The 72,089-nt window shown below is 41.4% G+C and overlaps 6 protein-coding genes across 6 annotated transcripts in view; 5 read left to right on the top strand and 1 right to left on the bottom strand. All coding sequences in view use genetic code 11, as the record gives it.

Moving 5' to 3' along the window:
- Window positions 1-5,058, top strand: part of EGR_06496 (hypothetical protein) — a gene marked incomplete at both ends in the record, with an annotated part of 9,309 nt that extends 4,251 nt beyond the window's left edge. Inside the window, one exon of the mRNA XM_024495745.1 lies at window positions 4,945-5,058. Within this exon, the coding sequence (XP_024349809.1) occupies window positions 4,945-5,058 (114 nt within the window). The remainder of the gene's footprint in view (window positions 1-4,944) is intronic.
- A 7,755-nt stretch (window positions 5,059-12,813) lies between these two features.
- Window positions 12,814-24,465, top strand: EGR_06495 (hypothetical protein; the record flags this gene model as incomplete). Its single annotated transcript, XM_024495744.1, has 3 exons — window positions 12,814-14,199; window positions 17,875-17,958; window positions 24,292-24,465. 3 exons carry the CDS (start codon window positions 12,814-12,816, stop codon window positions 24,463-24,465), a joined length of 1,644 nt encoding a protein of 547 aa, XP_024349808.1.
- Window positions 24,466-28,740: 4,275 nt separating this feature from the next.
- EGR_06494 (Zinc finger protein rotund) lies at window positions 28,741-34,628 on the top strand (the record flags this gene model as incomplete). The annotated part of the gene is made up of 3 exons (XM_024495743.1): window positions 28,741-28,863; window positions 34,007-34,245; window positions 34,544-34,628. The coding sequence occupies 3 exons, from the start codon at window positions 28,741-28,743 to the stop codon at window positions 34,626-34,628; spliced, it is 447 nt and encodes a 148-aa protein (XP_024349807.1).
- Window positions 34,629-42,078: 7,450 nt separating this feature from the next.
- Window positions 42,079-43,974, top strand: EGR_06493 (Zinc finger protein 2; the record flags this gene model as incomplete). The annotated part of the gene is made up of 1 exon (XM_024495742.1): window positions 42,079-43,974. The coding sequence occupies one exon, from the start codon at window positions 42,079-42,081 to the stop codon at window positions 43,972-43,974; it is 1,896 nt and encodes a 631-aa protein (XP_024349806.1).
- Window positions 43,975-45,912: 1,938 nt separating this feature from the next.
- EGR_06492 (GTP-binding protein YPT1) lies at window positions 45,913-55,007 on the bottom strand (the record flags this gene model as incomplete). Its single annotated transcript, XM_024495741.1, has 7 exons — window positions 45,913-45,957; window positions 48,322-48,434; window positions 50,907-51,108; window positions 51,827-51,958; window positions 54,611-54,754; window positions 54,876-54,948; window positions 54,982-55,007. 7 exons carry the CDS (start codon window positions 55,005-55,007, stop codon window positions 45,913-45,915), a joined length of 735 nt encoding a protein of 244 aa, XP_024349805.1.
- Window positions 55,008-64,273: 9,266 nt separating this feature from the next.
- EGR_06491 (hypothetical protein) lies at window positions 64,274-64,703 on the top strand (the record flags this gene model as incomplete). The annotated part of the gene is made up of 2 exons (XM_024495740.1): window positions 64,274-64,388; window positions 64,429-64,703. The coding sequence occupies 2 exons, from the start codon at window positions 64,274-64,276 to the stop codon at window positions 64,701-64,703; spliced, it is 390 nt and encodes a 129-aa protein (XP_024349804.1).
- Window positions 64,704-72,089: the final 7,386 nt, after the last annotated feature.

Below are 72,089 nucleotides of genomic sequence, written 5' to 3'. Positions count from 1 at the left end.
CGAATAAGGTAATTTTGTACTCTTTTCCTCCTCTTTATAAAATAGAGGAAAACAAAATTTACCTTAAAGCCTACACAATGGCCTTCCTCTTGCAGTTGGTTGTACGAGGAAACTGATGTAAGACGGAGGAATAGATATAGGTGTAATATAACCCGATTTCTCGAAATAAATTATTTACAAGGTTCACGGATTAGTAAAAAAAGGAAGGAAAGAAATAAAGCCGGGAACGGTGCGATACGATAAAAGGGAAGGTCATTGAATTACAAAGTAAAATCATTCTAAAAATGTAGTTTATAGCCCTGTTCTTATCTTTCCTTCCTTACCAAATTCTAAGTTGAATGGTGAATCGGAAGAGCCACCACCCTACAAAACTAAACGGCCTGTTACCTTTCGGAGTAGTTAATCGGATTTTTATCATTCAGTATCTTGCACGATCTTTAAAACACGGTTATGTATCGACGTGACCACTATTTAAAAAAAAATTAAGCAATTGTATCATTTTAATGGATATAAAGCACTAACCTTGACAATCTTGAGTCAATAAAGTGGAATGGATCTACCCACAAAAATGGGAGAAGGATGTGGCAATGAATTTGCATCGCAGCGACAGGGCTGTTGATTTAATTAGCTACGATGCATTTGGTGACTTTCGATGCACTCCTTCGTACATGCATAATAAATTGAGGAGGTTCATTTAGGGACTTGCAACCAAAGTGTAAACGATCTTGCATGACGTAAAAATGCTTGCCTCAGAGGATGGATGTGTGGATTAATTAATTAATTCACCTCCACGATGAAGGTTTTGACAGACCTTTTGTCGGTGGTCGTTAATATGCCTTCTCTTTTTTTGAAAAGATTTCAAACTTTACTCATTTTACTGCAAGCTATGGTCGAAAATTAGTGGATATCTACGGGATATTAAAAGCACAAGCGATTTGTTCGTTGGATGCTTAGCCGCTCAGCAGGAAGATATCTGCATGCGTGGTGTCAACGCGTCAAAGTCGACCGGCAGTAAGCCCATACATCAGTGGTGAAGACTTGTCCCTAGTCCACAGCCCTGGTACTAAATTCTGTGAATCTTTTTATCGAAGATGTTGGCTCCATGCAAACCTGCACTTTAAAAAAGGCATAGAAAACCAGTATTTTTGTGAACATTATGTCAAGATAATAATGCAAACAGTTCCAGCAGCAATCAGCCTATACGAGATTGGGCGAACACCAGGATAAGGGTTTACAAATAGTAGGCAACAATGTCTTAAAGCGAATGCAGTTCTTATTTCATTAAATTCTTTCATAAAGTCGAAAACGTCGATTTGACTAGGCCACAGATATCAAAGCATTTTTAGGAACCTGACGCATAATATAAATTTGAAAATGCCAAATCCAACACAAAGTTATTCATTCATCAATCTATGACTACTTAATCGTAATTTTCATTGATATTCATTGAATAGACGTACACCTTTGCAGTACCTCATTATTTGCATTAGCCCATCATGTTATTTTTCAGGGAAAAAAGATGTTTCTTGCAAGGAAAAGAAAAACTGTTTTTTACTATAAACACAGATTCTGATGGCATTTAGGAAGCTTTACCATGGATTGCAGAGCTGCATATCTCTTCAGGCTTAAAGCTTTTACTTTTAAACCAAAAAAGAATTATAAATTCGAAAAAAATGATTCCCTTAAACCCTTCTTAAGCACTGATGTTTTCAAATACTTGATACATTCTATAGGGGTCCCATTTTTCTGTGGTACCAACTACTTAAGACACGTGGATTTGAATAATGATGTGGATTGGTAATGACTGACAATATTTCTTTATTCGTAACTGCACTGACAGGTTCAGGGCGGCTTTAAAAGTTTGAGCTTCAGAAAATTATGTTTGATAGTGTGAATCAAATTGTCAAGCCCGGGAGCTTGTCAAAAAAACTCAAATCCTTTAATCGGGTGGGTCATTGTTTGTGACCCTCCTTCCTATAATACTTAACCGAGCAAGGCTTCGATGTCAAAAAAAGTTCAAAAAACACAAAGTAATATGTGACTAAAACCGGAACAATTCCTCAATTGATGAAGGGTCGCCACGATCAAATCTAACCACTTTAAAGCCAGCAAATATCAGATAAGCCCATCCCATCCCCTGAGGCGCTCCTGTCATGGTTTTGACAGAGGTCCGCATTAATCAGGAGAAACGATAATGCTGTGGCTCGGTGGTGTGGATTTATTCATTTTTTACATTATGAAAAAGGTGACTCATTCATCATTGGCTGAGTCACCGGTACCACATTCGGCCTTGAGAATGTTGCCTGTTATTTTGCTCTCTTTGGAACGGTTCGCTCAGTGCACCTTGGTATAATAGGCAAGGAAAATCAAGGATTGTGGTGGGCATTTCGGAACCAGATTAGGCCAAAGACATTCTGCCAATTACCATTGATCATCTGAATCATGGTAAACGAGTTATTACCAACGGGATCGCATGACACGAAACACCATAATTGCCTATAATATCACTGTCCACGACGGGTGGAGATTCAACCACCCTGGGCGGAAGATGATTTTTGGGAAACTTAAAAGGATAGTATTGTGGCCCCTCTTTGTGCATTTTCGGTGTTACCCGTAGTTATTCTCCTCCGTTGACCATCACAGCCTCAATCAAGTTAAATGAAGACAACCACGGGGCCAGGCAATGATCCAGAATGAGAAGAAATTCTAAAGTCTGACTTTTTGGAATATTAAGTGCTGTTTAAGTTTAATCACAAAGCCATGTTATCCTATAGCGAGTGCCTTGAATCCGTGTATATGCGTAAGCTCGTCTAGTCCATCTATTTGACTGCATTACATAAAAGAGCGCCTTCGAGAACTGTCCTTTGTCTTTGGTTGCAAACTTATTGCTACACGGCCATCAAGCTAGATAATTCATTGAGCCTTCTTAACATGAAGTATTGCAATTTTTCACAAACTCACACGTCTAGTAATTCTTTTGCCGAATATTTTTAACACTTTTGTAGCAACTAGACAATTTTGTCAGCTTTGTACCTCAATACACGGTGGATGCCTCGCCCTTATGCAATTTTCTGCTTTATGCCCGGCCAATCTGAAATAAAAGAGGCACTTTTTAAGTTGCGAGTGAAACTTATTGTCATTAGCGTAGTGCTCAATGTAAATCTGAAAACACCGTTTGAAAACAGGATGAAATCTAAAATGCCTTCCTGTGTATTACAAACTAAGTCCGTTTACAAAGATGACTTATCATCTTTTTCAGTAATACTTGATTTTTAATTAAATCCTCTAATCTGAATATGTTTCCAGAACACTCTCTTAACCCACGCGTTCATGTTAAAGACCACTTTTTAGACTGCATGACTTTCTATTAGTTTTTTATTGCCTTATGTTGGATGCTGCAAGACCTGTTTATATCAATTTAACAATCTTGATTGCCTCAGAAAAATGGGTCTTAATGAAGTTGTGCGGAGGAACTTCAAGCTATTCAATTGCAAAGAGAATCAGCACACAAGACACGTCAAAACCCCAACTATTCAGCTCTCCATCGCCTAACAATGCGTACTTCTAACATTGTCCAAATCAAAGCATTCCGCCTGCCTATTTTTCGGCCAGATTGAAAAATATTTACCACTTTTCTTTCCACCATAAAATCAAAAGAAGGATGTAAATTCTTTGAGACTTGTTCAAATCCTAATCGACGTCTACCACTAGGCTAAGCCTTACCTACAATAGCCAACTGAGAAATAAACCATTTTTTAGGCAACGAACTACTTTTTCTCCCCTCTGAATGTTCTTCCTTGTTTTGGGAAAGAAATGTTTGTGTTCATGGAAGAAGTTGATCCACAATCACCCATTATTATCAGCTTTAATGCTTCAAAGTTGTTGGTGCTGTCTCGCCAAAGTTCTTAAAAAGGCCTTAAAGTATCCTATTTAACACAATTAAAAACAGTGGGTGTTTACAAAAACAAAACATTTTTAATTCTATGTGTCCTGGCAAAAGGCGCTTTTTAGTGACACTTAAGTTGCAACATTCCCACTGTTACTTCAATCCCACTTAAAAGGAATGCTCTCTAATTTTACCTCTATTACAAAATAATTCAACTAAGACGGCGAATTATAAAAAGCTTGTTCGAATCTTCATCGAGGCTATTAAAATGTCTTTTCTACCCACCCCAAGTCTAGCCCATAGACGCCACAGTAGATGAGGAGGAGGAGGGGGCAGGGGAGAGTTGGGCCAATAAGAAACACGACTATAAGCGGAAGAAAAAGAGAAAAACTGGGAAAGAGAGGAGAAAAAAATGTTTTCCCTTTTTTGTCTTTCCTTTTCTTGCTCCCCAATGTGTGTGTATGTTGGGGAATGTTCGCGGCAACGGCGGTATCCAACCTATTCATTCAACTCATTTTGTCCCTACCTCTCTCTCTCTACATTGCCGTGTCCCCCTCCCCAATCCCCTCTCTTTAGAGTAACAAAAAAGAGGCAGAGAGATATATTTTTTCTCGCTTCCTTCAAGGTTTGTACAAATGACTGTTTTTGTCTCATACAATAGCCAATGGTGAAGAATCTAGCAATCTGCTTGGCAGATGCGGTTTTTTTCTCTGCCCCTCAATAAGGTCGCTCCCAGTTTGAATATCTCTCTCTCTGCATCTATATCTCCATGTCTATCGCAGCTTTTTTTATTCTTGTCAAGTGAATAAATGCTTTTTATTTAGTAGAAGCCAATCATTTTCCTATGACAGTACTATTAATTACAACTTAGTTATTTTTACAGCTTATCCATTAGTTGTCTCATAATACTCGGCCATTATTGTTCCATTCTTTGCTTTCTAAGATATAGATCCACTCTTCGTATTCTTGCATACCTTCTTCTAATCTGTTTTTAAGTCAGCGTCCTCACAACGTCTGGTAGTGGGTTTAACTTACAACCAGTTTACCCTGTACTCCAGCACTTCAATCTTCTCATGGCTTTGGGGCTCCTAGCATACTTTAACATCCACCAGCTTATAGGCAACGTGGATGAATTGGCCAGCATTCTACACTCTACCTTGTTTTTCAAATGATCCCTTACAACAGAGTCGCGTACCACAGTCGTAGTACTCATGAAAATTCAAGTACTCCTTAAGGAGGGACTTAATAGGTAAAGTTTTGTTTGAGAGAAAAGAAGACCTTCAAGGCGCTAATTTTTATTCGACCAGAAGCCTTGAAACTCCTTTAAAAAGATATGCTAAATAATTAATTTGCTCAGGCTATTCTAATCATTTGTTGGCTGATTGAAGGATAAGGAAAATAAACCTTTTTCTCCATAATTGAGGATTTTTTCACAACTTTTTATCGGATCTGATGTGAGTACAGCACAAAAGAGAATTTTGCAGGCCAAAAATCAGAATAAAACTTAAACATATCATGAGAAGTACAGGCAAAAGGTGTTTTACTGTAAAAGAATGCTAAGAACTTTGTCGTTTCTGAACCCGTAAGAGCCAGCAGAAGCTAGTTGATTTCTTTTGAAGGCGTTTACATCGAGCCCTAAAGCCAAGTTTATTTGAACATTCAAGTCATGAAAAGTGATGTACAAAAAGGTAAGGCAGCCAAAGGGGTTAAGCAGTTACTTGTCAGTCATTGGAGAAAAAAATATATTTACATTATTTTTGTGCTTTTTAAATTTTTTGGTCAAAAGTCTATGATATATCGTAGAAAGTCTCATAACTAATTTCACTATTATTGGTACTTTTTAACAGGAGGTTTAACAATGTAGGTAGTGACGATTCTTTCTTTACTTAAAGGTCGATTAAGGAGAATATTTCTTGTAAAGACTATTAAATATCGGAATAACTATTTGTTTAGATTTACACCAGCTCCTGATATTTATGATTTGAAGATCAGGAAGTAGTATAAACAATTCCCTATTAGAGATATTCTTCTGCATATGGGAAAATGTTCTGGAATTTACGTAAGGAAGTCTGTTTTTATATGTTTAGGAGGGTAATGTACTCAAGAGATTTACTCTCGGTAAGAAAATCACGATGTCTGCGAGCTAAAAAAGCAAAATTCTATTATAACAGGCTTGGCATTCTTCCCTTCCACCTCCCTCTTCATACCCTTGGAACAAGCAGGAGAGTTGAACTAAGACATACTTCAATGGGTAGTGTCAAATAAAGCAGGACAATTATCATGGTTAGGCCACTCAGGGTAAATTTTCTCCTTGGCGAAGGCCGATTTCATCCGATCCGTTTCTAGGTTCGTATTTACTATGCGCCTCTAGCCTAATAGATACATTCAAACAAATGTGTATTGCGTTATTATGGCAATTTGATACAAATTCGCAGGCTTCTTTTATTAAATCAGAGTGGATAAGTCTCGACTCTATTTGATGCTTTTGCAATAATACGTCTAAGATCGTTTCACAGAGTTACCTATGGGCAACCGTGATTGTGGTGAGAGATCCATCGTGATGAAATTATCCCAAACTTTGATTTCATTTATTGAATACTTAATTCTGATAAAAAGTCAACTTATCGTTTTTAGATTTTAAGTCGATCTAATAGTACATTAGAACAATTAAATAAAATTTTTAGAAACTATATTTTAGGAAACAGAGTTCTTGACTTCTACGAGGAATATCTCTTTTGTGGCAAAGGGAAATAGTAAGATAAATGGTCTCATTTATTCAAAGAATATAAACCAAAATATTAAGGTTTCATTTGGTAGTTGGCTGGCAATCATCCAAAGACACAGAGCACAAGTGTTTTGCATAAAAATGAACATTTTCTGACTTTAAGTACCTAGAGCATACCATATGATGTCGCTGAAGTGGTTCGTGAACACTGGGATGTCTAAGGGAAATTTATCTAAGATAAAAACTAATAAAATAAAGCTGAAGTCTAAATAGCCAGATGCAGCAAATTTCTACTGTTATTTTTATTTTCATTTCTATTGCTTCTGTTTTTTACATGCACATGGTGAAAGTTGTTGGCAGGTCTTTAGATCAAACAAACGTTACTATATGGCTCAAAGATAGATGGCTGGACGTCTTGGTGAATGTTGTCACATTCAACTCTCTAGCTTCTCCCACGTCATTTTTATCAAAATGTGATATTTTAAGCTTTATTCAGAAAATTTGTCAAGCTGCAATGACATGAGTTAGCATCTGTCATTAAGGAATCAACTGGATCAACTGGGCCGCGTGTATTGTAGCCTATACATGACCATTCGCATACACCCCACGCTGCCTGAGAATGGATGGGCTAAATCATTTGTGGATATTTTGACCCCTAAAGTTCGGCTCCGTATCTCTACACTGTTGGAATTTCTAGAATCATACATTGTCGCTCATGCATACTGTTAAAGATAAGAGCCGAGGCGACATAAATTAACTATTCATTCTATGGTTTGCGGTAAGAAAGATACTGGCTAAGTTTACGATGAAATACACCACATTGCCACTAACACGTTGCATCCCTTCCGTATTATAGAAAAACGGCTCTTTCTCACACAGCCTTTACGATTTGCAAGGTAATGATTGAGCAGTGCCATGCTCACTTTATTTCGATGTCAACTTTGTAGAGTGTCATTCCTGTGACTATTGACAAGACAGCCTATACCACTTGTGGCACATCACTATTCGCTATTGCTGGTAGAAAAAGGGACTCTGTAATTTGGATAGTTCGACCGACGTATTTGATAATTACATTACCCTCATTTGCATTACTTTTGAAAATTTGTCTCTTTATTCTCTAAATTAGCCCTTCAAGTAATTGAAAAACTCGTTGCAAATGTTAAGGCACAAATTATGAAATAACGAGAGAGAAAGAGGGAGAGAGAGAGAGATACGTGGAGACGTCAACCAAAATAGTTCCCTATCAGCTGTAAGCGAGGTGACCATGCAGCCAAACTGACAGTTCCAAAGTCATCACTGAGCAACTGAGATTGGAGAGCTGCACATGCAGACAAAACAAATCAACCGACGTCGTCTACTGTCTGCCTGGGCCTCCATTAGTAGCGCTAATGATGACGGTGGCAGTAACGGTGGCGGTGGTGGCAGCTAGCGACTTAATTGGCACACGACATGGCACGACACGATACAACACGGAATGAAACGGCATAAGAAGGCACAATCAATAAGTACGCTCTTACTTACACTTTTCCTTCCACTTTAACTCTTGCTAGCCCTGTGAACTTTCCCATAACTCATGGCACCTTCGTTCATTTGGAGCGCTTAATTTACCATGGGCCTCAGTAACACGAAGCTACTGAAGGTGGGAACTACCTGTAAATTCCCTATTGAGGCCTCGTGTAGCTCATTTGAGCTTTTTATATCATCAAAAGTAAGCTAGCATAAAGCACATTTTGCAATACCGATTTATTGTGAAAATACTGATATTTGTTTTATACTCATGTGTCTGCTACAGCTTCTACAACAATGGACCCTTTCGCCGCACCCCCTCATTATTGCCCATCATCTCGGACTCAGTTCAGATCTTACCCGTAATCGGGATTACAAAACCTCCTCTCCAAAGCCTAACTATCACTCAAACCAGCAGCTACGTTACTGTATGTGCAGGTGGGCTGTATCCAATTTCTTAACTAACCACACCCGCACTAGACAAACACCGATTGTTGATGTCTACTGCTGTCTGTGCACTCATACAATTCCGCGTGGAATGCAAGTTTAAAAGTCAGAAAAATTATTGATAGGTAAGTGGGAAGAAATAAGTGAAACCGGAAAACTTCTTCTTTAGCAACAGTAGAAAGTAGTGGTTCAAACAAATTTTTACCAAAAAATTAAATAAAATACACACACCTAGCTGTATTGAATTACTAATGTGGTACCCTCAACGATTTTATAGTCACTGTTAAGGCAGTCAGCAGATGACGTGGTAAGAATCTCGTTTATTAATAGATCCGATTAATGGTTCCTCTTATGAGCATCCTTTCCAACAGTACTCTAAGTGGTTTTCTCACAAAATGAAGACAATATGAAATTAACCTTTCGCGATGACTTAGATGATGCCTAAGCATGCGTTCAACAGTAATGAATTAAGCGACTTGATAAATGCATCCATTTTCATGCCATTTCACTCAAGAGGTAAGTAATGCTGCCGTTTTTTATCACAGGACTATTTCACAGTAAACAGTATAAATCACCTAGGTGTTACACTTTGTGTGCATCTTGGCGACATGTGCATTCGAGGCTAGTGGAACAGTCACAGAGTGCTGAGAACGTTGAAACTTTGAGTTACAGAAAAAGTGGAGGATTGAGAGTAGATTAAGGCTTACTTTGCATTTTAAGTGCCTCATTTCCGCAAAGAGGTACGCATATACGACAGCTCAACTTTGAAAACCACAATAATATGAGGCAGTGTACCATACTTCCCTCCGTTGAAGCCCTTCAACAGTTGGATCCTTCCAAAAGTTTTATACGAATTTTCACTTACAAAAAGATGATAAGCTCTCCTGGAAATAGGTTTCATTTAAATTTTGCAGGGATACAATGGTCCTGAGATAGGCTAAACAGTTGAGCGACTGGCTCTCACACGATTGTCTACTTTCGCCTCTTACTAAAATGCTTTCGTTTTCATAATTTATTTGGCTTTTTAATAACTAAGGCATGAACATTTTTGCTCGATTTTTGCCGGAGACTACTGCAATGACTGCCTAACTTCGAATATTTCCACGGTTTGTATGACAGAGGTATTAAACCCTCATGTCCGAGATGTGATTGGAGTTTGTCCATTGTATGACTTTCACCTCAGTCTTAAGTCTCGAGAATCCTCTCAAATAAATTGCATAGCACTTAGATATGGTGATTTGGCAGAATGGCAGGGAAAGAGAACCCACATTCCAAAAATTGTTTTTAAAGACTTGATTCAAGTGATAAGTCAATCTAATGCAGATACACAGCTCCTTGAAAGATCTTCCATTCTTCATTACCAGGGAACGTGTCCCCAATGATGTCAAAGAGCATTCCAGATAAATGGGATTGGAACATAAATAAGTAATATTTAAAGGAAGCAATGGAGAAACAACTGCTTACACCTACATTAACTGAGAAAGTCGTGGGACCCATGCAAGCGAGTTCCACGCACATATTCAAACAAATTCCACTAGGCCTCATGGACTATCAAGTTGTCCCTCAATATTCCACGTAAGTCATAACAGCGCATCATGATTAAGTGGTTTGGTAGACGATTTGTGGCGAGAAGTGGCTTTTGCAATGTAGCATTAACCAATCTAGCATAGCATTGGTTGTCTTTGGCTGATCGGCTTACTACCAGAACCACAGGCCTTGAGCACACGATACTTTATCCCCAGAAGTGTGTGCTCTCTACAGACGCAACTGTTCACCATGGGCTTCCTGATGAAGAGCAAAAGTAATTTAGGCTAAGATCCGCCTCCTGTGATTGAACATAACGAAAAATATTCAAAACAGTCTTCAAAAACCACCAAAGCTAATTAATAGGCTAGAAAAAGGTCCTAGTCATGTCAAACACTAAACCATCTTATACCACTCATCATAAAACGTACTGGCGGGAAGACCTCTTACCACATGTTAGGATGGGGACGGGGGAGAGAGACCTGCTACCTTACTTCATTGTCCAAGTGATGAATATCACCTTCCTCCCGGTCTTAGATAATCATGTTAAATAGACGGTGGGAACACAAAGGTGAGATGAGAAGGAGGTGTCTAGAGCTAGTTTTCTTTTGCCTCTAGACGAAGCACTTCCACAAATTGGAATTCATGGTAAGCATGTGCTTCGGTGTAAGTTGATTACAGGCTGGGTTGATGATAATTTAAACGAAAAATACTTTGAGTAACATTGTGTTGTCATGTAACTGCTGTTTTAATAATCACATAAACTTACGTGCTTAAGTAATAATAAATAAACCTCCTGCGTTCCATGTCAAGGTATTATTGTTTGGTAAGTCAAAACCATCAGTTGGTGTGATGCAATTTCTTTAGCACTGGATCGTAGACCTCTTAAATAAACGCCATTTTGGAGTAAATTGATTCACACTGAGGGGAAGACGTCATTTGGGGACCAATTAAGGGATTGAAATTGTGTGTGAACGATTGAAAGCCATGATAGAAGGCCCTACCAGTACTGCCACCATCACTACTACCACTAGTTGTCTAACGTTCGTTAGTTTACGTTGAATCTGCGCCTTAATTGACAGGAGAGCAATTGTTTACAGGATGCTGACAAAAAACCTAGTTGCGCCAGATGACGACATCGCCATCAGCCCTGGCTGATGTTGGGCGTTGACGACCTTCGATGCGTGGTCAGATAGGTGTTCCAGAAGAAATATTGTCTGGTCTACCAAAATCTTGACTACTAACTTCGCGGAGAGATAATCATTCTTCTGAAAGACTAATTTGCACTTTTAAGAAATGAACGATGCAGCTATGTTCCAGAGATGCAATGCTGAAATCTTGGGGGGGATGATGCGGTGTAGAGGAGTTGCCATTGAACTCAAAAAGCACACACACACACACAAACGCGGAGGCCCGCCCCCCCCCCCCCCACCCCGATCAGCTGTGATTACAGCAAAGTACACACCCAAGAGAGGCGCGAGCGAATGGATTTCTGCAGGTCTTGTCCAAAATCCAGATTAGGCCTGATAATTTATGTTGTGTGCGAACGCATGAATGCACAGGCACCACACACACAAACACACGCACACACAAAGATTTGCCTGTATAAATACCCCCTACATCCGATTGACATCAGCATCAGTTGGATGGTGCGCTAGTGCCTGCACACTGGAAGATCTCATCCAATCCCTACTTGGATCTAAATTGAATCGAGCAGGGATCATCTTGGAGGCTATTCGTAGTCCCACTACACTCCATTCCACCCACGCAGACGTATCGCATCTGGCAGGATGGGTGCATGCACGTACGCACGCATAATGGCCTTGACGTAGTTGTGGCTACGGTAACGTCAGCACGCACGTATGCACGCACTTCCCTTTGGCCAAGCTTAGGCGATGCACGCACGCACACATGCGCGCTACTCACATGGCCTATGGATCTTTGATTGGTTGCTGCGCTAGACCAATGATTAGGCGGCCCAATCTCCACCACACACAGAGAGGGAGAGCCACAGATTCTTCGGGGTGACACACGAAGGTGTATTCAGCAGCGCTGAGGCCTATTCCAATCTCCTCTTAATTCTTTCTATCGTGAAATTGCACGCTGAAGCGCGCATACCGTCTCTTTCTCTCTCCCTTTTGCCTCGGGTATCACTTCCGCACACAGCGGACCGCACGCACGCGAGCACTCAGCACGCACGTGCGCACGCACAAACGCACGCACACACGCTCGAATCCCTTTGGTAGCTGTTGGTGTGTGCGCAAGGGTGTCTATGTGTGTCACGCGCGCTTAAGCCTTACATCCATACATACGTATGTATGTGTGTGTATATACCAACCAGCACACACATATCCGCCTATGTAATTGACATGCTGATTCTTCATCAAAAAAGGAGAACATAAGTACGACTGCTACTGCCACTTCTACTACTGCGCTACACACTCTGCACGCTTCCAAGCACGTAAGTACGTTGAGAGAAGAGAAGCTAGCGAGAGCATCGGAGATAGGAGGACGCAGGTGCGGACGTATCACCCCTTGTCCATTCACCTAAAACACACATACGCACACACACACACACACTTTATTTTTGAATCCTCCGTCGCGCGCATCCGCACACACACACACACATACGCCCCGGGGTGGTAACTTTTTCTTACTCTGCTCCGACGATTACCCGATCAATATAACACGCACACAGGCACACACTCCGACGAGTATATGACACATGGATGTGACTGGCACCGATCCTCGAACTCGAACGGGCCTTTTCCTCTGGCCATGGGCCACCGCTGGCTATCCCAACATGACCTCCTCCTCCGCTACTGGGAATGCTCAGTCCACTCCACCGCTGGGATTATCCTCCCCTGGTGTAGGAGGACCCTTTGAACAGGGTCTGCAACTCCATCACCAACATCAGCAACAGCAGCAGACACAAAATCAACAGGACAGCTCGTTGGAATCCTTTTACTCTCGACTACCATATTCCACGGGTGGTGCGGTGCCATCTTTGCAGCAGATGCAGCAGCATCAGCGCCAGCAACGAGAAGCAGCAGCCGCAGCAGCAGCTGCAGTAGCTGTTTCGGAAATGCAGGGTCAACAACAAGGAAGCGGTAGTAGACTGTCGGGTTTGGGACCGCTTTCTCAAGGTCCGCCTCCTCCGCCACCACCACCACCGCCTCCTCCCCCGCCGTTCGATCAACGTGCAGCGCTTATGAACGGACGTCAACAACAGCAGCCTACGATCAATTCAGCTAGCTCTTCTCCCCTCAACAGTAGTGCCTATCACAATCCCTCACTGTCTCCAAACTCCCAACAACAACAGCAGCAACAACACCAGCAATTCCAACGACACTACTCCTCAACTGGAAGTCTTCACAACGCCGCTGGTGTTGGTGCAACAGGATCATCTGCTTCTCCCCTAGATGGACGAATTTCGTCCAGTGCCTCACCCTCGGTTAGCTCGGCTGCTCCCTCCTACTGCCTAAAACGACCCTCCAATGAGTTTAATTCAGCGACGGCAATGGCGTTAGCATTGCAGGCTGTGGCAAAGGGCGATCGGCAAATGCCACCACCGCCCCCTTCATCATCCATGCATATCTCCTCCTCCTCGGCGACTTCTACGCCAACTGCGGACCATCTACAAGGTGGTGGTGGAGGAGGAGACGTATTTGCCTCCATGAATTCTACTAACTACCTCTTCCAGCCATCAGTGTCGAAAGGACCGGGTGGTGGCATTCATGGACGCAATTCTTCGGAGGCGGCTGCAATGGCTGCGGCCATGGCAGCGCAGGCAGCTCGGGATGTTGCAAATGAAATCGTCATGGATCCGCGTGCTGCTGGGGCTCATCCTCTTAGCGGTCTGCATGCCGCTGGTGGTTTCCTACCCGACTTTCTGTCCTCCTCTTCCTCCTCTGCTGCCGCTGCAGCGGCAGCTATGGGAGAGACTAAGTTGGATCCCCCCGGAGGTATCGGACTTCGTGGCGCTGTCGGTGGGGGCATAGGACCCTTCGATGGACCCCCAACAATGAGTAGTGGGCTTGGGATGATCGATAGTCTGCCGGGGATTTATGGGCACGCAGCAAAGGGCTACAAATGCAAAATTTGTCAGCATGTGAGTTAAAAAATAGGCTGAGCTAATTTTTAAATGCCTTATCCTCTGGTTTGCAAGTAATGAACATTTCATTAACGTTAGTGGTAGCAGAGGCGAAAAGGGTGGTAAATTTAACTTTAGAGGATAGAAAAAAGATCGACTTCATACTATCAAGTTTTCTCAATGTTGTCAATTATATTGCGATTGTGCCTCTTCAAATCTCAGTTCAGTCAGTAATGTTTCCACGGAGAAGGGGGCGAGGCTCTGCTTCTTTGCCCATCTCTCCGACGCCCAGCGATGTAATACGATGGTTAGAAATTTTAAATCACCTCTGCTGCATTACCACAATGGTATTTTTGAAAGTCATGTTTTAATTTTTGCCTATTTAGAGAAGTTCATATTTTTTTTTAGTAAATTAAAGGGGGATCAAGTGGTAGAGTGCTTCATTTGAGCCTACACTTCACCTCCATACAATCAATCCACGCGTCATCATGGTCCGAAATAGGGCAAACATACTTATTTAATCATATCGCTGAACCCTCGAAATAACACCACAAAGGAAGCGCCTAATTCCCCTTGAATTTTTCAACAAACAAGTCATTGTTTACTTTTGTTCAGAGGGTTAAGAGGGGAGTCAGTCAAGAGTCAATAGCGCATCGGACCGGGGAAGGGGATAGGTACGTGTGTACAATTACAATTCATTCCCTCGTCACTGCACGGGATCGGTAGTGCATTGACAGCTTACCTTGTGAGTGTGTGCTGATGACTGTGATGACAATGATGGGGGATGGGATGTCTGTCAACTGCACGCATATACGCATGCGAGCGTGTACACACGCACTACTGTGTTTCATCAAACTGTGAGCTGCTGCTAGAAGGCTTAACCGAAAACACATGCATGTAGGGTAGCGGGTTAAGAGCTTGGCAGAAAAAAAATCGTTCCCACGATTCAGTCACCAAAACACATATAGGGATGGATGTTACAACCTGATACCAACTGTCGGACCTCATCATCGTCCAAATTTTACCCTTGAAGCCCCACCTCTCTTCTCTCGCCCACTGAGACGGCAGGAGGAAGGAGGGAAGGAAAGGTTATCTTCATTGCTCAAATGCGCAAAAGTCCCTTGATTTTTTTACTTCTTAACTCATAAAGGCCAAGGTACATGCACATACACACACAGTGAACCGAGGTGAAATTTGATCTCTGGAGCGAGTATAATGGATCGCCAAATTTTTGAGTAGAGGGGAAGTGGAGAGGAGAGGAGGATTGTTTTGATGACCAAGTTCCATTCACACGTTGACGCATCCATGAACTTTGAGCGGTGTGGTAAAAACAAGGCTCCGAGAATTGCGTTTACATTGCAAAAATAGGCGTCAATAGCCTGACTGACCGTACCTCCCTTCTGGTGTGTTTATGGACCTGTGGTATTTACTAAGCCTATAAACATATACACACTGTTCGCTCAGACATATGCGTAGGTTGCGAAGTGTAATCTATTTCTCTACGCTGAGCTAGTACTAAAAGGAAACTGAGTTGTGTCAATTATTGGGGACCGGAGCCGAGCCCCACGTTCGGATATGTGTGGGTGTTTTTTGTGATAGTCAGTGTGGGGACCCCAGCCTCTCCCCCCCTCATGTACTTCCTATTTGGGTCACACACCCTCCATTTACTCCACTGTCTACCATAAAGTCCTCCAGTAATTTGAAGTGTTGCATTATTTGAGTGGGTGGATATTACGTTCGCCTTACCACAATGCATATTCCGATCACTCTTTAATACAATATCCTGTGAAATTAGCGACGTATCTACAGGAAAACAAGTTTTATTCATATGTGTTTGAGTACTTTTCATCATAAGAGTGATGGAGGATTCCACATAATAATACCAGTTTAACCTCTTCTCAATTGCATGCCTCGATAACAGGCTGCCCCCCGAGTTCCTCTGAAGAGGAAATTTGCATAATTTAACACATCTTTACTTTATGTCTTGAATAGAAAATAATAAAACTAGTTTTACACGTCTAGAATTCTTTAAGGCTGTTTTTTGCCTTACTGTGGATAATGATGGAGCATTCTCTGCATTACTTAACTCCCTTTTCCTGCTGAATGCTGGTTCGGTTCGAGATCATCTACAACCTTTATAGCTTGAAATTATAAAAAAGATTTAAATTTTCAAAGTACTTTCATGTTCCCTTTTAACACTAAATACGCTTAGATTGTCTGAAAAGTATCAGAGGTTTTAACTTTTTATTTAGTGACCTTGCTTGAATCCTTTATCCTCAACTTACCAATCTCGGGTCCGAAACATCGACATCGACACGACCTTACTACTCTAAAGAAGAGACTATTAATAATGAATCTGATAATCTTTCTCCGCCTTTTATGCAAACTGTGAAATTCGCCAGATGGGTGTTTTAAGTCTTGTCAGTGTGCGAGACAGGTGATTAACCGGCTCACGAGATGGAAACAGAAAGTGTGACACCCTACCCTCCGTCTCTTCAATTCGCACCACTTTGGTAGACTGCTAACACATTCCACAAACCGTAAGACTGGTCTACTGTGCGTCTGTATCCGAAACTACCTATGGAATGGATTAAACATTTTTCTAGTAGACTTTTAAAATACCATATTTTGTTATAAATTTTGCGGTTCTCTCGCGCGCTCTCTCTCACTCTGCCGTTTGTTTACAGAATTACATAAACACTTCCACATCAGCAAATCTTATAATTGTACAATTGTTAATATCCTTCTCATCCTAAACATACGCAACAGTGATCACGTGATGGATCGTGAGCACCTTGTGTGTGTGTGTGTGTGTGTGCGACACTCTTTCAGCGCTTTCCATCCCTTTTCCATTAAAGGTACAGATTTACAGAATGTAAGATTCAAGCCCCTCTCGGTGTGAAATACTACGCCCTAGTGAAAATTGACTTAGTGACCTAAGAGACATGAAACAGCTACAAATCTAGGTTCTTCTACCACCTACAAAATAAGCCATTTGCTTACCCTCAAGCTCGCTTTAATCCACAGGATCTGTTTTAAGACCTTGGATTCGATTGAAGACAATATAATAAGCAATACCTTATGATTAACAAATGACACTTTTAATCCTAGGATGATTATCCTAATTAGTGCTGTTGCTAGTTGTTTTTGATCTTCATCATTCTTGTTTTGCAGAATCACTTTCTTGGAGTGATATATCCCTAGTTAATTTGTTAAATAATTCAAATCCTATAACAAAGCTTTTGTTCATTAGTAGAAGAGAATTACAGCCGCGAAAAGACATTTGTAATGAAAAATGACTCACTTCTTTGAAGATCTGCTCTTATCGAAATATGGGTTTGTAGTCACGGTTCTTCCAGCAAACCCTCCATATTTAAAATGGAGTAATTGACCCTGGATTTATGGTAGTTATGGGGGTATAATTTTTTCCGTTTGTACATGAGATGTGGACTATGTATGCTTAAATTTCACGGTTATGTTCTAGTTACCCAAATCGCTATAGAATGCTGTCCAGAGGCACTAAATAGGAGTGTGTTTGTAGTCGAAGCTTAGCGTTTGCTTCCCTCTCTCTTCATTCATTATTCTGAGGAAACCCATTGGTATTCTAATGAAAACCGGGACTTCTTTCTTTTACAGCTGCTGTGTTTCGAGCTGTTTTGTGCATGTTCGGAGAAAATTACTTCATCAAACTAGCCAATTTTGCTCATTCCTTCAAGGCTGAAATTTCACCGGATGAGAGCGGTAGGGGAGGAGGAGGAGTTGGAGGAGGAAGAGGAGGTAGAAATTGGTTTGTGAACACACTCAAAAAATCATCCGCTTCATTTTGCCACACAGTAGCCCAATGACGCATTGAATCTTTGTTCGTGCATTGTGACTCAAAGGCGTGGCAGCAGATTGGCGTAAAGTGTTCTCTAAAACCCTTCCTTCCCTCCTCCCTCACCTTATTAGTTTGTCAGTTGCCTGATTATCTAATACTGGTTTGGATTGTTTGGTCACTTGGGATGTACATTTGTTTGGTGTGATGCAAAGGCGACCAATAGATGTCTATTTTTAAGGAAATATACACACGCTTAGATAAGCGGTGTTTTTACAGGTTGCTGATCCCGCATACCATTCCACGGACTTGTGTATGCTTTAACATTTTCTTTTTTCTACTAGGTATTCGCTTGCTTTTATTGACTTCTCTAGTTGTTGCTTAACTTACTTCCTCGAATTCTTCTTTTTGTCGGGTTTGTGCCCAACTTTGGGGATGGCAGTATTTAAAGTACCCAATCGAGATATTTTTGAATAGATTAAATTAATGCTCGTGAATTTCAATGGCTGAATACCTTGTACTTAGTGAAGTTGGTAAGCTCTTTTAAAAAACCTGAATCTAATACGGTATTTGATGCTGATTAGAGCTTTAAGTAGTATATAAGACTGGCTGATCAAACAATTGTTCCATACTGTTATAAAGTGGTATGGAAACCCAGTAGAATTAGCCATTTTGTTTAAAACTTATTCATTTTCTAATCTGTCAGAATGATTATGTCTATCTTTTGACGGTAACCAGTTCCATTTTTCCGGCTAACACGTTTTAAATTGCTTCAGGGTGTGCATAACGTTGAATTGGCAGTGCTTCCATTGTTTACGATTGCTGTAGTCAGTGGGTAGAGTCGCCCGAATCCCTTTAGCAGAATGTTGTAAGTAGCTATTCCATCGATAGTGACTATTTCTATTCGCTGGACAAAAACTAAACCATCTAAGTTAGTTCTTCTTAACTGTATTTGCTACGTCTGCTTTGAGGGAGATTTGCTTAATATTTTGGGGCTTTAGGAGTGGTTCAAGTATTCGGTGAAATTTCCCCTCAGCTAATATTGATAGGTAAGATCGAAATCTGTGGGGCTTCTTCCTCTCAACAGAAACTTAGACCTAGAAAATCATGTGCAATAAAATGATTTCGAAGTTTATTTGTAACACATTCGTACCGTTCGAATCCGTAAAATTTTTGAAGTTACTTTGTCAAAATTTCCCCAAGGCATTCAATGATGTGAGCCTTTGATCAGCAAAATTTACATTTGTTATATGTGTCGAATCAGTTCCTGAATTTACTCCTTACATTCTTGCCTGGCTTTGTTCTGTCAAAATTTTAGATTGAATAAGGGTAAAAGTCATCCATGGAATATTCAGTGCTGTGTAAGCTTTAGTGTTGTGATTGCTAAGTTCACCCACCACATGTTTCTCTGGTAGGGTTGGTCTAACTTTTAAGTGAAAATGGTTAAAGTCTACTTTGCCGAACCCCTAATGCTGTAGCGCACTGACAAACATTTTTTGGCTTTCAAAGTATCTCAAAATCAACACTAGTCGAGGTGAATGTTGCTATTTTTCTTTTGCTGAAAAATTAGTGTTCAAATTCATCAAAAACATTCCGACTTGATGTTTACTGCTGTAGCTCCTTGACTGAATATCCTTCCATTTTTTTATAGTGTATCTAGTCCTCCAAAAATGTACCCAATCAAGATGATTTTGTATTTGTCTTCGGTTCAAATTTTGAGAGCATGCTTATCATAAAATAATCAAATGGCCATTCAGACCTCACTATCACATTGCCTCTCTGTGCCTATTCTCCATTGTCTCCTCTGGCTAAAACGAACTTTTAAAAATTTTTTTGCCCCTCACTAGCTGTTGATTATAAAGTCAGCAATGCTGGTCAAGGAAGGATGGATGCCCGGTTCGAGAAGTATTTGTTACTACCGATAAACACAGAGATCGCCTCTAAAATCCCTATGTGAATTCTCTCTGGATGCATCCTAGTTATTATTCCTCTGACTGGAATTGACCAGAGTTTTGCCATTGCTACCGGTCATTTAGTGCTCTAACCCACTAATAGATAGGCTTTAAACTCATTATACTTTTCAAAAGAATTTGAAAGTGATTTCAGTATTCACTGTAATGTTTCCCGCATGCCTTTGGTGACTATCTCTCTGACATACATGTGGATGAAGTTCTAGCGAACGAGCAACGCCGAAGCCCACTTTCTTTCTATGAAGGCCAAATTTGGGAGTTGGTTTGGTACCTTAGGAACTCATGACGTCTTTCATTTCACGATGTTCAAAGTTATGAGATTGTTTTATTTCTGAAACCTGCTACAATATCCAATGGAGGGGTGGCTGTATCCACTTACTACATGTTTATCATGGCTTAGTTTAAAGTTGGGACTAAATGGCAATGAATTGCTTCATCCACGTTTCAGCATTGCTATTCTCTTGTTAGTTTATATTCCAAGACGGAACAGATGCAAGGCAACTTTTTGAAAGAGGTATCGGGCCTGTCCACTGCTTATCATGGCTTTACTAGCCACAAGTGTTGAGTTCATTGACCTTAAGAGACAAGTCTCAAGGTCCCAAGTTAGTACATTTTTCGAGGGTCCTACCCCATAAGAGTTTAAAACGGGGGCTTTCATAGTCAACTCATCACTATACCTTTAGCATTATTTTAATTTGATTTCCTAAACAAAAGCCATTTATCCGAGAAATGGTGCGTTTTGACTTCTTGAAGTTATTTATACCCAGACTATAACAAGGTAACGCCAGGAGTGATTCCACGTGTATTCCATTTGAACTTTATGGTGCGTAGACACAAATTTCTTTTTTGTGGTTCCGTTATTGTCAACTTATAAATTGATGGAGAAAAATCATTCTTATTCTTGATATCGGCTTCATAATTTTTATTCATCCAGCAAATATCCTCTACCTATGGATAGGTTTAAATTTGGCAACAGAGACGCCTTCATGTGTCCCCTTTTACAATTGTGTTGGTATTAAACTGATTTTGATCTCGAAAGAATAAGTTGCATAATTGTTCACTTCTGTAGTCTGCCAAAGAGCTTATTCCACATCTAGAGGTTCTATTTATTCCATGCTGACTTCTTATTTGCGAAACACCTTTTGAAATAGGCTAAAGATCGCAGTCCTAAGTGCCACTGGTTAAACAGTAGAAGTGGCATTTAAAAAGGGAGAATGATTTTCCCTTTCCAAATGTTTCTATTTACAGATTATTTTCGACTCTTAAACCATTTTAAAAAGGTTAGCTTGGTAGATATCACCCACATCATTGAAGCTGATGTTAGAATACGGCGTTGGTATAATAAAGGTGGTCCTCAACTACTCCAGCAGAACCTTTGTCTTTGCATTAGTGGACTCACCTTCATCACTTCTTCTCACCAACTAAGGCGAAGGAGCGTCACTGTTCACCACGGGATCCATTCCTGGGAGTTCAGATCCGTATCACTCTACACATTACTGAGGTCAATTCAAGTTGTCTACCCAATCAAAGCCGCCACAAACTTCGAAGTCATTCATACTAATCGATCAGGAGGTAAAATATCGCGTGCCAAAATTGTTTTTGCGTGTTTGACAAATATGGGCGTTTGGACAGATGAAAAAACGCCTCAAACTAAAGTCGGTCATTCGCGTCTCGATAAGGGACCAGGAAGCAGGCTTCCATTGAATCCTTCCTTCCCCAACTGCCGTTCTTTTTGTTTGTCAAGCCAAATCAGGATTTATTGGTCTAAGCAGGAGTCTACCTACTCATGCCCTAAATTAGCGTCACATGAAAGACAAGTTTTAAGCGGCTTTGTTGAGGAAGAAACATTTGTTAGTGCTAATTCTACTATTTTTGTGCCTTTTATACGCCCAAATATTTACACTTTTATTACCTCTGCCTCTGTATTCGTCTCTCTCTCTCTGTCTCGTCTGGTTTGTTGTGATTTCAATCCGACATAATTTGCATTTCTCGTATGAAATACTCGTTGCAATTCTGCATTCTGCCTCTTGTCCTCAGAATGATTTATCGTCTGGTGAGTTCCATGTTCAAGTCTTCTTGCAGCATCTTCTCAATCTGTTGGCTTACGAAAGTTAGGTACGGGCGAATACTTTCTAGTCACGGAGTTCAGTACATAGGAAATTGAATCATTGCCTAATCATATTTTCGGTAAAAATGTTAATTTAAATGTCTCCCTTTTAAAAGAATTGCTACAGTTTCAGGATTTAGTATGATTTTGGAGGAGGACTAAAGGTGGAACGTGTAGTTTTGGATGGATTTGAGATTGGTAAAGTTAAGTTGCCTTTACGTTGCACAATATTGTGATTGTACGTTGATAGCGCATCTGATATCAATGTACAACGGAAAGGTGTCGCTGGGTGGGATATGTCATTAATCATCCATTGTGACAACCCACCCCCTACCTTTCTAAATCGATTGGCAGGTTAGTGACGCACAACTTGGGGAGTTGAGATGAAAAAAAAACATGGTGATGAGGGAGAGAAAAGGTTCCCTTCTCGTCTCCCTCACTGTCCGTAATTTCGGACACGGAGCCGGCCAAGGTCATACAACCGGCATGTGTATGCGCTACTCACTTACCGCTGCTGACACGCTTCCTTCATCCATTTAAATAGCCCGCACGTGTGGGAGTGATGATGCAGAATATTATTTTCTCGCCTCTGAAAGTCCAGTGGAGAGTGGAAAGGAGGAAAGGGGAAGAAGGAATGTTTTGAAGCTCCCGCCAGTGTGGAATTCCTTCACGTAACGCAGCAGCAGCAGCAGTGGTGGTGGCACCATTTCTGTATTTGACAGCGCCTACTCTGACAGTGATAAAGTGATTCCCTTGGCGTTGCTTTTGCAGCCGGCGTCTTTAACTTCACTCTTGCTTCTTTCACCTAGTCTCCCTCTCCTTCTTTTTCATTTACTTCTTCTGCTTCTGCCCTCCGTCATACTCCACCCTTCTTTTGCTGGGCCCTGCCCAGACACGTTTATTATTTACACGCGATTGTGCTAATCTCGACACATTTCTGTGTTTGGACCTCCGCAGCGTTTAAATTCTATTCTCTGGTCGCGATTACTTTCTGTGCCTTTCTTTTGGAAGCAACGCTTTTTAAATAATGCAGGATTGAAGTAGATTCTACCATCACTGGAATGTGTCTTTATCTGAGCGTGTAGAATTCATTCCCTTAGCGGTGTAAATTAATACCTTTATGTAGATTCGGTGTACATTCCTATAACGTTAAATCCAAGAAGTATGCAATATTTGATGGCTATGATGGGATGGGCTCTTATATGATACCCTACATTAATTTTTTTGGACCTGATTTTATTCAAGCCACCCTTTTTAGTTTATGGGGATCTAACGCGTGCCATTCACTGTCCAAATGTACTACTTTTCCTTTTGACAGAATAAATGAAAAACTGACGGAAATCGACGTCAGAGATAAAGAAACCTTGATTACTCATTTTTCTAATCTAACTCTGGTGTAACTTTAGGGTAACTGTCGTTCATTATCCGAGTGGAAGGGATTTTTTTCTCTTAATGTTAGTATATTTGCACGGCCGGTGTTGGCATTAATATCGCATTCTTACGTCCACAGCAGTTAAAAGTGTAAAGCCGGTGCATAGGGGATTGTACTATTTCCCAAAATCCAACTTCAGTATAGGAGCGAACTCGGAAATTGTGTCTTCCGTGTCATTTGTTATTTAGTCCCCTTTTGAATTGACGATTAGGTTCTTCTGGATGGCATTTCTCATTTTTTTTTGACTTTTTTGGGTTGGGCAAAACTAAGACAGTTTTTTCTTAAATGAGTGAAAATATTTGGCCCATTTGATTACCGTCTTCTGATTGGTAGGTCCTTCAAATTTCCATACGCCAGTCACTAAGATTCCGCTTATGGTTTCAGGACTACCGTAGGTCATTCCTCCTCCAAATGGGAAGAATTTTCTTCCTTTTGATTGTGTAAGTATTAGCTTTATGGTTGATTTGATCACTGTACCCTGTTTTTACATTCTGGGTAATTAAATGTGGGGGAAACTGGACAATCGTCCCCTCATATTCCCTAACGCTTGGTTTTTACTTCGCCGATTCTTTGCCTTTAGTATTTTAAACTTGGTAGTATGCTTCTGAAAGATGTTGCAGATCCACGCAGGTATGCTAAGTTAATCACTTTTTCTTAAAAAAGGCTAAAACATTTGTCCTTTTGACGGTGTCAATAGGTAACTTCGCCACATTTTTCCCTCGTCCCTTGGTTTTTATTAATATACTTAGTAAATACTTAAAAAATAATTAATCCTAGATTTACCTAGGAACTCGCTGATGACATAGAAACATGTTTGAGCCTCGGACCTTCGGGCCCGTCTTCAGTTGCCCGCAGCTTCTGCGCCTCGCATCTAAAGCAGGTTTTCTTCTCGAAAACGCAACTGCAACAGATCAGCAAATATCTTTCATTCTGCCAAAATGCACAGAACTTGTCTGTTTGACAGTTCAATCGAAAAGTCCATGATAGGTGGGTATGCGCACAAAAGGCAGTTTAAAGCTTCGGAAACTACAATTAAATGGGAAGTGATAAAGCACTTAATGGATATCTCTTACACATTCTACTTTTCATTAGTTAGTCAGTAGTGAGTTGCCACAAATTCAAGAGCATTCTGGAGTAATTCTTATAAGAATGTGAGCAATTAGTTCTCTTGACAGTGCCTGCGGAAGGTTAGCCACGATTTCCTGAGTTTAGCCTCCTATTACAACGGAAAGTCAAATCAGTTTATTCATTCTCTTCATCGATAGAAAGCAACATTTTCTTGAATATCCGTTACTTCTATTTTGAAATACAATGCAGACTAAGAACATTTATTAACTGTCAAACGTCTGTAGGTCATTCTGTGTCCAGATGCAATGAAATTCATCTCTTTTTGGCCATAGTAGCAATAAATTTTTCATTGATCTGATTCACTTGTCTGATCTTTACGTAAAATGCAATTATACACAAGGGGTTTTACGATAACTACAACTTCAGTTGTTTCAAATATAGGTAATTTTTTAACGAAGTACATGATATTCATCCTTTTTCTATCACTAAAGGGGGTGTTTTATCACCAATGTGATTACGATTATCAAATTATTATTTCAAGGATTGTAAAGGCAAGCATGCACTGAATGTATCCAATATTACTACAGTCTCAGCAAAGAAATTGAGCTTAGTTTGAGCACCCAGTTTGTGGGGTCTCTTGGTGTTTTTTTACACTCTCTCTTTTGGGAGTCACTCTGTTTCTCTTAACGCCGAAAGTCTGCTGTCGTTAAAAATAATTAGAAAGTTTCCTGTCAAAATGCAGAAAATTTGCCAGTTGTAAGCAGGACTAGATAGTGCCATGGCCAAATGGGGAAGTAAGTCGGATTCACAAGCTGGTATCTATATAATCGTGATCTAGAGGGACAGGGAACCCTAGCATTGCCATAAGTTTGCATTTATTAAAGAACTTCCACTGTGAAATTTGGTTGGTTTCTTAAACCAAGCTGAGATTTGGGTTGCCCCGAGGGTATATTACTTGAATCAAGAAGCAGTACATTTCAGGATTTACGTGGCTAATTGAAGACCAGCTGGATAATGTTGACAAAAGTATACGCTCTGATGGCGTTTTGATGTATCTTAAAGTGGGATTCATGTCGCATGCATGCATGAAAGTGTGGGTGAGAGAGTCTAACGCTAATAAGAACATGTTTTAATTGTTTTTTAAAGGAAAATCTCCCCATCATCTAAAACGAGTCTATTCTCATCCCTACTTAGCTCATTTTTATGTAATTATAAGAATATACCATTTTCTTCCCCCAATTAAGTTAAATTTCTTAAAGACACTACATTTTGCCTTTTTAATGCTGCGAAATCGCCTGGCATGCCTAGAATGAAAAATTAGCATTTTTCTATTAGTATAGACTACTGCTTGCTATTACCAAACAGTTGATAAAGTGGTCGTGTTTTGCGTACTTTAAGTAAAAAACAATTCATAATAGTCACTTTTGGATATTCAGCGGGAAATATCGGCCTACAACTGACTTCTCATCTACATTTGAGACGGTAGCCCCAACATTATCCCCAGACAAGCCCTACTAGTCCAATTCAGTAGTAAAGCTGTGTTAATCTTATTTACAAAAGAATATCAGTAATTTTAGGGACGTGACCTCAAAATTCACCGTTTTTCCGACTTGTCAAAAAGCGCCCTATTTTACTGTTTAGTGTAGGGTAGTTTTAATTCGATTTGATCCGGACTCCTTGGCCTTGCATGGTTGAAGTATTAGGGGTAACAAGTACGTATTTTGAGAGGAAAGTAAATAATCACAGTTAAATCACTCACCTATCGAGATGTTGAGATGATAAACACAGAAGTCTCTGTTGAGGTTGTGAAGCAATCTCAATAGCTGTGCGGCAGCTCTGTCTAATTCAAGGAGGCAAAACCATTGCTATATATAGTCCCTAGCACAGCCATCATCGCTGCAGCTGATTCGCTACTGGTTTTTGTGCCTCGTTTTTTTTCTTACTAATTAAATAAGCTACACGGGATCAGCAGTTATAAGTTACTTTTGCAAGACTTGCACCAAAGAGCCGAGAGTCGGAAAGATGCCGAAATTTTGAATTTACCCCCACCTCGCCGTACATTTGTGTGCATGTGTGTGCACGTGGCTGTGCACGTCCTGTTACCAAAGTGACCGCTACAAGACACGACGTGATTAATGGCCACGGCCATGGGAATCAATTAATCATTCTTCCGTGCAGTCGTTTATAAATCTAGTCTAGCTAACACCCCACCGAGTTTTGATCGCCATTTTCGTGCCCCCCTCCCCACCCCCCAGCAGGATGAGAGTGCAAAAAAAAGTAAAAGAAAGGAAGGTAAACAGCAACATCACCATCTGTTGATAGCGAAAAATTAGGCTAATTGTTACCCAAAAGTGCACGCTGCGGCCCACATACTCACGGTGCGTGCACACACACCCTATTGCATGTGATTATTGATCAGGCTGCTGATTGGGCGCTCTCATGCACACAGTCATAATGACCTTGGGTGCTTATGACGTAACTGCAGGTCTAGTTTCGTGCATATTTTTTTCCCTGCGAAAGTTGCAATTTTCTCCTCATTTTCCAACTGGGGCCTCCTTTTGTGACACAAACGCAGCGGTAGACGTAATAGTAGCAGCTATTTTTGTCATCATGATGATGAAGGAGTAAGCAAGCGGTCGGAATGGGTGGCTGGAGGGGTGGAAAAGGCAGGGTGTTTGGAGGAGGAGATTATTTCGTTCCTTTGGTCTACTCCTCTTGGTCTTTTTGTGCCTCTCTTGACATCGCCGCCTTTGCTACTTAGGCTATTTGTGCTGCTACTGCTGCTGCCGTCCCGACAGCACAATACAGCAAAAACAACAACAGGTGTAGCGTCGGTGCGTGTATGAGGGGGCTAAGAAGGAAGATAGAGAGAGGGAGAGTAAAGATTTCCGATGCCGCTACTGCCGCTCCCGCTGCTCTTACTGCTGCAGAAATATGGCTCTCGGAATTCCCTCATTTCCACGTCTTATTGGGTGGATGAACTACACCTTTGCCAATCCTTTCTCCCTAGCTTTCCGTACACCGCTCCCATCCTACTTCGTTATTTCCATGCCTGCTTTTGTTTCCCGTGCAGTGCGCATTTCGACATTAGCAAACTGGACTGGTTGTTTTGAAGTAGGATGGAAAAAAATGCTTTTGTCCATTACGTCATATTTTCTCAGAAAATGGTAATGGCAAAAAATGAACTTCTTTTACACTTTATCAGCTACCTTTTCTTTTGCAATGAAAAAATCGCAATAGTGTAATTTGTGGAACACAAAAAAGGAGAATTTTTTTCACCAAAAGGGCTTTAGTTGCCCTTCGGGGCATTGTTGGTTTGAAAGGAATGTATTCTTTGGCATTTGATACTTTTGTGGAACTTACCCTCAAATTAATACCGTATGAAAACCTCTTGTTTGCAATTAGGGTCTGGACAGTTTAAATTAGAAAATATAAAACTTCCAAGAAACAGATGTTTTAAAAGGCTGATTTTCGGAATTTGAGTTTACATGCACGGATGGAGGGAAAGTTTATATGGGAACTTAGTGCGCCAGTCAAAGTGTGTCGGGAATAAATTTACGTGCTGGAGACCCTAAATTTATCCGAATTCAAGCTTTTGCACTCCCAGTTGAGGACACCTGGCCAAATGTTTTCCAGCTTTGAAATATCATTTGATACGCCTGCCTTTACTTCACATTGGATCCTAGAGAAAGTGGGAAATTACTCAAGAATACCGTAAAAGTCCACCTAACAGTATGACAGAAAGGGATGCGGACTAGCCAGATTTGGGACTTTTCTTTCAAGTGTCCGTGGATGGTGGAAAACTGCCTCTTTTTAATGACTTCCTATTTCCTACCTATTCATCTAAGCCCTCAAGTTAGCCTGTTACACCGGCGATGGATATTACGGGGAGAGAACTCGTTGACCTTGGATTTTAAATTCTTGGATTTTTGTTCAAAAACGTTAAAGACACATAGGTATCGAAAAGGTATTTTAGTTAGGCGTTCTTTAGCTTTAGATCTAATGCATAAGAGGAGAGAACAGGGACTGACTAGGGTGATCAAAAAATGCCAAATCTACATTAAAAATAGCTTTTGATGTCATTATAAATCTGGTCTTAGTGCTACATGAGATACTGCTGTGCGATAGCCTTCCCACCTTCCAATTTTTTCTTATTTTGTTGTTTAAAATGAGCAAACTCGATCTGCACAATGTCAAAAACATAGTCAAGAAATCCGGGAGCCTTAGAGGCCAAGTTACTAATACTGACCCAACTGAAACCGCTGCCCGTGGCAATGTGATAATCAGACGAGTAAGCAATTTTGAATGCATTATTTCCCAATTTTGTTCTTTGACAGAATCTTATTCTAATGTGTGACACCAAAGGAACACATCGCTAGCATATTTTAGATGATGCCTAGCGCCACTCGATTAAACGACAAACCGGAAACTCAAAGCCATTATCGTGTCAAGGTCATATTTCCTTGGTCGACATGTTCCTGGTTCTCTTGTTTAAATCCTGACAATCCAATCTCCATCTCTTGGTCTTTATCTTCTCCCCCCTTCTTATCTCTATCACTCCGTCCTACTTCTTCGTCGCAGACTTTCTCTACGAATAAATCAGTCATTCCTTAGACTGGACGTGCAAGCACAGAGAGGCTGTCACACATGTCTAGACTGTTTTCTTCTGTCAAGGCAGTGTGGCCATCACAATCGTCTTCGTAGAGCGCCAATTTCGGTTTTATGCAGTCCTCAAAGCTTAATTTTAACAATTTTATGTTTAAGAAATCTAAGAGGCAATTATAATGTAACAGTTGCTGATGGAGGCATTGTAATGCGCACACTTTTCAAAGCGACCTTGTTCTAAGCTACACCAAGGTTCAAAGGTTAATGTCACGATGATCGCATTGGTGCGACTCTACGCCATCAATGTGGAGTCGCAGTCAGGGTGGGCATTTGCGCTAGATTCGTCCTTATCACACAAAGCCTTCCCGAAAGACTTCAAGTTGCTTATTTCACTGACCGGTGTTTTGACTGTCCAATTTGTAAATGTTGAAGAGTGCACTCTTGTATTTCTTCTTTTTTCGCATTGCATGCCTCCAAAAGGTCATTTTTTGTCAATTTTAATCCTCTCTAGTTTAGTGTAGCTTTACCAGTAAGCAACTTTCTCTTTCATGGTAAGTTGTTTTTACTTAGCACGCCCGCTGACCAGGTTTCCACAGAAAAGCCTGCCATCATAACCAGAAAATTTAAAACATTGCAAATATCCTTAGGATAGAGAATAGTAAACATTTTCTTGATTTGCTGGAGTACTATCAGTTGCCACGGCTGATAGAAAATACACTACATTCCATATTTTTTATACTGGTAACGCGCGTTGTTCAAATTGAACGAGTTGACAATTCCAACTGCATCAATCTGTCGATCGTTCGAATCCACCCCTTTGTCGTCGTCAGGTTTTCCATCCCATGCACTACAAAGAGGCAAAAAAGGTGGCCACTTTTTCACCATTTCTCTCTCCTCTCTGCCTCTCGCTCGTTTGCCAATCTGCCTGTGCCTCTTTTATTTTTTGAAAAGTACATCCCACCCTAATCGCACAAACCATCATCGGCATCATACACATTCGCACACGCACACACCTCCATTAGTGAAGTTATTGTCCCCACTTTTTAATGGCAATGTCACACTAGGAACTTGTTAAATGGGGTTTCAAAAACGTGGCTCTCTGCTTGATTTCTTTCCATATATCAATGCAAGTAGAAATCATTTCAAAAGAACCCTTTTTTCTGCAATCGGACCTCGGCTCACCATCCTGAAAACTCGCAAGAGTTGGCAACAGCTTCAGGTAGATTAAATAACTATTCCCGAAATTTAATTTGCATCTGGTAGCAGTTGCTAGATGGTGTAAATTTTCTCCACTTTTTATTATTTTGCACCTAATTTTCATGCACACAGAGGAGTGGTATTGCTAATTGTCTTCACCGTTGCCTAAAAGTGCTTTTTGAGTTTTATGATTCCTGCTCGAATTTCTGGGTGTGGAGTTTGTTACCACGTGGATGAAATGTTTTAAAATTAGCGAAAAATTTATGAGCCCTTTTAACACAAATGTGGTGAATTTGAGAGCACATCCTTATGAAGATTCTTTAGAAGCATAGGAACACGAAGTTAGGGTCTATCTCTTTAGCAATTTTGTAAAGAGCGGACTTTCTGTTCAGCTCTTACAGACCTCATGACTGTCAAGATTCCAATCCCCAACTCTTTAAAATCAAGAGAGACGGTGTCTATTTTCTGTTTGGTGGAACTGCTAAGAGGTCCCGCAGATCAGCGCGTGGATGCCTGCCTGTTTAAGGGGGGCTGGAGATTAGCCCGCAAAAAATGGTTTGGTTTCGTATCACGTGTCGATTATACGAAATTTCAGGGAATATGGAAACTCATATTTCGTGTTCTTTTGAGTGGTCGCGTGCGTTTCATATGGACTATCCTCTCCGACATCGTACCTATTTTTGTTTCGGTAGGAATCGCTCATACCTCAAGTGGTAGACATTTGCCCCAGTTTATAAGAGTTACTAAATGTGGAATACTTACATTCCGAATCACTTACGGGTAGGATAGCAGGTGCTGTACTATTAGGGATTGACAAGGTAATTTAAAGGGCGTGAGAGAGTCCACTTGAGACAGAACAGTGATTACAAAGCCCATTTGTACAAGCGACTTTGGAAGCAGCTTTTGTTTTAAAAAGCAGTTTTCCAAAAAAGAAAGGGCGATAAGAAGGTAGGATTGGCGCCTTTACAAAATTCCGACCTCCAATCATTTGTATGAATGAACAGTTCACCTTTATCCCATGACAGCAAAGCAAAGGCTCAATTTTACGCATCACTGAAATAGTAACCTCGCCGTCATTTTGCACTACCACTGCTGCTGACTCCCATGAATTCGAAGGTAGATTGAAACACGGCAGCTGCTACTTTCAGCTCATCATTTAAGATTCATTTTCATCCGAATGTAATGGTAAGGATTAAAATAACTTGGTGCCAAGACTGTCGGCCAACGTACGATTCGGCCGAATTTCAATAGTTTGGACGTAGTGAGTAAAACGCAGTTGTCAGTGTATTGCTGTACTATTTGAGAAAATGTGATGTATTTTGTTTCTGTAGAATTCTAAACGGACAAGGGAATGGTAACACCAGTGCAATTAAAGTAAGATCTCACGCTAATTATTTCTGAATCTGGTAGACCTATCATGAACGCCACATCTAAACATGATCGCTGTCAAGTGGCAAAGGAAGGTTGACTGTTTTATGCTTAACTTCCATCAATTCCCTTGGCCTATCCAACTGATGCTCCAGAAGTAAACAAGTGTCACCATCCTTAAACCAAGAATGTTCAGCACATTGTTATTCTAAAAGCAGACCTGTCTGCAGCATGATTTAATGTCACCATTTATCACAAATGTGAACGCTGGTAACGAACGTGTTAATCCATTGATCACTACTTGTCAAACAGAAAGCACTTTGACGAGTTTTAACACGTCAACGAATTTCTTGCTCTTCACTTCATTGTTCTATCAGCAATTTTCACGCACACACATACACACACACACACGAAAACACGTTCGCTTGGCTATTGACGTCGTACCATTTTGCACTTTTTCAGTGCACACACTCCCCCTCACCAATCAGCATGGAGGCTCAAGGTTGCCTACGATTTGTGGCCTGTCAATCGAACGAGAGCTTGTGTGTGTGTGCGCCGCATCTGCGTGTGTTTATCGCATAGTGTAGGTGAACGTGGAGAAAAAAAGAATTAAAGCGAAAAAAGACATGCAAAAGCAGGCAGCGTTTCCATACTTTTTAAGTGTTTGAATAAATATTTAGACAGCCAGAGATATAAACAACTATCAACAAGAACTGCATTTGTATGTGCGAGAGGACTCATTTGAGATATACATGTGAGTGTGAAACGTCTTTGCATGGCCTTGTGTTGACGATGAAGACATGGAAAGGTTAGCAGTCGCTGGCATGGAGATCGTAGCATCGGAGGTGGGAGAAATTAGCTACCTATTGTAATCCCCAGCGTCAAATTTGGCGCTTTCGTTTATCACACTTCTGGAGTCGTGCACCAAATTCACTCTTGAGGGAGCATTGATGATATATTTTGTGGAACTCTGCAGGATTCATCTGTTGCACTCTTATTAGACGGAAGTAAAGATGCTTATATCATAGAGACGTTAAAAGGATGACAAGTGTGTGTCATAGTGCATAAGTGCCGTCCATTCTCCTTTGAAAACGTATTTTTCGAACCATTTGAGAATTAAAATTACCTGTCCGGGTCAGTATGTCAGATCTCTGAATCTTATTTTGGGCGTCGTTCCCAATTGGGTGGTAGTCGCTAGAGAGGTTCAAGGACCATGCGTTGGTTCTTCACCCCAACGACCTCTTCAATTCCACCAAAATCCAGACACTTCGTGGACTATGATAGGTCCACGTTTATTGTCTTAATGCAAGAATTTAGCTGAGAGTAATATCAAAGGCCATGCCATGTTCTACAGCGAAAGCGTAGAATTGTGCATGCGTGCATACCTATAAAATGTTTCCCCTGGGTTTACATCCCGATTTCAGATTAGTTGCTGCTCTAATGCTCCTACCTTCTCTATCAGCTCCTTTTAGCCTGAGGGGAAATCCTACTTTTATTATTGAAAATACAGAAGTAGTTGGTATAGTTAGCTCTGATTCCATTTCTGTCCTGCTTTGATGTTGACTCAATTGCAAATTATCAATTTAGTCATCTATCGGCACGACCTCTTTTCTGCCCCTTTCACGGTTCATCCGTTCGGTTGTCTTCTTAAAAGCACATATTCAACTCAAAAAGGGGAAAGCGCAAGGCATTTCCTCCCCAACGACAGCTAGTGTAACGCCAAAGTTGATCGCAGACGACGTTCGAGGGTGCGCGGATCTGGAAGAGGCTCAATTAATAGCCTACAGAAGAAATGGAAGAATAGTGTCACCTGGGGTACTCGAATTCCATAAAACAACTTTTAAAATAGTCGATTTCCCCTCCATTCCCTTCCCCAGTTACGTCCAATTTCGTGTAGTACTAAAAGATACCACATCTTCAAATATGACACAGTGATCAGTAATTTTTCGGTTAGCGTTAACGGCCACCATTGAGATTTGGAAATTAAAAATTTCTTGTAGGTTCTTCTCCTACGAAATTTCAAAGGCAATAGCTTTTAGGTGTTCCAGGGATAACTAAATGACTCGTCTGAAATTACCCATATTATGAAGTGTCAATAACAGTGACTGTACTCTTTGCGAAAAGCCATAGGTGTCAAGAATGTCTCCCAAGTAACGTCATACTTAGTTCCCGAACAGGAGTTTATCTTCGCCATGTAAATCATTAGCCCTTGTTTCTTCAATTATAAACTGAATAGAGTTAGGTCCTTGACTCCTTTTCTTCAGGTGTGTTTCTCGCGTCAGGACCTATCAACGCACAACTCAACGACACACAAGCAGGACCCGCGACCCTACCGCTGCGATCAGTGCGGACGCCAGTTCTCCACTTGTGCCTACCTCTCCCAACATCGTCGCATTCACAGCGGCATCAAGCCCTACGTCTGTCGTTATTGCGACCGCAAATTCACCCAGTTGAGCCACGTGCAGCAGCATGAGAGGATCCATACGGGCGAGAAGCCTTACAAGTAAGTCACGCACTTACTTGCTGTCTACGGAGGTCGAAAGGGTCTATCGGACTCAGAACATATGAGACCATTCGGGCGGACGTTTGTGTATTTGAGAGCGGTATAACGGCAGCAGCGACGGCGGCTGCAAAGTGGCCCTGAAAAAGCATTAATACTGTCGCATGAGGGTTGCTATGACAGTGCGGCATTTCCGTGTGTGTGCCTGTCAAGAGTATCTGCGTGTGCATGATGCTTCATTCTCGTTTTCCGTCCTCTCTCCTCCTCGCCCCCTCCCCACTCTGCAATTGCTAAATGGTAGCAGAGTAGTGGTGGTAGTGTATTGCCGCGCAATCATGCAGCCATCATCACCACCTCTGCCACCACTACCACCACCACAGCAGTGATAGCACCATCACAGCTTTGCCGATATATTGCCTTCACCCTTAAGTGAAACAAAGAAATGGAGGCGGGATTACCTAAGTGAGGTTAGATGTTTACTAAAACGTAGAACAGCTAGTGATCCCTACGTAAGTGAGTTGGGTCGTGAGAGCGAGTGAATTGCATTTGTGTCAGCCGCGGCTCCTCAACAGCTACAAAGACCAATTGGTTGTCCTTATCAGTACTAAATGTAGACCTTGTTGAAACCCATTTGCGACTTCTGCAATAGTTCTGGAACCACATAAACTTTACTCACCCCTCCACAGTGTTTCAGTAGTAAATTCTAGCCATTTTTTGTCACTGCAATTGCTCAACTTGGTCACACGATTCCGTTATGTACTTCAATCATGTGACCCGCATTAACGCGAGCCTTAGAGGTGGTCACATTAGCAAAAAACTGGAGGACCGTCCTTGTTGTGAATGTGTCCTTGTCATTTCAGCAGCATGTGCCGCCTAACGTGAACACCTTCACAGATTAACATGACCAAATTCTTTATTAGTTGTGACGTTGAAGCTTTAATAATTACGGAATATAAAAGTTTGAGTACCTACTTATTTATAATTTCAGTAGCTGGGCTCTGCGATCAGAATACTTATTCCTTGTTACTGCCGACACACTTTTACCACTTCAGTAACACTAGAAGAATTTGTAGACAGTCGAAGCAATCATGGCTACGACTAAAAAGTCATCACGCCTACCTTAGCATCCTTAATAGCGGCATAAATGAGCAATCTTTTGTTATGGTGGCTAAGCCTGTTTATATCTTTAATAAGATGTTAGGAATTCTTTACCTTAGCGTGCTGGAGAATCATATGTTCATGGCCACTGTTCAAGTTAATCATACCATCTCCGACCTCGAATAGCTACGAGATTATGGTATCGTACATGAAGTCCTTGTTGCCTCGAGTGTTGCAACTATGTGATCTACTTCTGTTCAGGTAACAAAAGGTATCAAATTACATACTTGCTTTTCACTACAGTAGTATTTGTGGATTTCAATGGATTAGCTAAAATGGACATTTATTAGCAATCTTTACAGTCTTACTTCAACAGCTTAGCCCTCATTCATGGTGGTCATGGTCATGGTCAAGAAAAATCAACAAGGTCTTGATGTTTTAAACGCCTCTTTGCCAGTGCAGTAGAGCCTGGGAATTTTGTTTTCTTCTGACAATGTAAGAATGAAGTAACTATCTATGCGTTGCTAAGTTTACTCCTGCAAACAAATGATTTCATATCATGTCCATCACAACATCCATAGGAGTGTCATCTCAATGACACCCTGTTTTTGCAAATGTGTTCTTCTATGACCCAAACAGTGTGATGACCTTGTTGTGGTTGATCAACGTAAACAATTGTTAGCGATCTTCAGGGGATTAAGTCAGTTTCTGCGACCGAGTTGTCGGCCATTGCATTTCTAATAGTTAAGGCCAACGAATTCCAGGTAAACTAGGTGGCGGGAATCAACCGACTGCAAATATGATGTTCGTTTACCTATTTAGGCTTTTGGGCAGTTTGATTTTACGGTTATAATAACCCGATTATCCCTTTTATGATCCTTAGTCATGGGACCCACCACGACCTTGACAGCAGAAATGAGTTTTTTTGGTACCAGGCATGCTACCCGATAACCATCTCAACAATGCTTCCAACTTGATGACCCAGGGGGTTTAAATAGGGAGAGCAACGAGTTCATGTGGAGGAGGAGGGGGGGGGGTTACACTTAACCACAAAAAACTTTACACCTTCATTGATGATCCACGTTGCTCCCAGTGCCAATTAATTATAAGGACTTTTTGTTTAAACCTACTTAATAGATATAATTTTACAGGATCATGCTTTTATGTAAGATTTCTTTAGGCAAGCACTTAATTAGGATGTCTGAACTTTTGTTTTAAAAGCACTGGAACCTGGATTCGATGATTCTCGGAATAGACAATACAGGTTGACACATTTCAGAACCGGGTGACGCTGTCTCTTGAAATCGTAAGTAGGCAGGATGTCCTCGGTCTGCAAAGAGTCTAACTTTACCTTTTTTAGCAGTAACTCCTTTGGTCATTTTGATGGTGCAATTGTCAATGTCGAATCAGAACCACACCACCCTCCTTTTTATTTACTATCAATTAATTCAACGCAGTATTGTGCGCCTATCACAAGCTTCTGACTTCAAATTTCTGCGTAGCTTAATGGAATTTATACACTGCCGTAATGATGTCACCACCGGTCAAGGATGAAGGCAATTCACCAGGACTTTAAGCGCGTCGGATGTACTGCAATTTCAGATTTAAAGAATGTTATTTACCAGGTACCGTTGGATGCAAAATCAGGAAAGCGAGCAAGAGGGAAGTATACGAAGGTGGAATTTTAAATATTCCTCTCAAAAGTACGCAAGTGAAGGCTGCGTGTGTGTGTGCAGTGTTTAATCAGAGTCAGCACATTTATTTTCGCTTGTTGTTGTTACCTTTGTTATGGGCGAGCTAGAGCCATAAAATCGCTCCTTTTAGATGTGGAAAGGAAAAGGCCTCCCTGGTATGGATTTGAAATTTCTATTTGGTCAACTGGATAGTAGACAGTATGGTAGCCTGTTGTGAAAACGAAAAGGGGGCGAAAAGAAGATCTCTTAGTGGCACGAACCGTAAGACTCTCCTTATTTTAGTGGCTATGACAGTGTTTCCTGACTTCCTCTAGTCGTTACAATTTATCATGTCTGCGATCACGCATTTCGAAGCCGTAGAAGCTTTGGCGATTTGAAACTTCAAATCCTTGTCTATTTTAGGGTCACGCATTGACCGTTAAGCTTGTGACAGCCGATTTGTCTCGAGTGCATGTTTGAGGATGTGTATTTCCTTATTTCGTAATCGGAAAACTTTTTTAACTTGCCGCAGCAGCTTGGATGCCTTCTAGCGGTACAACTTTAGTACTCTTCATTTGGGTTGTTAAAATGATGAAGTTGGTAGATAATATTAGTGAGCCGAAAGCGGTTTGATGGAGGGAAGTGCAAGCATCCATCCTCTCTCCATTCACCCACTTACAATTTCGACATCCCAAATTAAATATCTGCATGGTATGGATGAGCGTAGGGAGAAAAGGTAGTACTCTCTTCAATTAAGTTGTTGCTCGTGTCAGAGAGGCTACGAATATGTGCAGGCAATCCACATAAATTCAACGGTTGAACTACGGATAAGAGAGATTCAAAGAATCGGCATTACACAACTGTAACGAGGAGTGAGTCAAAATGAGTCCAAAACAAGGTTAAGCGTTATTAACCCATGTTTTAGATGGAGGCAGGGAAGAAGGACGTTTCCGCAGCATTTCTGAAGATGCAAATGATGTCCAACTTTTTAAAAAAACCACTACTAGTAGTAGAACAGTTACTACTAGGCGCAAATGTGTGCTTACTATCCAATCATATCCTACTTAAATTGGTAGTAGTTTTGAAAAGGTAGTTACACGTCACCGTGATAGCCATCCAGCCCGGATGAATGAGTGTTGAAAGCCGGAAATAATAAATATCCGCAATTCATCATCTCCTTTCTCTACAATAATGCGACGAATCGTAGTATTTAAAGACCAAGATTCACTACAGCTTGTTTCTTTTATCCACGTGTGCAAACTGAGACCCTGATAAAGTTGACGAGATGAAACGACCGCGATATCTTCACTCCAAAGATGAAGTAGTAGGAGTATAAAGATCGCATTCCAAGTCAATCTTTTTAGCTGCGCGATTGATGAGGGATACATTTACACTGCCTCTAAAGTGTGATTTTCTTCTAAATTTTCAAGCCACTAGTAGAATGCGTAGTTTTGCACACACGCGGTGTTGACTTGATTTGATTTGATTGTTCTAAACCGGAAGTTTGGTGCCGCCTGCAGGCCTGCTCCTCCTACCCTTCCACCGCCCCTTTCTCCACCCCTCTCTCCTCCTCTTTTTTCCCCTTGCTTTGAAAGAGGCGAGGAGAGCTGAATAGAGCAAGCTTCCCCTTCACTTTGCCCATTTCACACACACCCATTCCGCAGTACAATTTTTGTGTAAGTATATTATTCCCTTTCATGTCACAGTCACCGCTGTGAAATCGGCCACCTTTTGATGTGGTCAAAGTGGCACCCAATGTGTTTGAAATGCTTCCCCCCTTTTGTCGTCCAAAATACCTGGTCCGATTTTCATTGGTCAGCCCAAGGTCACAGTGGGTGCAGTTGAAGATAATGAGCAAGGACCTGCAAAAATGTGTACTTTAGCTGTGCTTTCGTACTACCTTTCCTCGCTTTATTACCATACCCCATCCATGTGCATCTATCCTGTTTTTGTGCTGCCGCTGGCTTGCCTCATTTCCCTCGCCTCCTTTTTCGCTAGTCCCGCTAAGTGGACTATAATTAGAGCCGCAGCCTGCAGAGAGAGAGAAGGAGATGTAGAGTGAAAATTGCCCTTTTCAAAACGCTGTACAAGCACCACCGCCAACCCATTTGTGTCGGCATTTTGATGGCTTGACAATTTCGGTTAGACACACAGATTTGTGTGTGTGTATGTATGTGTTTACGGGTGTGGGTATGGATATGCACACGAACGGAAACACCTCTAGGTTAATGCAGACGAAAGAAACGCGCATGGATAAGTGCTGCGGTTTAGCAGGGCTAAAATTTCTCAATCGCAGATACTTTACGGCGTCCATTTAAGGCTCACCGGATACCTCTCTCTCTCCCTTTCGCCCCCTCTCGACTTGGTGTTTTGGCCTTCTTCTGCCACTATAACGCTCCGTTGAGATCTCTCTCCGGCGTTGTAGCGTAAATTGAAATTGAGATGTGCTTGCTGTCGTCTCAAATATTATTCTTATTAATTAGCTTGATGGCATGCCACTCCACGCAAGGCAACTGGGAGAGGTTGAGGGAGAAGTAAATATAGAAAAGGAAAAAAAATTGGCCTTTTTTCGCCTAATCAAAAATAGTACCTAGTGGGTTTTGATCGCAAGACGAATACCATGTAGCATTGACTTCGTAATTAATCAGCTATTGATGAACTACCTCAAGAAAATCAAAATCTTTTAACTGGTAATTCCGGTCTTCGGTCGAAACGCGTGCCCACCGAAAAATATTGATTTTTCTGCCATAAAGTGCGGTGGGTACAAAGTCGATACCGTTTTGATTGAATCTTTCGGATTTAAACAAGAACATTTTTACTAAAAAAGCACAAAATCGTTGGTTTTCTGAATAAACTATTTAAATTACCGCCGTAGCTCTAGAGGCAGGCTACAATTGAGCAACTGAGATTAGTGGAAAAAACGACACTTCTATGTAATTCCAGAATTTAATCGTCAAAATATTTCTGCCTCATAACAAACAACTAACGTATTAGTTTCCTTAATCTACCGCATTAAATTGTGAGTCGGCCTCTTGGAAAGACCAAAATTATCGTAGTCCATTGTTAATCAAAAGGAAAATGCCTACGCCTAAGAAATTGGGAGACGCATCGTTCTCAATTTTAAACTGAACCCGACTCAAATGAAAATTCACACCAGAAGCGCCGAAGTTTTAGATTTATAAACTGTGATTTAAGTTATCGACAAAAAGGCGATGTTTTGCCAATTGTTTGTCTCAATTCCCAAACTCTGCGTAGGCCAATACTTTTCTGACGTTGAGTGATTTCAAGCTCTGATCTGAATGCGTGGCCATAGAAAAGTGTTCGAAAAATTAACCAACTACCGGCATATTGCAGCAGATAACGAAGAAACCGCCAGAGAAACTAACTGATACTCTTGGACTGTAATCAAGAGGTGTCAGAGGATATTGATTATGCGATCAAATGAGCACAAACCGCAGGAAGCCCAAAGAAGGTCTAAGAATAGAGCGCGCACATTTTCTAAAAGTCGTGATTTTATCCTTTTAGTAAAGCCAATTACCTTGAAGACTGTTTAAATGTACCGATTTCCCAGATAAAATGCAGATAGACTGTGACAAGTCCTAACTCAAAATTCGCTACATTTGAATTTTAATTAAAACCAAAAATTGAAACGGTTAACCCTTGTGGATGTCCAAAGCTTTGATCACCACCGAGTAAAGGAGTAGTGGATAATGGGCTCGTGAACGCTGTCCACCTCCATGCGGGCAAATATCTCGCAGGCAGAATCAGCGGTTGAAGTTGAACACATTGCCACTTTAAATGGGGGAGATGAGAGAGAGTGTGTGTACTTTTATTCTGGTCTAATTAGGCCACTTAATAAAAATGGGACATTCCATTAGACTCCAGGCCCAACTATTTCAGCATCGATTATCTCGCCAACTATACTGTCCAGCTAATGGGTGGCCAAGGGATGGAAATAGAACAAAAAGGGAGCACCATCACCACTACCACTTAGCAAGGCGATATACATATATATATTTGCTCTCCATACGCCAACAAATTTTCTCACTTTCACGACTCTAGCCTCACTCAATATGTGGAGCAAGGGAGGTAGAGATTGAGATAAAGCCTGTATGCGTGTTTTCGTGTTTACTAGGTTGTTCATAAAGTTGTTGCGTGTGCGTGCGTATGTGCGCTCCTGCAACCACATTCGTTCTCTGCACACAGGTGGCGTGAATTTACGAGAGAAAGGGGCTAGGAGAAAGAAGTGGGAGGGACTACCGCTGCTACCACCGCTATTAGAAGACTTAGGAGATTGAGAACAGTCGAAAAATCGACACGGACTACGTGTGTGCAGGTGGTCGCTAGCTGGCAGGCTTTGCCGGGTGATTAATGAGCATTCGAAAGCTCCTTTTCCTCCTCCTTCTCCTCCACTTCTAGGTAACTTTGTTTTGTCCGTTCCTTCGAGCTACCCTTGTTGTTGTTTCCATTCGTCATTGAGTGCCTGATTGACTGCGAGCAAAATAGGCATTCTGCTCTCCTTTCAAGCTGCTGACTCACGCTAGCACCGCTATTGGTTGGTCTTAAGGTCATTCGGACTAGCGGCGTACTTTTAACCTCAAACAAGAGCGCGCTCCCTCTTTTTGGCTTCGCTCCACTAATGGACCTAAACTGGGGCAGGCATGCTTGCGCTGGAACTGGCGTGCTGCTGTTGTTGCAGAAATAACACTATGATATTCTTTCCTCTTTAACCTTGTCAAAAAGCACATTCGGAAACAGCTTTCCGGCCATAAAACTTTGGAAGGACTAGAACGCAAACTTTTCTAGAAGGGCTGAGTTAATCCTAGCTGCTCTAACCAGTTTTGCTAACCAATACAATATTGGTGCTAAAACATCGCTTCTTGATCGTACACAGACCGTTGCCGTTTGCAAAAACCACTGGAAGTGTTGCGCCTAGTTCACTTGTCCCACCGTGACACAAGGCAGTGTAAATGTACCTACAAAGTCTACTTATACTTTGCAAGTAGGCAATAATGTGGCGTTTTTCCTGACTAGATGCGCCACGTGCTTCAAGAGCTTCACACAGATGTCAAATCTGCAGTCGCATCAACGTCAGCACATGAAGGGAAAACCTCATCGTTGTGAGAACTGCTTCATGTCGTATGATACCAAGGAGGAATTGGACGTCCATGTTCAAGCAAAGCATTCGGGTAACAGATACGCCAAGGTGCTTGTCTGTCCGGCGTGTTCAAAAAGCTATAACTCGGAGACGTACCTGGCTAAACACATGGAGCGTCATAAGGAGGCTGTCACAAATGCTAATGTCAGTCGATTTGGCGCGTTGAATACCTCGGCCGGTGCCCTGGGAGCCCTCAGTGGGTTCATGACGAGTCATCACACTGGAATGAGCGGTAGATCCATGGCTCCAGTGACAGAACAGAGTCTTCACGAGGAGCTTCAACAAAGAATCGGGCATCCACAGGATCTACAGAATCTTCAAAGAGCAGCAGTGGCTGCAGCTGCCTCTATTATGTCTCCGATGGGACCTGGAAGTGTTAGCGGCCTGACAGGTCATGATACAAGCCATCTACTCCACCACCTTCCAACCGGCCTGCAAGGACAACTCGCAGTAGCCCAGAAAGGTCACCAACAGACTCTTCATGGTAATGGAACTCATCCAGGAGGTCATTCTACCCCGTCTGGCTTCCCTGACACCTACCAACAACATCAGATGCTTGCCGCGACCTCGCCCTACTCCAATCAAATGCCATCGTTTCTTGGACGTACCTCTACGGATCGTCAAATGCCAAGGTTTCCTCCGACACCATTAGATGCTGGACGAAAGATGATGGACTTTCAGGCACCTCCACCACCGCCTCCGCCAATGGCACATCAACAGATAGCTCTAGAGCATACAGTTCCACCTCAACCGCCTTCAATGCAACCACCACCCCCACCACAGTTTCAGCCACCTCCTCCGTTACCGCAGCAACAGCAGCAGCAGATGAGACCTTTCGGGCATTCACCACAGGCCATTGGAAGTGGTAAAAGTCGGGATGGAGGGAAGGCAATAGGTGAGGATGGGAAGGATGTTAATTCCAATGCTTGGGAACAGGGTCCAGTAACTCCTATTCCTATGGATGGTCAGGAAGATGGTGCGGGGGGAGTCAGCATAACCGGTGATGAACCGGGCGCTCCTAATCTCTGGACGCCACACTCAGCCGCAAAACGACTCAAGCCCGACCCGGATGAACGCGTGGGAGGGTACAATCACCATCATCAGCATCATCACCACCATCCACAACAGCCCTTCGAGACGGAGTATCTCAGAAGATCAGCCACGGCAGAGGCACAGTATCAACAGCATATGGTTCCACCGCAGATGCCACCGACAGAGAATTCGATGGAACATGTGGTTGATAAATTAGCTAAGTTTTGGCAGAGGAACTCTGTCAGTCAGGGAATTGATGGAAAACCTGGAAGAGATATCCGGATAGAGGCGCTGTTGAGTGGATTTCCACCGAATCCAGTGCGGGAGAGACAGGAGGAGGGGACGAACGAAGAGGTGGTGGAACGCCTGCGTCATATATCGCAGTCTTCATCCACGACAAACAGAGAAAGAGACTTCCGAGCGGATACTCAATCACCGCGAGCTTCACAGGCAGTGCAGGAGGACAGCGAGAGCGCTTATCGTCGTAGATCAGCCAACGGAGGTGGTGAAGACCGTGAAGATGATATCTCTAGAAATGGGACGACTCCACCGAACTATCGTGTAACCTACGCTAACGCTGGGAATCCGACAGCAAATGATGGCGGAGGTAACGCAGAAAACAACTATTCAGCAGCAGCTAATGCATTCTATGGAGCTGATGCAGCGGTTAGAGACTTATCAGTGATGCGAGATGATGAAAGAACACAGCAGCCGACTTCTGCTGCAAATGAAATTGGATTCGCCGTCCACTTTTCCTCGCAGTCCCAGTAGAACAACAAACAAACCCAGTGCACACACACGAAAATATCGTGCTTTCTTTTCCTCTTCTTGCCAGTCTCCTTTAGCAGGGTATTAAACTGTACATAGGCCCTCTCCTAAACACGTGCCGTTTATTATTAATTAATTATTGTTATTACTACTACAACTATTATTATTTTGTTTGTTCATGAGTCGCAGCCACTGTCGTCACCGCCATCTGTACGCACTGCCGATCATTCATTAAAAGGTCGCCACTACTAACAACAACATCAGTAGCCGTTTTGTTTTATGGACCCGCATTGTATCCAGCTCCGGGCTATGAATCTTGCCATTACTTGAACCATCCAATCAATCACTCACTCAGTCAATCACCTACTAGTACATGGGTATTTTTTATACAGACAATCATCACTTCCCCACCATTTTCTTGTTTTTGTTTCTCCCCAAATGACTGTTTTTATTGCCAACTCCTGCAAAAAAAACAAGGTGTTCTTACGGGCAAATGAGGGTATATATAGGCATGAATGTGACGCACAGGATGCACGTTCGCTCGTGCATGTGCTGATGTGAAGAGGAAAAAGAAGAAGAAGGGGACAGAAAAGTGCGTGCACGCGTCCCGGAGCCCCCCCTTCCCCACCGACACTCCTGCCTCCCCTCCCCTCCTTCCCGGTCCCCTTGCCCACGTCACCACCACCAAAGCTGCCAACTGCGTTCCACTGAGCTGGATTCTACTCTATATATATATATAAATAAATGAATAAATCAACACACGTGTGCGAGTGCATCGGTTGGTTGACTTTTGGGTAATTATGGCGATTAAGCCGTTTTTGCCGATTAGGAAGGAGTTGTAAGCTTTCAGAATGACCTGTGGCGCCTTAATAGCCCAGGGGTGGGTCAGTACGTGGGACACTAATTGGCTTATCTGTGGCCTGTGAAAGCAGTTAAAATCACAATTTTGGGTCCCAGGTGGTGTTCGAGCTATCTTTGAGAGCTATGTTGGATGGTTTTAGTGTTGTAGACTTCTGAGGGTACCCGGATGAATACGTACGTGTGTTAGGGGTCTCGTCCCCTCTTCCAATTGGTTGGTTTTCTACCAATCAGAACGGCAGAGCCTTTAAGGCGGAAGAATTCGGTCCTTGGCTGAGGGCGCACCAAGGCGATAGATTCATGTGCCAAATTCTAGTAGTAATGTCATCTTAGGGCAACCGACTGACGGGCTACTGTGCAATGTTCGTTCGATCATCATACTCACAGTCTGGAGTTCGGTGTTGAATAAAATCTTACAAACTAAAAAATAGAAGTGTCCCGCTGCACCTAATGAGGCCACTTTTTGGCATTCTTTATTTTTAACTGTCTCTAGCACCGATTCACTGGCGTCACGCCTATAGATAACCAATCAAGTGGATTCAATGATTCACATTTAACGCTGGTCCAACTCCGATGGTATTAATCGCCGACGATACGTGCATGTGGGACAGATAAAACAATAAGCCAGGGGAAGGGGGGGGGTAAGACCTTTCACCTCGATAAGAAGAAAGTACAAATCGTTTGAAGGTTTGCTGGATTCTTGAAAAGCAATGAGCTCTTTAAAACAGCTATTGGACGCCGAAATTCATCGTAAACGCACAGAATGGCTGGGGACGACTATGAGCATGGTCGGAGCACCATACCAAGAGCATGACGACCGAAACCGCGCTGTTGACAGCCCATGAGGACAAGCATCGCTCCACCACGTCATAGCTTGGAAAAATGCAATTGACGGAGACTTGACGACTACTACTGACTAGTAGAATGGCCATGGCTGGTGGAAATTTCCTTGATACGCTAGCTGCCGGGTTGACATATTGCGTGACTTCCCAGTTTTCTCATCTCAACCCGCTACCGCAGATATGTGATGTGTTGCTGTTGTTGTTCTTGCTGTCCGAGGCACCGATTCTTATCGCAATCAACTTAGTTAGATTCAAAATGATAACACAAACGCAGAAGATTCTCAGCCTGAGACAATAATGTTTACAGTTTTCCAGTGACAAGTGAATTAATCAACTGTATCAATGGCAAGAACAATTTAAAACATCGACGCTGTTATGGTCGGTTTTCGCCTAGATTCCGATAGCGAGCATGTTAACTAAGTCCTCAAAATAATCGGAAAATTAAGGAGTAACTTTGTCCGTAAAAAAACGAGCCAGGAAGCTGGAGAGAGCAATTGAACCAAGGAATTGCAAAGGAGCCAATCAGGATAGGGTAATGTTTACAGGGGATTCTACGCCTTCCAACACATCCAAATTTATTGAAACCATTAATTCTGGAACGTAACAGGAGTGATTCGAAGATTTATCATATGAAGCTATAACTGACTTGGAGAATACAAAATAAAAGAAACAATGATAATGGGAGTTGGAGACAGTTGGCTCCAAAAGATCGTGAACCAGTCAAACAGGTATTTGGGCAAATACAGTTCAGCCAAAGAACCAACAGAAAAACTGACACTGCCACCTAGCAGAAGGTTATACAATACTCCAGTCAAAGCACGAGATGAATGTGGCCACTTCAGAGGGCATATGGACGCTGATTGTAATTTAGCTAAATAGTCTTTAGTTGAGTTTTCAAGAATGTTTGGTAGAATTGCGTTTTAGGAAGCCTAAAGCACCTCAATTTGATTAAACCAAGTCAAGAAAACTTATGACCTTCTGGGGAAGATGAGAATGTAAAAGAAATGAGTACCTTTAGGCAAACAGATGTAATTTGCGGATTCAACCTTTCTCTGGGAATGTTTACAGCATATTTCGAGCTTCTGAAAGCCTTGATTTTAAAAGCTTAGATTTCCTCTAAGAAAATTTGCACCTTTTGTTCCCGTTGGCTCCTTTTGATTGGCCAATAGTTGATTAAGACGCAATTTATGTGTGCCAATGTCTTACATACCTCCAAGGTCACCTAGGAAGGAGTTTAGACACCTCGTGTACTCCAAAGATATGCATGCATGATACCTCGAACAGCGACAGTAAAGATCTCTACCTTAAAGTCTTTACCTTGAGTCCTCAGGATGAGATCGCAGGAGATGGGGAGCAGGCATGAATAACCCTTGTGTGTATGTGGTTACACATAAGGTTCATAATACTACCGCACAACTAACGAAAAAGTCAACGGCATTCACACTTTGTTAAAAAATCCCATTACTTCTATTCCTGTCCCACGGGTAGTGCAAAGAAGCACCGATAAGTGCTGTAAAGTTCAAAATAGGACAAAATCACAGGAAAAATGAACGCTTTCTATGGAACTCGCTATTCCATGCACTGCTGATCGAATCCAAAGACGTAACACAGAAATGAAAAATGTCATTCCGATGGCAAGCTCCTGGACTTTTGAAGGGGTTCGGTAGTGTCCTTTAGGCTATGTGCCACTGGCTAACGAAGTAATCGAAAAATGACGACCCACGTTCTACATCTGCCGTCAGGCGGCCAAAGGAGTTGATGCGGTTCTCGACACAGCCCGCCCTTGCAGGGAATTGCACATACAGGCATTTTTAAGGGTACAGTGCGGTACTTTTTACTCGGAATCTCCACTACTTTCCTCATTCCTTGAACTCTTAGCAAACATCAGTTGAACCTGATGTGATTCGAGATTTCCCATTTTACAAGCCTAAACGCGCTTCCGACATTACAGAAGAGGTTGTGCAAATGAAGCAATTTGTTTACGTCTATATCAGCTGAAAAGCCTTGGAAGGTAATGCAAATGAGTCCCAACCACATGCCCCACTTCTTCCACGTACTTTAGTAAGAAACCCGACATTCATTTCAGATTGTTTGCTGGTCCGACTGACTGACGTGTGACTGGAAAGGGTTGCCACACATCTGGTGCGCCACTTTGCTTGCTTTGTGTAGTACATTGTAGACAAAATTGTGCACCAAGAATTTATTGCTCAAGGTTAAATAGTTGCGACTGAGGCCTATTTACTCAATTCAATTTGGAGGGGTGAAAAATGCCTTCATAGACAGAAGAAAGTACTGGTAGTACATGAAAACGCAAGACCTTAAACCACAAAACCTTCCCGTAGGAGGATTTGCACTTCAGGTTAGGAGGGAGACAATGCCTCCAAGTGACGGCTGCCACTTTTTCCAGGCCTTAAGCAATCACACGTAGAATATTCAGCCAGAAAACGTGGCTAGGATAGAAACAGGGGTGACTGGAACTAGAAAGGATTGCTCCTAGAGACAAAACGTCTTACAAAGTTAACGTTCGCCATTGGAATCGAGTATAAGCTATAACGTAGGTTATTTAAACAATCACGTCTTACTAAGGTGCCATGAACTCATTTGACCACCTTATATCTGCCTGATGCGTTAGTAAGCTGGAATGACAAACCACTCCACCCCGCTGGAGGTCAAGTTTACGTGCATACCGACAGGTGAACGCTGACATACACAGCTCTGCCACTCGTCGCTTGGATTGAATGCGAGCAGTTTGCAGAATTATCACTTATTTGAATAAGATAAATAAGTAATTTCCAACGCAACTTTCGTTACCTTTCAGGGGATTGTAAAGAAAATTTGAAATATTAGCAGTCATTAAAGTAGCACAGTTGGTTTGGAAGTTGAGAAATAAGGCAGGTTTATTGATCTACTAAACAAAGTGGAACTAAATTGAGATGTTTGCAACGACGTTTTTGACGGCGAAGGGTAGATTAAAAACAAAAATGGGGTAGACTTAAGAGTTTTATCCGGATTTTGGACATAATAAGAATATTAACACATCAAAGACCGGGAAGCCATTGCAACAATCAATTTATCTCCAGCCTCTTGTTACGTTAAACCTTTACACAGCGCTTTAGTACCACACAAGCAACTGTGACTTTCTTCGCTACAAAGAGGTAAGTTAAACAGGGCAGACGTAACAATCAGTAGAAGTAAAAAAAAGTTTATCTGTTAACTTCAACTAGGTATATCACCAATACAGAAATAAAGGAACTTCTCATCGTGGCACATGCAATATGTTGGTTAACTTTTGGTTTTGGTAAAAAACGCTCCAGGTCTCCGACACTGTGAGTTCGGCGGGTAAACTGGCCTCCCGTGCTACGCCAATAGCCTCAAGCCTCTCTCTAGGTCGACACACATTCTGACCGAGCACTACCTTCTTTCCTCTTCAGAGAAGTCTCAGGGCGCTACATTAGTGGCAGAGGAAAGCAGCTTTGATCTTAAAGAACATCTAACCTAGTTCCTACTACTGAGTGATAAACCTTAGCAGGAAGGAAGAAGAGCATATGCCGCGGATGGGAGATTCGGTGACGACCTCTAACAGAAGGGCTGAAAGTGGCGTCTAAGTTCAGAAACTGCTCCGATCCCGTGGTCTGCGGAAAGACCATTAACAACTAAAGCGATACAAGCCGCAAACCATCTGAAAAAGTTCCGTTATGGAGTTGCCTACTGTAACTGTGATAGGATGTCGATTTTTCGAACTCTCAAAACCTTCACCACTTTTTCGCTAGCTGGATAGAACCCAGATAGATAATGACTGAGCAGCCTTGAAGTGAAAACGTGCAAGGAGGCATAAACGCGAAACTCTACCTCCCAAAATCACGTGAACCTTGTCTTTTGTTGCATAACTCTGCTTTTAGGGTAATGTTCCTACGACTAGCTATAGACGCGTGGTAGCCAGAGCATTCTCCTGTCTTTGAATCTAGTGATCAGTGACGTTGCGGTCAAGTACCTCCACAGTTGCATGGAAATTCGATGACTGACACGGTTGGCTCATGAGCGCCCTTCTTAGAACACCGATTACGTTGTGATAGCTGGTGTATGAGGTTGACCAATGGGCGCGCCGGGAACGACGCTCAAAAGAGGAGAGAGACTATGCAATACGTTAGATGTCTAATACTCGGTTTTGGTAAAGGGGTCACTTAGGTGCGCCGCCACTGTACATTTGCCGGGCCAACAGGCCTCCAGGCCATGCCAGCAGCCCTAAGACCTTCTGTACGTCGGCAATACGTATCCTGCAGGAGTGTGATATTTTCTTTTGTCTTCAGGGAAGTCTCGTGAAACTACAATACAGGCCTAATGTTGTATCCTCGTTCAGGTTTTGTCGGTGGTTTAAATGGACGCTGCTACACCACATGAGTGAACCGAGACACTGAGTAACCAAGCCATTCAGTTCCGTAAAAAATAGTGACTAAAGACAGACATTAGAAAACTGAATTACAAGCTGTAGAACAGGAAACTTGCAAAGCAAGCGCTTTAGAATTATCAAAACCAACACATTCAACGCCACCTATGTGATTTTGTACGGAAAATTCAGTCAAAGGGAGAAGCGAAGAAAATTGAGTTTATGAGGGCATTAAGCAGCCTTGGAGCAGCTGCAATTATGCTCCCCAAGGTCATATAAAATTAACTCAGAAATACCTAAACAACAAAGTCGCCTGAGACCCCATTCTGCTAAACAGTTGCCGACAAGGAAACAACAAAAAATTAGTAGAGGAATGCCCAACATTTCGACATTCAATATTTGCAGCAACCAGATCTGGAGGAACTCTCTTTCAGTTTTAAAGAAGCAAGAAAGTATAAATCAGATTAAAATCGGGAAATCATTCAGTGATACAAATTCACCCCATTGATCCTGTTCGCGTTCGCTACTGCCACCGCAAATGCGACGAGTGCTCTTTGTCAATTTCATGATTAACCGATTGTACAAAGTCGTACCACAAATATGTGGACTGAGCTAGACGACACAACTTTATTTGAGAGACAAAAGGCCTTCGTTGTGGTGGTGAGTTTAACCTCAGAAGACGTGGAGAATCGGGGTATGAAGCTAGGATTTCCAAAAAAGTAACCACTCGTTAATAAACATTAAGAGGCGACAAAGTCGAAAAAGATACCACCAATTTTTTACGCTTTAAGGTTAAGGGAAGGATGGAAGAAGAGAAGGGGAGGCATTGTCGAAGGATTAACAGCAATAACCGGTTGACTGAGAACTCGCCTTGACGGGTTCCGTGTGCGTAATGACAATGGACTCCGACCGTTGTTGCTGGAGTTGCTGTTGACGCTGCTGCCGGAAGGATCTAAGGAGTTGTTCGGCCATGGAGAAGAAGGCCTCCTCTACCTGGGAAGAGCTCTTTGCGCTGGTCTCGAAAAAGTGCAGACCATGAAGATTCGCGAACTCCTGAAAGAGAGTAAAGTTGTCTTAGTGAACGTGAGGCAGTAGTTTTACCATGACCATCAACCTTAGCTCCCACTCGGTCACAATAAAATATTTACATTATGTACACATTTCAGTGCTACCTAGCATACGGAAATCATTCCTTCTTACAAACGAACATAAAATGCGCAAAGCGCCTGATCCTGCATAATCAACGCATAACCTATGGGAACGGTGAGCACACATTTATTCAAGACCACTTAGCCTTTCGAGAGGGTAGCCCAGATTTGTAACCAAAACAGCTTTCCACTTTTGACCAGTGCAGTAGACTGTCCTGGTATGGTTCAGCCTTAGCAAAAATTGTCTTTTACCAAAGCTTTGCAAATAATCGTTTAAAGCAAGGATAAGTACACATTTAAGTGGAACAGAAGACTACATGGAAAAATTGTATGAGCTCTGAAGAATACTCGCTTACTTTATAAGTTAAAAACTCAAAAGCCCATGCCCGACTTGAACTCCCATTTTAAAGCAAATGTTTGTTGCTCAAGGGAGAAGGGAAATTAGCAATCCCATGATATGACCACCGATATGGGAGGGAAGTCTACTTGTCTAGATGCACAAATATTACTCCTATTCGGCTATCACCCTGAGAATGAGAAGACTGATTAAGGTTCCTTATGGTATCAATCGCCAGCAACTAGGGGTTACTTAATGAATTGAATCAAATGAATGATCAGCCTACCGCGCCTTGCTCGTAGGCGATCTTTCGGTTATCCTCCAAGTCCGACTTGTTCCCGACGAGGATTTTGATGACATCACTACGTGCGTGCCGTTTGATTTCCTCCATCCACAAGCTCAGATTGCGGAAACTCTCCTGAGAAACGGTGAAAGGATAAGTGATGTTTAGTTTCACCGATCGTTTAACGTAACGGAGTAGCCTAATTTTGTAGAGAACCACAGAGGAACATACGAAAAAAGGTGTTGCATTTTATGCTCATGAGTTTAAAGATTACACCACAGACAAACACTTTTTAGAAAGCGCAATTTTAGCCAATCCAAGCCGTCAAAAGGGGAGGCCAATCTACTTTCTAAGGTCTCGAGATTCCAACTGATGGAATTCTACGATTCTTTGGCCCCTATGCTTCAAGATATGGAGGAATTATCCTGGACCGGACGATATCGCATGGACGAAAAAAGCTATTGCAATTGCTAAAAACGCCTCCGTTTGTTAAGAAACATGATTAGCATAAACTTATGTTCACCATATAATATCATTCTACTTTACTGACAAGTCTCCCACTTAAAAGGACGCTTAATGTGAATACTGTCAGACACCTCAAAACGCAATACCAGTGATGGGATTACGAACCTTTTAGCAGCAGTATAAAATAACCAGACCATTGAACGTGTTAAGAGTTACAAAAACGGTGGGTAGCAAGGCAATGGAAAATGAAATCAACAAATTTAAAGCCCACAGTAAGGCAGTGTAGTTCACACATAAAAGTAAACAAGTTGAGACCGGCAGACAATAAAAGCGCTAACAGTAACGGGGTGAGACCTTGACCCAGACAAGGGAAAATAACTGGAGATAGAAAGTGAGCACAAAATTGCTAACCCTACGGAGTCACACCAGATCTCAACAAGCAGAAGTCTACAATCCCCTCCCCTTCAACGTTTCAAAGAGCCGGAGAAGTAGCATCAAGAGGATAAGGTGAGGCACAGTTAAGATGGAATCACCTTAAACCTTCTCACTGTTTCTCACGTTAGTGGGACGAGACCTTTACTAAAGAGAAAAAACTTGAACATAGGTGACAAAGGCTCTCTTTTCTTAAGAGCCCTACCGCAATAGCATATAACGATGAGATGATGAGTGATAATTACCTTGCACAATTTGTCCGCTTCCTTAAAACTCGATGGGAATTTAAAACTTCTTGTAAAACGCACAATTCCTCGAATTCAAAAGTTCTACAGCATGCACCGTCAAGTCATGGTGAAAAGACAAAGGCACACCCAACTTGTAAAGCATGGCTTGAATCTAATGAATCAAATCAGTTCCCAAAAAGCCGCTTACAGTGATTTCGGCAAATCATTAGAAAATGATTAGAGCATGAAGATCGAGTACTCGTTTACGTTGCAAGAAACTGAAAATGACCCCTATCGACGGTTGAGGAGCATCAAAACAGGAAATGACAGAATTAAATGACCTAAATATCACTCGCTACTAAATAGAGTTTTGTTTTGAAATAGGCGTTGTAAAGAAGTGGAAAATTGTGCCATATCCGGCCCTACTTCCTAATTGAATACAATGTAGAGTCAGGAGACTCCAGCAAGAAACTATTCTACCTCTGCCTCACAGGAAGCCAAAAAAACCAAGTATAGGACCACCCAAAAACTAACCGAAATTGCTTCATTATACAGAGAACTAGAGCAAAAGCGCCATGACAGGATATGTGGACTACACGTATCGCATTTCTCCCTAAGCGAATGATACATTCGTCAGCATTTCAGTCATAATACATTGAAAGAAGTCTGAATATCTTATTCCCTTATATGGCAATCAGTGAAAATACACGGCCGAGAAACACTGGGTCGGATATGCAGAGGCGAATGATGGAGTCGGAATTGAAAACAAACCGAAACTGCAAAGCATAAGCAAAACAATTTAGGGAAGTTTCCTTCAGAAATGCAACCGTTTAACGAATTACTTGATGTGGAGTACTGGTCAGGGGCCAAGAATCGGCAAAATTCATTGAAATTCATAAGATGCCAGAGAGGGGAGTCATAGAATTCCTTGTCTATCAGCACTTCAAAAGACTGAACGGGTAGACTTTGAATGAATGCCATCGAATGAACGGAATGGTGGAGCTATGATGAAATCACTTGGGCCCTTTTTTCAAAGTACGCTCCCTGTAAAGCAAATTAGTCTTCACTTATAATTCATCCAAAACATAAGGCTATTTCACACATGAAGCACTGGAATGCAAGAGGATAATACATATCCATAAAGGCTACTGATGGTAATAAAATCTGAAATTTGTGGCGCTCCGTCCAACCCTGGGCACTACCTCGCAAATGCACTATGCACAGCATCGTGGATGAAGCTCGTCAAGATCTACAAGATAGATCGTTGATAACGGACCACAAATAGGTTAGCTGCGAGATGGGCTGGTCGTCATTTTTAACCCACTCAGGGCCGAGCCCCATTTTGAGTAACAGCATTGCGGCGGAAGCACACTGGGAACCACTAGTGATAGTAGACTCAGCGATACATTATTCGTCTTTAAATATCACGGACCATTTGACTGCAATAAGATGTCAGATTAGCAGATCATTAGCGGCACAATTAAAAGTTGTTGAACACAGAGATGCGGTTTAAAGAAATTAAACTACGCAAAAAAGTGCTCTATACGTCCCAGGATTTAAAATTCACAGAGAACTATCCCATAACATTTGCCACTTACGGCTAAAAATGAACACTGGAAGAAATATCAGGACATTTTGAGAATCCAAACAATCGAATACTTACCTCAGAGGTAACATCATAGACTAGAATAATCCCATGGGCTCCTCTGTAATATGCGACCGTCATCGTTCGAAAACGTTCCTGACCAGCCGTATCCCAAATCTGCAGTTTGATATGGTGACCATCCAAGTCAACTGTGCGAATTTTCTACAAAAATTAGCCCAGGAAACGCTGAAAACCTACGAAATCAACACCGATTGTACTGCTGAAATTGTCATAGAATGTATCATCCTTCAGGCGTCGAATTACAAGTCGTTATAGATCTTACCACGAATCGCAGCAGCAGACATGATTTTCCAACTCCCGAATCACCGACTAAGAGTAACTTAAATATGTAATCACTAAAACAGTGGTTAGCGCAGATGTTTAATTACTGTTGCACAAAATCAGCGGTGGCCATTTGACATAAGGCACAAATTCAAATTAAGACATTGTGGCCAACTCATAAGCACGGTCTTTAGTGCTAAATGTACAAACAAAGCTCTTTAATATTATGGACTATCCATTATTACAGCAAAAATGAGCCTAATCTTTATTTTTTTTAATTTTAATTTAATTATTTTGTTAAGTTGTTCTATTACCTATTTACTCAAGAGAATGTGATTAAATAGCTTTTAAACTGTTCCTTCTGTCTATAGTTCCCAGCCAAGTGCAATTATTAAAAATACACAGTTTTGTTATTTTACATTTCAGAAATTTGTATAAAGTGATCAGACTGCGTTCTTTTGCATACCGTCTTGTAACCCCCCAATAGGTGAGAAATAGGCATCCATATTTACCAATCCATTTTTGGCGTCTTTGTCTCCTTATAAAATATTTAACAGTAATAGCACAAAGTAGCAAACCAAGTCTCGCCTATGGGCGAAAGAAATGGCAGATTATGAGTAGGTGTGTAGCTCCAAACTGCGATGGCTTATGTCTGCGTAGCGTAATGTAATACGATGGTGGTTTGTCCCCAGTATTGGTGAGGCGCCACTTTTGTACTTTGAATTAGCCCCCTTGTACCTCGCTGGGTGGGCTGGCCTTTTGGGCCATGCCAATAGCCCAGACACCTTCTCCGTGCTGAATATATATATATTCTGCCCGAGTATTTTGTCTTCTTTCGTCTTCAGGGAGTCTCGGGACGCTACAGTAATGTACAACTAAAAAAACCTCCTTTACTCCAAGGCCAATGCTTATTGAGCTTCGTCTTTGGGTATTCCTACATTTGCTCTCCTGTTTTAATGTTCACGATTCTTTCTCCACCTTGTAGGCATTCGCGCGACTGGACCAAAACGATACTGTGAATCTGAGCTGCAATGATAATGCCACCTATGGGTGGTTGTGCAGGTCTGATCAGAGCTCTCGGATATCGAGTCTTCTACAAGCCGAGCTGTAGAGGGAAGGAGTTTATTTGTACGACCGTGCTAAATGCTGAAACACGTTTTGCGGCGGTGGTGCACAATTATTGGTTCCCATCAGTAAATATTATTACAACAAAATTAAGGCAGAGAAGGCCGTTTTTTAGAGATTCATCAAAATTCCAATACCAATACTAACCTAGTTTAGCTAGCGTTCACCTACTAATTAGCAAAAGTGTCAGGTTAGCTGGCCTTTCGTTTCGGGTTCATTTAACACTACCGACAGGTCACGCTGAATTTTTTTAAAGGCCCGAGTATAGTAGACCACAATATAGGTTGGTATGCAATAGTTTGGAAGGTTTTAGGCACGACAGAGGCACTACAACTACCTAAGTCCCAATGCGAAGTTTTTGCGTATGCATGCTTATGTAACGTCGCGGGACTCCCTGAAGACGAAAGAAGACAAAATACTCGGGCAGAATCTATATTCGGCGCAGAGAAGGTATCTGAGCTATTGGCATGGCCCAAAGGCCAGCCCACCCAGTGAGGTAAAAGGGAGCTAATTCGAAGTACAAAAGTGGCGCTTCACCAATGGTGAGGGATAAACCACTATCATATTACACTTAATTCATCTACAGCGTATCTAATTTCAACGCAAATTTTGTTCCCCAAAGTGGATCTTGTTTAAATATACAAAAATGTGAGTTTCAGACCCAACTATGGAATACCTAATTAGCAAATTCTCTTTGCACAAACATATGGGGCTGCTTTGGAAGTGGTTTAAGGTTTTTCTTATCGGTCGAGGTGACGATATAGAGAGACCTTCTTGCAATTAATCTGAAATAAAACCAAATAAATATGATAAAATGGCGAGCGAGGTGATGTAAAATAAGAACATAAATAAGAAATAGAAGATTAAATTTTTTGAACTCATCGGGTTTTTGCCAAATTTGGCATTCTTACGAACGTCTACGCATAGCACACCAATTAATTTATAAAAACAAACAATAACCCCTTTTGTTGATGTACAGTGTGTTGGTAAAACGAGGCTTACAAAATTTTTAAGGCAATTTTTAGAGATTTAAGCTAGCTCGGTTTAGTAGCAGGTATTAACTAGGTTCTAGTGATATAATTCTGCTTCTTGGTAGCCTTCTTGACTATGTCATTGACCAAATATACTTAGACGCTCAAATCAGCTTGCCTAAGAGGACACTTCTCATTAATTTTTACACCCTTAAACATTCATTTTTGGATCACACAGCCTTTACATTTGTTGACCCTGCCCGAGCAAATCTATTTATCCAGGATTTAACAAGCATTTCCAGGGGAAGTAGGATGAGTTACGATTCTAAATGAAACTGACAAAGTCGTAGAATGTCTCAATAAATTTAGTAATATGATTATCTAGAAGTTGGTAGGGCTAATCGAACAACCAAAACGTTCCCTTTAAAGACTAAGATATTCTTTTGGTTTTGAAATAGAGCAAATTCGGCGACAGCCTTAAAGCAGAATGCAATCCCTAGTCCACTTTACTTTCATGCTAAAATTGCCGACAAACCTCTTTAAATGTCCGCATTCATAGATGTGGATGGCAGTAGGTATGATTCTGAAGGGATTAGCACAGCTTAGTAGTTAGCAATCGTCTAAAGAGGCGTACAATACAAGCAAGGGTCTTCAGCTCTACATCCATAACAATAGATGCCATACTGGCAACGCTAGATCGGAGTGTCACACAATCAGCAGTTGACATGCATGTCATGGAGCGGTCCAGTTAGGACACTGTTGACAAAAATAGCAGTAGGTAAAGTTGGTGATAGTGTGCAAATGTGTATGGACGAAGTAATGAACGAAGCATCCTAAGCAAGAAGATACAAAACTCACGATGGCAGCGCTTTAACCCGCTCAGTGTTAAGACGTTTAAATGGCCCAAAAGATTTAGTGAGTATGCCAGCTCCGACAGTTTGCTTATCACAGTCTTGACGGTCAGTCTTGCGTACACTCACATTTCGCCAAGCTTCTGCTTATGTTTGCTTGAGAGAGGCAAACTGCGCAAGTGACTAGTCTTTCTATGATAATGGTGAGCACGATAAATCATTACATATCAAGTGGCCTGGCTTTGGATGGTTCGGTCGCACCGACAAACATTTCTGCATCAGCGTTTCCTAGGTATTGGTTTAGCACTGAAACAAGAGCGGTAAATGCATAAGGCAAATAAATGAAATTTTACTGGTTAAATTTTGTGGGCTCCTCTAGGAGGAACTCAAAGGCTGCGATTTGGCTTAAACGATTCCAGTGGATAAACTCACCATAATGGGATGAAGAGCTTCCCCGACACAGCTCAATACCTGATTGGCTACCACCTGCTCAATTGTCATTGGTACGCTCATGAAAGCGACTGCGCTCATGGACGCATACGGCAGGCTTCCCTCCTAAGTGTTTTCCCTTGTACCACTCAGCAAAATGCAGGCTCCACCGAGCAACAAAACCATCAATAACAACAGTCGAGGCAGTAGCAACCAAGTTCAACTCCTGGAATACCGAGGAGCCCAACTGGCAGCTTTTAATGTGGAAGGTAGAGGACCACTGATTTGTCTACCTCAGGCATTCGAACTCTTCCTCAAACACTTCGTTGGTGGTCTCCACACCGTCTATACAAAACTAAAGCGGTTGGAAATCCAGCCCGTAGTGTGTAATGTGGAACAGGTTCGGATTCTCCGCGGTCTTGGTGCCATTCAACCCGGTGTCAATAGGTGCAAGCTTATCGCCCCCAGGGAGTTTGACATTCTATATGCAGATTGCACAACTTCAAAGTAAGCAATGAGCTTATTGTCGCATTTTATGATTGGTATTTGAATACTGCTGCCGCGTTTCAAATGGACTGTGTTTAAATACGATGCTGGTTACATTTCAGACTATACAAAGTTCATATTTTGGAATATATTTTATGAATAGATGGATAAATATGCAAAGCGTTTCATGGGATGCTCTCTAATCCTTATTTATGATGCCATGTATTCACTAACGCTAAAAAGTAGAGATGTCATTATCTTAGACGGGGAAGGTGAATGTATTTAAGCAATGCAGAAATCGTGACAATTTGGGAAGTTTTGCATCAACGGATAAGCAAAAAATGACACTATCTGAAGTTGGATTTTCAGCTGATCTCGAGACAGGCGTTGTTGACTGTGTAGACGTTAATTCGGATCCGATCTACACCCCAAGATGCTGTTATAATAACTTTAAGCGATTGTTTCGATAAACCTATGCGTGAAATTGCCTACCATAATTAGAATTTGAGAGATTTTATTTGTAGCCATTTCCTTTAAATGAGCGTTTTAAAAAGCTTCTCTGGTGACCGAATATGGTTAAAATGCATTGCCTTAGGCCCAATTTACTAAGCAAAAGGATTAATAATGATGCACCGGGAATCAGAGCTTCGTAAACACATCCTTTACCCTTTGTAAATCGTATTAACTGCCACAGTGAGCATTTAAGGTTCCACGATGACTAATAAACGCCGTAATGTTTGGGGTCACGGATCAGGTGGCGTAATCTTTCACCTTAATCAGCTACCATGACTATTTAAATAGTTTTTTTGGAAGATGGGTGGTCCAGGAGGTTTCAGTAAATTTAGTCCAGTCTACTTAAGCAGTATCAACTAATCGAATGAATATTTGAAGGCTTGTTTTGATGAGCAAGCAGATGAGGTTAACGATTCCAGGTGGACGCCAGGACCACGCTATAAACAACTTTTGGAAGAATTAGTTTGACTGAAATTTAGCTTAGCTTAGCTTAGAAGCATGAGGACTTAGAAATGAGTAGGAACCTTTCACTTTTAAACCGATAGGGCACACTACCATAGGCCGAGTGGATGGGGCGCCAGTAAAGTTGCAATTCAAATATTTTTCGTGTTACGTAATGACATAAAAAAGATTAAGTTTAAACTACTTTTAGCCCAAATTGATCGAAAGAAGTTCAATCTCCAAAGGTAACGAAAATGGTATAAATTTTCGGTAACTTAACAATATTTACTACACGGTGTAAAAGCAGCTTATCGACATTCCAGCTAGTAGAGGCCGGAAAATATAAGCTTTTAAATGCGTTAGCTGATGCCTAACCAATTGGCAAGAAAAGCTACTAGTTTGATCAAATAATTTGACAGTTGTTGAGCATTCTATCGTGCATTTGTGGTGTGCCCAGTCTTCCCTAAAGTCGGCAGTGTGGAAGCTCAGCTATTGCTAGGGTACAGAATGGTCAGCAAGCCATGATGCAGGATAGAAATACACCCTACGGGGACTGAAGTACAGACAAACAGAGTGTCATGTCATTACAAAGTGTTAGGAAGTGTTACTAGAATTCATCCTAATTGTCGGCGTCAAAATTTGAAATCCTGCAGACATCTTTTAGAAAAAAACGCAGTGCTCTAAATTAATGAACAAATATTTATTCTATTGCAAAAGCAGAGATTAGGAACAACAATTTAAAGTCAGGTATTTTTTGATAACAGTCTTGAGCTTGATTTTTCCAGAAAGGGCGATTTTGAGGCAGTTTTAAGCAAATAGAAGTATTTTCGCTAACCTTTGGTCGCATAATTTGTAAAAATCCTTCAGTTTATTTTTTAGAAAACTATGCGATTAATAAGACGATTGGCTAGTAAAAGTGGGTCTATTTACCTGATAGTATCATATCCCAAAAACCATCATCTTTAGAGGCCAATATGTTACTGACTAATATTATGAGTAGCATCCTCATACAACGAAAAACTACATGAGGACGGGTGCGTTAGAGTATATACTACCAGCTTATTATTTAACAACAGCACATGTCTATTTGAAGGTAAAGGCTGTCATGATATTCCAGTTAATCTGATAACAATGAAAACCATCATTAACAGACTCTTAAGGAAGCCACGGATACTTTTAGAGGCGCCTGACTTCTTTGTCTCGTCTGTTCAGTTCAAACGTCAAATGCCGTTACTGTAATATTAGCTGTTACAAATCTCGCTACTAAAATTTTTTTTGCATAATTCGGGATAGCTACATCACCAATGACAAACATGTCAACCTTAGCCTGACCTCAGGTCATCCACGTGATACTTTGCTCAATTGCATGATTTGCACTCCTTTTTATAACCAAATTTCGCAAATCATTTCTCGGAAAGTTTATGGGTTGATTTGCTATTCACAGTTTAATTCATCTTCTCTACGATCTGTTGGTTCCACAACTTCATAGTCACTCGCCAAATACTTAAGGTTCTTGCTTGAGGACACTGTCTTCTTAATCACGAGGGGACGGCGGTAACACAGCTGGAGTTGGATCCCAAACACTAATACAATATTATCAGATCCAAATAATTTTAATAAACAAGTACTGGGGCGAACAAAGACAGCTTTGTTTCTTCTGCTAGCAATTCCGATTTCATTCTCAAAGTGCACAGAAAATGAGAGGGAAAGGAGGGGGAGCATGGAGGATTAGAAGAATGACTTTCATTATTAAGACAGCACAGGCACACACACACACACACATAAGCCTTGAAGACTTAATTAGCATTTTGAGTTGGCAATCGTGACTGCCTGAATGGATACTAACAATGGTATCCCAAGCTGCTGTTGCTGCTGGCAGTGGTGGTGTTGACTTACGGTAATTTAAACAATCCTACCCAGAGGCACGCACAATTGTGTTGGATTAGGGGGTGGAAGGTAGTGTTGGCTAGATTGCATTCGTAATCCAGGCGGATTAGGAGTTTCTTCCCCTGAATTATAATTGCATTTCACAAGTTCGAGGAGCACACAGGAGGGAGAGGGGAAGAAAGAAATGAGGGATTGCGCCCATTCCTTCATTCTCAAAAGTCCTTCCGAGTTTAGCTTATTAGAGGGAAATTTTGAGCTCTGCAAGGCTACTGAACAGGAAAGTAAATGTGTTAAAATTGGGGGGGAGGATTCTACATTGCCATCTTTATGCCGGTCTACTAATGACACTGACAAGAAGGAGAAATAAGCGCTAAGATCATTTTTTCTTATCAATTTGTTCACTTTATACAAACGACATTGCTCTTCTTCTTCAAGTGTCGAAGAACATTTGCATCATACGGTGACGTTGCTAAGTCAAAAGCAGTTTTATTTTTAGGAAGGTCTTTACTTCTTCTCTCTGATCCTTTCTCACCATCTTATTTCCAGGCCATGTTCTTACTACCTTCCACATTTTTTTCATGGAAATTCTATTATTGTTAATTCGTGTCAAGAATTTGAATTGCTTCTTTCGAATGCAACTGTTTCTCCTCAAGAGCTGGGGTCAACTAAATAGAATGAGAGCATAATTTTAAGATCAGTCGAAACTAATTGCCTTGTCTAGATGAAGCATTAGTATTCAACAAAAGTTACGTTCAAATCATCATTTTGCAATAAATCTTGATCTAGAATATGATTGCCTGCTAGGGTGGAACTATTTTAACCTTTGGGTTAGATAACCGTTTGTCCATTGGTTAAACACCTTATTTGCTGATATCTTGGATCAGAAAGATCGTTCAAATCAATCCGAGTCTATAGAAGGTGTGTCGCCATAGAGGCACTGTGAGCAGTCGTGAGTGGTAGATTTGTTATTACAGGTACCAACTGCTACCAACAATCCATTTCAAGCATCCTCAATCAAGATGGCAGCAGTCATCAATGATCATAACCTAGGAAGTTGGGTGGGAAGGTGTGTAATGGTGACAAAGGGTGTAAAATCCGCGGAAAAATGCTCCTACTAAAGAACTTAGGCAAAATACGATGGCAAGATGTCTAGCAGGTGCTAAATCATGGTGAATCCCAGTCCAAAGCCTTGTTAAGCTTTCCGGTAAATATTTAGATAGGGGGAGGAACGCCTGAATAGCGCCTAGCCTGTTGTGAAATGCTACAAGAGACAGGTCATTCTGTAGTAACAGCGAGCCCAGCCACTCACAAACATTTATAACTTTTGCATGCTGCCTTTTCTAGTAAGAGGTCTATGTCGATGCTTTTAAGATGTAAGTTAAATTTTAAACTGATTGCACTCACAAGATGTAGGCAGACTTCCCATTCTTCAAGTCACCTCTACAGCTCTGCCTCACATTAAGCAGATTTTGCCTACCGTGCAGCATTGTTTCTTCCTACAACGGAGCCTCCCTCATGCATTTTATTACTGATGCAAGAAAACACAATTACTAGTGTCCATTTCAAAAAATACCCCAGAATAAATCCCATTGCCAAAGACGTAAATGAGAAAATGCCTTTCTTCAGTGCTATCGGTCAGGCAAAGGCCTTTGAATATTAATTAAAGTGCTCAGAGGGTGTGTGTGAATCCACTACCTCCCAATGTAGCGAAAAATGCAATTACAGAGGCAATATTGCCAGAAGCAATCGAAATTATTTAGACAATGCAAAAGAGGCTATGTAACAATGACTTCGGCCCTCCAACGGCCTAAATGAAGGACTCCTCGGCTTTATTGTGGATAGACGACAATTCCCACACCTCGCCCCTCCTCTCCCCTAGACCAACTCAAAAATCAATTTTGGACAGGAAGGGCTGGGGTGGGGTGCAGGAGGGATTTAATATTGAGTATTGTCATGACAATTGTGTACAAATTAAGTAATCTGGGATTCCATGCGGGGGTGGTTTTCCTTGCAAATGTAGCCATAAGTGGTCCAGCGGAATTTTACTCAGATTTTAAAAATTGTTTCCAGCAAATATTTTCATTTACCAAAAAGCCAATTCTTTATTAACTTTGGGCAGATGCATTTCCAGCACATGTTCAGTGAAAGAAACACACCAATTTATTACTACACGTACTTTGTAATTAGCAAAATACATTAAAAACTAGTTTTAACTCCTGAGTACTTACTTCGTTCCAATTTTATGCACTTCTGTTAGAATCTGTAGGGCAGTTTTTAGGCAAAAGGTAGAAGGATATGTTGATGACTAACAGGCTTGCTGCTAGAACCTCACAAAAATTGACAATTAAATTCAACCAGTGGAGATTGTCGGATGCTGCAACGCGGTCCAGACAAGTCAAATCAACTAAGCGTTAGCAAAATAATATTGCAGAAGTCTTAGCTTTAAATATTTTCGTCTTATAATATCTACGGGAATTTGCGTGGTAAATGAAACCGAAGACCTTCAGTTTTTCGTAGTGAAATTGTGGACAATTTAAGATGAGAAGTTCAACCGCATGGTTGGCATATTTTCCTGTTTTTTGGTACATTTCTACAGTGCTCGACCCGGGCGGCCATCAAAGCGAACGGCAACGCCGCTCTACCTACAAGAACGCATTAATATTCCATCCAGTGGCGAGAGCCTTTTTTCCCCAAAAATGCCCCGCTTTGAATTGGGTCTTCCTCCAAACCTCGACTCTGGAAGGGGTCTGAGGCTGTTGCAATTGTTGAGCCTTCCACCGGAATCCGTTCTTGAGTGGTTTCGACTTTCATGTAAGTGGTCAAACTTTTTTTTTTTAACTTCGGCTCCTAGGGGTGGGTGAGAAACCACACAGAAACGATCAAAATGGTATCACACCATCAACGAGTTTTCGACCCACTGGGGGAAACCCACTTCCATCGCAATCCTTTGATTGCCGAAAGGTGCTGGAGAAGAACAGCCAGTATCTGAACGAATCACGTTTGAGTGAGTCAGTAGTTATGCAGCCTATTCTTAAACTAAATGGAACTGACCTCGTGACATTTCAAAACTGGCTCCCAAAAGATAAAGTGTACATGAGGACACATTGTATTTTAAAATTAAATTAAAACTCCACACCAACTGATTACCCCCTTTATAACACTCGATTTCAAGTTTTTTTTTCTAAGCCTTTAGCCTTTTTTATTGAATGTATTTATATGTAACAATCTGGATCGTTTGTTCTAATTATTCACTGCTACATCTTAACTGATGTAGATCCAGTAGCAGTAGCGGCGCATTTTCGACTTGCTTTAACACTTGATGAGCCTCAACCTTATGCCTTCTACCCTGTGTAATTCAAGTTTATAATAGACTAGTCAAAATACGAGTATTCATACTGGACTGTTTCCAGTGTACTGTAGAGTTAGACTAAAAATTAGGAGAACCGAAAGGTATAGTTTTAATTGACATATTTAAAAACTGGAAGGCCAAAAGCGTGGTTGAGGGGCTATCTGACCAAAATAAGGCACAATCAAGAGAGCACGATGAAGCTGTGAAGTCAAGTAGCCATTTAGGCAAATATTAGAGCTCTGTGAAGCCTTCTTCTTCCTTTGAACATTGTCATTCTTCTGCCTCGACCGTTAAAAATTAGTCGGTAACTTAAAAACTACCCATTGCTCAGAAGAGAAGAAATTTGGTTTACTTCGTTGCCTGTTTAGTTTCCATTGTAAACTACATTTACCAATGGAGACTTGTTACCTTTTTACTACCTTAGACTGATCAAAAATCTGCAATAAGTTAATTGTACGCGCCATTCGTTATTTATTGGAACATTACCCAAAACAAAAGGAGTTAGTGAAAGACAACTTCGGCTGACATCAAAGGCGATGATATTTTGCATTAATTTTTCCTCATCGCTTTGTCCCTACTTCATTGTTGCTCAGTAGTATAATTGGTTCCTATTCTTAGCAATAAATTTCGTGTAGAGTGCTCGGAGCAGCTCCATTGTGGACGGTTCTAAATCGTTTGAGTCTGAGTTGTTTTCAGCTATTAATTAACTTCTTGCAAAATATAAGATTAGTTTGATTTTTAAGAGAAGACGTGGTTTTAACGAACATTTAATAGTTTTCTTCCCAAAAATGCACTCATGCGTAGCGTTTGGGTTCCGTGGCTGGTCAAAGCAGTAGAAATTGTTGTCCTTTTGAACAGATCTGTTTTCTATTGCCATTAACCTAATCCTTCCAATCCTGATGACCCATCGCAACTTGAGAACATCAGCTTTAGGCCTTATTCTTGCACTCAGAGACCCCGAGAAGCCATGAGTGTGGCCTTCTTGTCGTGACACCAAGGTGGACTTATAAAATGTATGAATTCTGGAGGCCACAGAGACAAGCATGTATTCGAAAAAACCGATGATCTCAGAATAAGTAAAATGCTACTATAAGTTTCTATTCTAAGGTAGGAAAAATGGCCTATTTAAAGCAAAATAAAATCTCAGAATACAAACAGGGAGACGGAACGGGTCTGCCTTTTCAAGACCAATGCTCGGTTTGAAGCAAGATCTTCAAGTTTTTAGCGACTAGGGAACAGTTAACCAAACATAATCAAGCGGACAGTTAATTGGGAATTGACTTTCTTATCTTTTCAAAAGCCCTGACTGAATCTTTCAGACGTGCTCAAAGTCGGTGGCTTTTTGAACGGTTCATCCATTCCACGGCCAGAGGATCTTTTGACAAATTTTCCGTCGCTCATTCCCTCAACAGATGAAGGCACACTCTCGCACCTGACTGCACAGAATCCATGGTGGAAACAACGCATATCAGCGTTGGAAACTTTGCAACCTCCTCCAGTCCATCCTGCTGCTATCACTGGAGTTGAGTGAGTAAAAATTGTTCATGAATGACAGTTCTGCTCTTAGTAAGTAGGTAGCGCATGTTGCTACTGAAAATCATTTTCAGCTCTAAAAATGGGAATGTCATACTCAGTTTTAATTGACATTCAATCTCTGGGTTAGGTAATTGACATGCTAGCCCATGAAATGGTATCTATTTTGCGACAAAATCGCTCACTACTTGGTATTTTTATGTCAGTGCTTTTAAACAACATGTGTTCTAAAGACCTTCGACATAAAAATATTGGCTTAATGAGCGAATTCAAGAAATTTCGCACCTGGAAGAGGTTCACAATCAGGCATTCGACGAGATGAATAGATGCAAATGCAACTGAAAATAGCCAGGATGATCAAGGTCGGTTGTAAGACAGTTACCATCGATACCTTTCACCCTACAAATATCTCACTAACGAAGATTTGAGAGTGTCGTCGCTATGCAAACTGCGTGTTGTGATTTCGTCTGCGGATGGGAGCGCCCACGGCTCCTACACTTTTGTTGCTCACAGGAATCTTCATTCATCTCCATTCGCCATATCATACACAACGATTGCCACCTTGACTAACTTTGTGTAGACTAGACTGAAGTGCGCCTGGAATACATAAAACATCGCATTTTCTATGCAAGCCTCACGAAAGCGGCAAATCGCCCTCATTTACGGGTTTCATTTTCACAACATATACTGCGGATGTGAATAAACACCCCCTTAAAATGCCCTATCAATAAAAAAGACTCCCGTTTCCAGCCTAATTAGTTTTACCCTTTTCACTGTATTCAGCCTTAAAGGGCGTAATTCAATGAGACTGCACAAATTAAATGAAATCAGACACTATTCCGACTGAATGAGCATTTAAGAATTTCTCCATCATCAAACAGTCCAATTGGTTAAGTGACCGTGGCGAATATCTCACACAAACTAAGTTACAATTTTTTCACCTAGTGAAGGATTTATCGTCACCTTGGATTATCGTGATGGTACAGACTCAATTTAAGAGGGGCAAAATATTTGTTATTTCACACAAGATTGTAAAATGCATCTGGCTTCCAAAGAAACTTGGCTCTAGGGAATCAGTTTGAAACAGGTCTATCCATAAAGCACTCAAAACAAAGCCCTTCAAGGGTGCAGAATGAAGGTGGGAAAGAGGTCAAAATGCTTAATCAAGTAAAGCTCTCACTGAGAACCACGGGATTGTTTAGGTTGTATAAGAAGAAACAAGGCTTCTTCTGGATAACTTGAGTGTAAATTGTTCTCCTTTCAGTTCAGATCGTCTTGCAAACTGCAAGTGATAGTTAAGTACAAAAATTGGAGTTGATTTCTGAATGCTGAAAAGTAGTATTATTTTTAAAAGCTAATGATCCAAAAGTTTCTAACAAATTTTGACAGTAACTTCTTGAAATGGGGCAAGTCCTAGAAAAAATTAGGGTTTTGTTGTGATGTTTTTACACCTTTTCTATAATGCTGCAGTCATAATTAGAGGGTATCTAAAGCTGCAAGAACGGTGTGAGCTTCTGAACATTCATGCTGGCCAAAAGATAATTGATGGCACTTGATAAAATCCGATGTCAGCTATTTTCCAAGTTGCCTGGGCTAAAGTGTCTATCGTATGATATCTCGAGACCGAGGAGGTAGGAAAACTCAGTCATGTCAATCGAGAGATTAACCAAATTTCAGTTCCACCTTGGCGGTGTTTTTAACTTTTGAACTTCCTTCTACCTTGTAGGCAAGAGGAAGTGCTGTCGGAGGTGAATTCCCCTCTGGAATTAACTGTTTCGTGTGAGACTTCGTCAGCATCCGCAGTGCCATCTACATCGGGTAAAATTCTTGCGTGTTACTTTATTTCCCTGCCCAGCTTTTGAGTGACTTCCTTTTCTCTCACCACGAATGGAAATGGAAAGAGCAACGGTTTTGCGTGATAGAGCACATGACAACAAAAGAATTTTCGTTTTATGGATAAGAGTCAAATTTAATAACCGAGTATAATAAAGTCATTGCAGCTGCTAGTTTCAGCAAGATAAAGATATTTGATAAGTCCTTCTTAGGTAGGTCATAAACTTAATGTAATTTTGTCACTGGAAAATTACTTTCGAAGAGACTTTAAATTGGTGTCACAGGTGCAAACTTATCAGGCATGGCTAATAACTGATACAACTAGTCAAATACAAGGAATAACAGAGCTTGCACATAAAGTCCTCTGCTCAACCTGGGTGAGAACATTCAGTGATGAAACAATCGCGGGCTGTAGACAAAACAATAAGTTTTCAAGTTAGAGCACTAAAGTGCCAACCAGGCTCTGGGACATTTCAGCGTCGATTTAAGTGCTTAACTAACAACAGGAAAAGTTTGTTTTGAAGGGACATGGTAGTACATCGGTAATAAAGGGCTAAGTGCACCTTACTTACATTTTTTGACAGTCGTCTTGATTGATGTGCAAAAGATCTGCTGAGACCCTATCACACCTATTTATGTAATTTAGACAATCGAGGTCTTTCCTGCAATAAAAAATGCCATTCACTTCAATACGGAATTCAGCTATTCTGTGATGGTTAAGCACTACTTTTAAAGTAAATTTTGTTCCATAGCTGCAAGCTATAGTCGTAAAGTACAGAACAACGGTACGAGAAATTTTAATGAAAATAAGCACCATTGGGCGGTAGGAGGACCCAGATTCTGCTTAACTTTGGTAGTAGGACTTAGGTAAATACACTTTCTGGGCAGTAATCACTCATTCTCAAAGACTGCACAATTTATTTAGTAAAACTGCAATTTTTCACTCTAGAAATGGTTCCTCAACGGGAGGGTAAAGCAGCTACAGCTCCAATGATGGTAGATCCATGTGATTCGCAGTTGGAGTCGTACCTTGGCGGGATCTCCTGTTTCCTTAAATTAATTCGAGAAAGGGAAGTCCAACAACCCTCACGTGAGTGAGCCTTGGTGAGAGAGGACCCGTTACTTTAACTAATTCCTCTTTTTACTTTTTTTCAGAGTGAGATGAGCAAGTGAGACTTTAAACATCGTGCAAAACAAAGGACCTAACAGTTAATAAAGAACTACTAACAGCATTTGAAGTTACATTTTTTGCGTATCTCCCAATCAAACAGTAATCCTGGACTTTGCTAAAAATAAATGGCAAAAAATTGCAAATAACCTCACAAAGAGGCATCAACGTCTTGGATTGTGGACATTAGCCAGGGGCAACAAGTAGAGGTTATTTACACTTTACTCTATAGAGGCGTTTTAACATTTAAAACCAAGTAAATAAAAACATAAATGAAATTGTGAGGGAACACAACAAATAATGAATAAGTGCTTTTACATGCAAAGTAAAATGGAATTGTTGATGGGGATCAGATCACTTGGGTAGATAGGAATAGAGGAGCATGCTGTAGTGAACAGGCAATGCAAATTATGCTTTGCGTCTATCCCACTGCTACACCTACCGTTTGGCCGCATGCCCACGGACCAAGGGGTAGTGTGGAAGCATGCGTTTCGACACGAACAACCTTCGAGACGTGGATGGTGATTGAGAAGGTGGAAATCCGAGTGCTTCTAATCCATTGATAACCCCTCGTCAACTACACACACCTCTGCGGAGATGCTGCTTACCCACCCCAACCCAAGCACACACACACACACACATCGTACAGTGGGTATACGAATCAAATAGGCAGTCTGTTAGCAAAGTATTGTCTTCTTTCTGATCTCATCACGAAGCATAATAGATTTCGTCACTGTCTGTGAGCTTCAACTGTCATTGCCTCACTTCCAACCTGAGCTTCAGGCGCAAACCAATCTCCACTGCTCTGAAAAGTTGCGTTTTATGTGGTTTTATGCTGGTCTTGAACTGATATAGAGAGATGAGGCAAATAAGTGCCATTCTAAGACGCCTAACATCCATTTTTCACCTTATATTAAAACACCCTGCTTTGCAGACATGATTAAGACCCTTCAGTTGTGATTAATTGATGGTAAAACACAGGTCACATGCATGATAGCAGTAGAGAGTGTTATCTTATGACATTTATATCATTAGTTTACTCGTTGGTGCGGATAAGTAAGAGTGCGTAAAAGTAGCCGAAAATAGTTATTATTACGGCATTAGAGTAGAAGACTTTGTTATAATGTTTTTGGTATAGCAAGGGGATTCGAATGGGCTGGAAATAAGAAAAAGCCCCTAACTACCTGCATAAGAAGGGAAAAGAAGTTGTGTTAAAGCAAGTGTGCATCGATTGAAGGGCAGGATTGATTCACATGAATCCCCACTGCTATTGCTGAAGCAGAATGCTTTTTTACACTTTTCAGTATCATCTCTGCCCTAATTTTCCCCGAGCGCCTTGTTCCTGCATCATCCAAAACACTTTGCAAGAAATGCACTCTATTTCTTCATTCCCGCTGTTACTGCCTGAGCGAAAGTGACGGCTAGTCCGCCACTCACGGTGGCTACAAATATGGTCTAGGCCAGATGTGGTGTGATGGGCCATCGGCGCTATTTAACATTGGCATTCACTTCCTCATATCCCGATTATGTGCAGTTGAAGGGGCTTTTCTTATTAAGGATGTCTCAACTACTGATTACGAAATCGTTTTTCTGTGCATGTATGCATCGTGCTCTCCGACTCTTTGCAGCCACGTTTTGTGTGAGGGTCAATGAAGTAATAACAGCTTTGAGGCTGAGATTTTCCAGAAGGTAGTCGAAAATTGTTTAGAAATGGGCATGTTGCATTCCAGCATACATGTAATGACGTTAAGCGGAAAGAAAGAGTTGTCTTTCAGAAGGCTGTGGTAAATAGTGTTGCATTCTTTGTTTGCAGCAGTAGTGCGTAGAAAAGCGAAGTAGATCGCTGCTAGTAGAGAGATCTTGCATGCTGTTAGGGGAAGTAGCACATTAACTGGTCTTTGCTTCGTCATAACCATTCTCGTCTTTCTATCAACATGCAACAACCAAAAGTCAGGGAATGGAGCATGCTTCTCGAGATGTTGCAGAGCTGACGACAAACTGCTTTCGAGTTCGTGCACGCAAGTCACTTGTTACGCCATTTCTATGTGAAGTGTGTGCCTACTAGTATGAGCATTTCTTCTGTTTACATAATTTTCTCTAATGTGCAATGATTTGACGATCTCTACGGTGAAACTTGATAAACACGTCTATAGTTAGGTGCGGAAGCATATGAAGTAAAGTGCCTTGCAGCATTTACCAAACTCCAGGGTCAGCTGAACACCGAAGAGAACAACTTCTTCATACTAGCGGCATTAATTCATCATTATTGGCTGCGGATTGTGGATGAGATTTAGGTGTGCGCACAGCTCTCGAATGAAGAGGACATGATCAGGAGCACTAGCTCTTATCAAGTTCAAGTTATCAAAGAAGAAAACAGTCTAATCCGAAACGAAGCAAATGTACGAGTGCATCATGTCCAACATTTCCAGACATGCAATACCTGGCAAGGATGGAGCAATTGCGACTTCCAAGAAATACATCTTCCTCAACTCTGACATTAAAATGTGTCCAGTGCAGTGAACAAGTATAGCAACTGCATGTCAATTGTGTTGCCCAATGAGTAGGCTACCTACTATGAGGTACCCTTGACGGAATATTCACCCACACAGTAGTTGTCCTCAGAATGGAC

Source organism: Echinococcus granulosus (genome assembly GCF_000524195.1).
Source record: "Echinococcus granulosus chromosome Unknown EG_S00058, whole genome shotgun sequence".
In the NCBI taxonomy this organism is placed as follows: Eukaryota; Metazoa; Platyhelminthes; class Cestoda; order Cyclophyllidea; family Taeniidae; genus Echinococcus; species Echinococcus granulosus.
Note: the sequence above shows the minus strand (reverse complement) of the source record. Positions and strands in the feature narration are given on the sequence as shown.